Source organism: Pogona vitticeps, chromosome 3 (genome assembly GCF_051106095.1).
Source record: "Pogona vitticeps strain Pit_001003342236 chromosome 3, PviZW2.1, whole genome shotgun sequence".
Lineage (NCBI taxonomy): Eukaryota > Metazoa > Chordata > Lepidosauria > Squamata > Agamidae > Pogona > Pogona vitticeps.
Window position 1 is genome coordinate 67278510 of NC_135785.1, and position 72089 is coordinate 67350598.

At 39.7% G+C, this 72089-nt stretch overlaps 1 protein-coding gene across 2 annotated transcripts; it reads right to left on the reverse strand.

The window, feature by feature from the left end:
- Positions 1 to 449: 449 nt before the first annotated feature.
- On the reverse strand, positions 450 to 53063 carry CACUL1 (CDK2 associated cullin domain 1). Of its 2 annotated transcripts, XM_072995477.2 has the most exons (9): positions 52526 to 53063; positions 49638 to 49764; positions 44596 to 44698; positions 37126 to 37221; positions 23512 to 23614; positions 15283 to 15372; positions 10640 to 10778; positions 5487 to 5530; positions 450 to 4280 (listed from the first exon to the last, which is right to left on the reverse strand). In XM_072995477.2, exons 1-9 carry the CDS (start codon positions 52920 to 52922, stop codon positions 4240 to 4242), a joined length of 1140 nt encoding a protein of 379 aa, XP_072851578.1. In that variant the 5' UTR covers positions 52923 to 53063; the 3' UTR covers positions 450 to 4239. The 2 variants fall into 2 exon arrangements, with proteins under 2 accessions (XP_072851578.1, XP_072851581.1); XM_072995480.2 differs by lacking the exon at positions 10640 to 10778 and having other exon boundaries at positions 3247 to 4280.
- Between the last annotated feature and the right edge of the window lie 19026 nt (positions 53064 to 72089).

Sequence of the window (72089 nt, forward strand, 5' to 3'; positions counted from 1 at the left end):
ATCCCAGTGTGGAAAATATGGATTGGAAGATGGATGTATGTCAAAGCACACTTCTTATTTTATCTTCAAATGTTAGCAAGATAGGTTGTTAAGTAACAGAAGTGATGCTGAGACTTTACTCATACATGGGGGATGAAATGCTGAGAGCCAGAACTAGTTAGTTCTCCAACATGCATCGTATACGGTGTGTGCTCATTTCTAAGAGGGAAACATGTTTAAGATTGCAGACTCAGGATATTCCACTCACCCCCTTTCTGGATGGTTTACTACTAAAGCATCCTCTAAAAATATAGGCATCCCTTTCTTTAGAATCTATTCAAGTAAATGCAGGCCAACCAGCACTGCAAACTGACCAGATGCCAATATCATTACCACAATGATATCTCAGCAGTTTAATCTAATGTGTTCAGTAGATGCAAGTTAAACATGACAAATTTAGAAGCAAGATATTTGTCAAAAAATACTTTTAATAGAGCAAGTCTCCCAGGAAACAAATTTGATACATAAGATGACATCCAACGCATAAAACTTCAGTTTAGGTCTCATGTGGGGAAAAAACCCATACACACAGGTGGCAAGTTATCTGGTTCACAGAAGCACCAGGACCATGCTGTTTGATAAGTCATGGCTTTAAAGACCTAATACACTAATTCACCAACTTTTGAAGGAAAACATTTACAAAATAACCATTGTCTCTTAGATTTTGCTGTTGTTTCATGCTCAGCTCACAAAGATAAAACCCTTTGAAGATGGGAAAACAAATGATTTCAGCATCCGTTGCCAAAACATACAGAAATCTCCATACTAATTTACAACATGATACAGTATTTTTATTTATTTCTTTATTTACAAAAAGTTCTCAGGCTTCATATTCAGGCCAGATGCTACATATGGCTCAAACATGTTTAAAACCTGTGCAGAACATTGACCACATAAAAGGAATGCTTTGTCTTAAAACCTCTGAGGAGGACAAATTTCAAAGGTTGTGTTGTATGGCTCAATATTCAATGACACAAATAAAACTGTACCTTGAAACAGACTGTGCCATAGCTCATACTATTTTTCACCATTTGCTCTGGGTTGAAGATGGTAGGAGCTGTAGCCCCAAAACATCTAGAGTGCCACACAATCTCTGGCAAGTGCATAATAAAATGTGCACATAAAAACATCAAAAGGTTACTTTATTTTAAATTTCCATTCTATCCATTTAGTTTCACTCTGACACCTATGTCAATAATTTATTAAATTGGAATCTGGTTCTATAGCAGTGTAACCAGAAGTCAGCCCAAACAGAAAGGCTTCCCAAGGACAGCCAGGCTGATGCTATAACCAAGGACTCAAAGGAGTAGGTTCAATGGCACAGTCACCAAGAACACTTCTCTATGCTCCTGTTGCCTTTTCATACTTTATGGATGATCTCAAGATGGCGCAAGATGGTAGGTCAATGGTGGTCTCACTGAATAGATAATTCTTGTACTACCCAGATGCAGTAAAGGTAAAGGTTCTCCTCAACATTTAGTCCAGTTGTGTCTGACTCTAAGGCTCGGTGCTCATCCCCATCTCCAAGCCGTAGAGCCTATCTAGACTTCAGATTTCTTTGCCTTTGGTCTTTCTAAATCAAACTGTGTCAAAAAGCACTGGGATCTGTGTCACTGGTCATCAGCAGCCTGTTATTTTGCAGTCACCTAGATAAGTTTCAGATTGCAATTGCGATCGCAAAAAGATCGTCATAAAGCAGATCCGTCATAATGCGGGGCAATCGTTAAGCGAGGCACCACTTAACCATTGTCTCTTAGATTTTGCTGTTGTTTCATGCTCAGCTCACAAAGATAAAACCCTTTGAAGATTAAAACAGGGGAGAGGATCTAGCTTTTTAGCCATCTAAAAGGATGACTAACAGCACACTTGCAAGTTGTCTAGACAGCGCTTGGCTTTCATTAACCTGAGATACAACAGCAACAAGTTTCCTTTTCTTTGTGATGCCCAAGTGCCTTATTGCCCACTGGCATGGTGGTTCATGTGCATGACTCTAGCTTTCATCTACTTTTCAAATGGCAAGCATCTCCCATTTTTGTCCCCCCTAATAAAATTGTAACTTCTGAACTTCTGTTATTCTGTCACATTTATACTACAGTAACTTCCACAGTGCTGGAAGTCATCCCCCCATCACCAGCACCATCAAGAGGACAACTTCTTGTTATCAACAGATCATTCCAGGAGTGCACATCTTGCTTTAAAACCCAACAGTGCTTCTGGGAGACATCTAGGGGCATGACTGTACTATAAAACAAGGCTCTCGTATCCTTGGGGCTTTGTTTTTAACATGAAATGTGCCTCTTTTTCCATTGTAGCTAAACTACTGCCGGCAATTCTGATGGCAAGGGCATGATGGGGCCACAAAATCTGGTGCGGAGGCACTTAAGGCCCATGTGCTACACACTTCAGCCATAATTCTTTGCATCTCAGAAACTCACCAAACAACATTTTAATATTGTACAGATGTTGTAGAATCTGTGCCCCAAAGTGGGACAATCAAATTACCTTTTCAATTGAGAGAGACTGGCATATCATTCTTTACATTCCTTAATACAGAGGCGGGTTTGGACGCCCAATTTCCAGGCCCAGTGAAAGGGTGGCAATGGCTGGAAATGGCAATTAAAGAACAACAAAAACTCCACAGGTGTTCAGATGGGCACTTCTGTTTCTTTTCTTCTTCTTCTGTTGTTGTTATTGCATTTTTTGGGGGTGAGGATCTTGGGATACTCCCCAAAGTCCCAAACTGTACACTGCAGTAAGACTTTGGGAGATAAAAAAGGGTTTTTTGGGGAATGGGTGGGGAATGAGGGCATGGGGTAGCTTGGAGAGCCACCAAAATGCTCAGAGGGACACCTCTTCATGGGCTCACCCTGGTCTTCTCTGGGACACTAAGATCTTAGGACAGCTGCACACAAATTGGCTCAGTAGCAAACTAACTTGCTTTTTATTGGAGTCTGCCCTTTTCACACAGAAACACATTTTGTTTCCAGAAAACCAGCAGAGGCTCCTTTAAGTATCTCTTATGTGTTGTATTTTTTCAGAGAACATGAGATGGGCTGAGGAGACAGCCTATGACTCAAGAGCAAAAAGAGAAGGATTTTCCTTATGAGGTACATATTGCTGCAGATAAATTCATACCCATATGCATAGACAACTGCAGATTATTCAGAACCCATGCTCACACTTTAACAAAGAAAGAAGGAGCCAAGATTCCCCAAAATACTTTTATGTGTGACTCAAACAGGGAATTCCCTTCATTTCCTGCAAAGTGGTAAAAAGCAACAAAGAAGTAAGATTGACTTCAAGCACCTGGCTGCCTCAACATAAGCTACAAGTGCAAGGAAAGTTTCAGTCACACACTTGTACCTGCAATAGCCAAAAGCAAGGTATTCAATCAGCCGCTTCATTAAAAACCTAACAGATACCTCCTGTACTGCTACAGAACAGCACAGTAGACAACCTGGCCCAGAATCTTTTTCTCCCACTGTCGTATACTAACATCTCAAATCTGAATAGAAATTCCATACAGTATTAGAACATCATTATATTTAATTCTCTGCAATAATTACTGAAGCCAACAACATACAATGAACATTTGAATTTGAGTTATTATTTGTCACATGGAAGAGGATGCAAGGAGATTACAGCTTTGTCTAACCTGTCTACACAGTTTTGCAACCTGTAAAAAAGACAGGGTTGAATCAGTGAAACTACTTTTATATATGGAACATAAAAGGGCCAGTTGCATGAAACGGAGAATGAGAAGCAAATGTTTTGTAGAAATAAATACTGTCAACGGTCAATAATTGCTGAGCAAATCTTCTGGAAAATTCCAAATGGGCACAGGCTTTTAATCCAACGATGTCCACACATTAAAAAAAAAGTGCAAAAAATTATTTCGGAGGAAGTGCTTTTTTGGCTACAAAGTTTTAGTAAAGCAATGATTTAAAAAACAAAACAAAACAGGTATATTCCTCACAGGGTTGCCAAAGAACCTTCTAAGATTGGCAACATCATTCCAAATTAGCTCCACAATAGCAGCAAACAGGCATTTTATTACATGGCAAGAACTAAGTCCAAACTCCTTCTCATCTAAGAACCTGAGTAATCGGTAGGGCCCAACTCAGCCTCAGGATAGCCTCCTCTCCAATCAGGTTACAGCATCCATTCCTATGGGAATATAATATACTTCTAGTACAGTCACTATCTGCATCCTCTTGAGCTTGCACATGTCGCTGAACCATCTGGAAAGGTTCAAAAGAAAATTATTAGAAATAATATGTTTCTTGGGGTGATGCCACCCTGATTACTCTCATGACAGTTACACACACACTGGTAACATCTCGCATAGATTAGTGCAATGGGCTCTATGTGGGGCTGCCTTTGAAGACAGTCCAGTGACTGCAACTGGTCCAGAATCGAGCTGCGCGGCTGGTGAGTGGTGGGGCCGCTAGGGAACATATCAAGCCGATTCTGTTTAAATTACATTGGCTACCAGTCGCTGCCCGGGCCCAATTCAAAGTGCTTGTTTTGACATATAAAGCCCTAAATGGCTTGGGCCCTGGATACCTGAAGGACTGCCTCCTTCCATATGAGCCTACCCAGCAGTTAAGATCTAGCCAGGGGGCCCTTTTGAAAGAACCATCCCTCATGGAGGTAAGATTACAACTGCATCATAAATATCCTATTAAAGTCATGCTGCAAAATATACCACCACAGATTCACAGGACAGAAACACTGAAGATGGCCCACTACTTCTGTATGATGTAGAATCCAGTTATTCTGTACAATGGATCTGCAAGGTAATTTGACCAGTTGGGTATATCTAGCCCTGCAAGTTATCACACTATCTATTCACTGGTAAACTAAAGTTGAAACTTGACCTCTGGCAAAACAAATCATTGCAGCCAACTCATGTTTTGTTGGGCTGGGTAGATTATTCACTAAGTTGGTTACTTGGCTGTGGAACCAATCGTTGGGAGAAAAACCAGCCTGTAAAGCATTAGATAAGGTGCACAGAGCACCCCAGAAAGAAGGAATGTTAAATCATTTCTTAGTACTTTGCACCTAGAAAACCTTGGAAAGGGTTGCTGTAAGTTTGAAGTAACTTAAAAGCTTGTCATTATTATTATAATTGATCAAGTTCAGAGTTCCTCTGATAATGTCTTGGTTGTGCCTGCAAAACCTATGAAAGGAAGATATACCCACAACCAGCATACTGTAGACTCCATTTGATAGTCATATCAAGAAACTAATGTTAGAGAAATATTTTTTTGTTTGTTTTCTTTCGGGTTCTGTTTTAAGTCCAGCCCCCTCTTGTACCTGTTCTGTAACCAAGCTCCAAGTTGCTAATAGCTACTCTTAAAAGGTCAGAAAAAATTGTATGTCTTATTTTGTGAAATAAAATGCCACTGTTAACATAATATGCCCTGACAGCTGAAGTTACTTACTGTAAGTTAATTCTTCACCAGGTCTTTTACGTGACTGATCACCTCTGGAAGGTGTGAGAAGGAAAGAAAAATTACAGCAAGTTAGCATAAAGCCTGAGACCATGCTAAACTTCAAAAGTAATATGCCTGAGAATTTGTAAACAATAAAATCCATATATGACACTGAGAGTAAAAAAAATTCAAGTGATCCAAAGAAATGTATCAGAAATCAGTATAACATGCAAGACAAAACTTATAACTAATATTGAGGTTCAATTCTTGCATTACCTGGGTAGCTAAATGCTAGTTCTGTATGATCAGATTTTACTCCAAGCAAGTCGTGTTTATTGTGAGAAATCATGTGGATTGGACAAAATGATGTGGCTATGTGTCATGCCACCCCATCTCTGATATAACTGGCATGGGAAGCAGTGTCAGCATTCATGCCTCTAACATGGTGTCCTCACGTCAAATTGAACGCATGCAGTATGCAAGGTGACTGCATACAGCAGTAGGAATTTCATTCATAACATAAACATGGTACCTACAACCTCCTCCTTGCAGCATCAAGTTACAACTTCAGCGATGGGGTTTGCATAATCTACCATGACTCATTGTGATTAACCTAATAAGGTCTCAGAGTGTATCTCAGTTGTGCGGTTAGGTTCATGACCAGGTTTATTACTCAACACCATGTCAGTCACATACTGCAAACCTCATTTCAATACAAACTGGAGCCTGGCCAATACATTTTGCATTTTCTGCTTTAGAAGATTCTAATACCAGCCTTGTCACTGGCCACAGTGGGAACTTTTCTCTGTACAATGAGTTCTGAGGCGGTATTAATCTAGCATGAAGAAACACAAAGAGCTAAATCATCTCCATTTTGGTTGCAGCCTGTGTGGCTGAAGGGAGTAAGAGAGTAGTACCAGCCAGGAATAAGAAAGAAATCAGGTCTCGACTGTGTTGGTTAAGTGAGCCATGTCAGATAACTATGTACTGCCTAGTAGCCAATTAACTTCAGTTGCCTTTTTTCTAGGAGAGGGACATGCAGGATCATGCATATGCTGGAACCTTCTGGGAAACAGCTTATTTTTTAAAAGTATTTTCTCTCTTTAATTGGCTATTTTTAAAAAGTATTTTCTCTCTTTAACTGGCTTTTCCTAACTCTTTCAATAAAAAACCTTCCCCAGATTTAGCATGGTGCTGGGAGAATGTTGTCCTGAATCCACTCTTGACTTTTTGGCTAGCTATGTAATTAACTGATTGCAAGGCTGCGGTTTGCTCAGAAGTAAGAAAGTCTCTGGACCTGCTATCCCAGGCAAGGTGTAGCAACTATGAGGAGGCTTGGCCTTCCAGAGCTTATCAGGAATTTAGCCTGGCATCTGAGGGGCTGGAAACTAGTCAAGGTTTCTTCTACATCTATCGTATCTAAATTTTTGCCCTCCTGTCATTGCTGCTCCAGGTGCTAGTAAATCTGATAGTATGGTAAAAGTACTCAGTTCTATTTTGTCTATAAAGGTTTTAATTTAATGTGTTTTAAAATCACACTCATAAACTACTTAAATGTTACCAAGGAAAATGTTGATAGTGCATCTAGAGATAACATAGAAGAATTAATATACTTGGAATAAAATTATGTATCCTAGTCTGAACTATTTATTGTTCACAATCTTTAGCACTGCAGATATTTTAACGTTCTTAAATGTTGCCACTGATCTCCACTCCAAAGCTTAATTTCTCAAGGATCACTACTGGAAAACAATTTAGAATTCTAAATTAAGGAGAATATACCTTGATTAATGTATAGTTTCTGAATGAAAATCAAAATATTTTTTAAAAAGAAATGCTTAATACATTAGAAGAAATAGGGAAGGAATTTGTAATAACGGCAGATTTCAACAAGGTAATGGACAAAAAGAAAGACAAATCAAATCCTAGTAAAAAGAAGAAAAATAATCTTACGGCTTTGAATAAAATGATAAGGTGAACAGATTTGAAAGATGTCTGGAGAGAGCTGAAAGAAGATGTAAAGAAGTTAACTTTATTCTTCGGTTCATAGAAGTTGCTCTAGGATTGGTTATATATTTCTATCAAAATTTAACTTCAAAAGTGATTACTACTGATGTAGTTATTGTAAAAGTAAATGATCGTGTTTTATTGAATATGAATATTAAAATTGTGTGATTATAGAGATGCTAAAAGATGGAGAATTAATTCATGTATTTTTCAGTAAAAATATAACAGATAAAAATAGAAAAAGTAATTATAGAAATATGGGAAATTAATGATAGGGAAGGCTGCAACGAGAGTATTATTTAGGATACAATTAAAGTTATGATGAGAGTAATTTGTGTTAGCGAATTATATCATCTAAAAAGACAAACTGAAATACGTAAAGGTTAGAGATTAAAAATCTTTGTAGAAATACAAGCAAAAAAGGAAGATCTGGAGACTACTACAACAAAAAATGCAGTGAAATTTAATATATTTGAAAATATAGTTTTTAAAATGCAGTAATAAAAAGTCAAGAATGTTGGCTAGAGCTACTCAGTCTAAAAAGACTAAGAGCCTAATTAAAGTAGTTAAAATGAAAAAGGGATAAAGTGTAATCTGATTATGGAAAAATCTGAAAGATTTTGGAATTATTTTCAGAAATTATATACCGGGGAAGCTTTCTTTGGGGATTGTCCAACCTGTCAGAGAAGAAGCGACAGAGGTAATTATTAATAAATTCGAAGTATTTATTTATTTATTTATTTAATTTATACCCCGCCTATCTGGTCGGTGAGAAAAACTCCAAGAATAAATGGGTAGGGACTGGAGTATTATAAAACTGCTAGAAAAATGCTGGCACCTAAATTAAAGTCCTTTTAAATAAAATAATGGAAGGGGGAAGAATCCTATTATTTTGGAAACATTAATTAATTACATTAACTCAAAATGAAATAAAGATCCAACTGAACATGGAGCTTATAAAATTATCTCTTTAATAAACCAAGATGTTATTTACAGCAATATAACCATAGAGAATGAATATGTTTACTGTTAAATATACTAAAGAAAACCAATGCAGCTTTATAATAGGAAGAAAATGCCAGATTTGGCCATGAGTATTTTCTTTCTGTGTGTTTTATGTCACCATTGTTTCTTTTTCCTGTAGGTAAGGGGTTGAATTGCTTTAAATAGATTTATTTAAATTGTTGTTATAATTTCATTTTATTTTTATGTGTAAACTACCCAGAGTAGTGGTTCACTAAATCATATCTCTATCTTATTAATTTAATATTGTTAAGCTTGGAATCACAGGAGGTATGTGAGAACCCTGGGAATACTTTTATACAATATAGTAAGAGCATTGGACAAAAAAATGAAGATTCTTTTTTAAAATATACTGTTAATTTGGAATAAGTATAGAAAAACATTTATTCTATTAATTTCTCCATTATACCCAGTGGTAGAACTGGGAAAATGTCCATGAAAAATGAAACACAATATGGAGAATCCATCAAAAAAGAAACAAGCTATTATGATAAAAGATTTTTTGGACAGGATTGGGGAATAAAGTACAACAAAAAAAATGGAGAAAGTATTAGGACTGGAAAGAATATCTTCATTTAATCTTGTTCAATTACAGCAGGGGACTAAAGTTTGTGCAATAGGAAATGGCAAATGTAAGAATCTTATGAGATTTGAAGAATCTGTATAAGAGAAATACAAGGTAGATGAAAATAAGACAGGATAGTAAGTAGAATTTACTAGATAATAATAGAAGACAGGAGGGCCTGGTGTGCTCTGGTCCATGGAGTCACGAAGAATCGGACATGACTAAATGACTAAACAACAACAAATAGAAGCAGAGAATGATTTTTAAAAAACATGGGAACACAAGGCGGCAGGTGAAAACTACCAAGGTGTGGGATAATATATAGGATAAAAGAATATTAAAGTTTATGTGTATAAGGATAAAGAAAACTTTTATGAACTAGTTTACAGATGGTATTTAACTCCAGTGAAATTAAATCAAGTAGATACTAATAATAACTCTAAGTTGTGTTGGAGAGGACATCAGAAAGAATGCACTTTTCATTTGTGGCGGGAATGTGAGAATACACTGAAACGTTGGCAGTTGGTTTTCAAGGAAATAAATGTAATAACTAAATTAAATGTAGAGGTTATGTCCCAAAATAGGTCTTTTATCAACATTTGACAAGTTCCTATGGAGTTGGACAATGAGAGAATTAATTTCAAATTTATATATTAATGGTAGCGAGGTGGCGAGAGACTGTACACAACTAGGCGGGAATAATGAAAAAATAGAGAAAATTTAATAACACTGAAGTTCTTCTTCTTTAGAAAGAAATAATGCAAAGGGGAAGAAGAATGAAGAAGTGAAGAAACTATTTACAGATGGAAGAAAGAGAATTCTGAGGTAAGCAAAGCTTTGGTGTTCTCTCAAGGACCTGTTTGGACAGTGGATGAAAGAGAAGCGAGGGAGGACTGTTAGGATGTGTCTGGTTACGTGCAGTAGCATGGGAGAACGTTTCTCCTGAAGCTCTGGAAGATTCCAAGGCTGGGTCCTACACAGGCATAAAACCCAGACCACAATGAAGAATTATAATTCCTACCAGTTCCCATAATGCAACATTTAAAATCAATTATCTCTACAAAAATGGTACAATTTCTCTCCTTGTATTGTCAATCAAAGAAACTGTTAGTCATACTGTATTTGGATCATAGAAGAAAATCTGTAGCCAAGTTTCTTTAATTATATAAAGAGAGAATACTATGAGATCTTGGAGATTAGCTAGTTTATAGCAGAGTGTCATGATGCTAAATGCCCTGGTCTGAACAACTGCATAGCAGACCTCAGAGAATGTCATAAACCAGAGAGGTCTCTCAACATAACTCTAAGGACTAAAATAAATCTGTAAGGGAGAAGGCAACATTGTAGAAAAGCCTTATTTGTAACTGCTTGTTCAGAGCCAGCATAGCCTCTTCATATTTCCAAAGGGCACTTAAAGAATTGAAAGCCATTACCTGCAGAATGCTGTTTAGTAAAAAAAAATGGCTATTAATCCAATTCCCTAATGCCTTCAAAAACTGACCTGCTACGTTGAAATGTGCCGTAAAGTATGGTTTCAAATTTTAAAATAATAAGATTATTACAGTACCTGGAAAAACCTTCCTGAATAAGCTCTTGTTGAAGTTTCTGGTCTTGAGCAGCATACTCCTCAAGTTCAGACTCCACAGCAGGAGGGAGAATGTTTGGAATAAATTTTGAAAATAAAGCTGGTGCCATCTGAACCCATTCTGTATGGAAATAGAAAGCAACAGCCAATTTATGTCAAGGGACGTGGTGGCGCTGCGGGCTAAACCGCAGAAGCCTGTGCTGCAGGGTCAGAAGACCAAGCAGTCGTAAGATTGAATCCACGCGACGGAGTGAGCATCCGTCACTTGTCCCAGCTCCCGCCAACCTAGCGGCTCGAAAGCATGCAAATGCAAGTAGATCAATAGGGACCACCTCGGTGGGAAGGTAACAGCGTTCCTTGTCTAAGTCGCACTGGCCATGTGACCATGGAAGATTGTCTTCGGACAAACGCTGGCTCTATGGCTTGGAAACGGGGATGAGCACCGCCCCCTAGAGTCGAACACGACTGGACAAAAATTGTCAAGGGGAACCTTTACCTTTATGGCAGCAGGGTGGCACCCTGGTGGTGCATGTGTTTCTAGTTTGGATAACAAAATTAGCTACAAATGCATTCTATGTGCCACACCACTTAATTCTTGCCTGTAAAATTATCCAAGGCTTCCTAAAAGTTCAGCATCTTGCTAAAATATATAGTATGATTGGATTTGAGTATACGATATATCTGCTAGAAGATTTTGTTTTGAAGCCATGTACTATACTTGCAGTTGTTCAAAAGAAGGCCTTTACACCAGGGAAGGAGAACACATATTTGTCCCAAAACTCTCTCCAATTATAATTAGCACCACCAATGATAAAGGTACAGAAGTAGTTTGATAACATATGGACTGGTGCAAGTTCCCCATCCCTTCCATATACTGTGGTCCACAGACAGAGTCAAGACATGTGTCAACATTTGAAATTTAGAATGTATAATTACTTAAAAACTGATTAAAGAGAGTGCAGAAATGTTGCACTGAAAGTGAAACTACTTTTTAAAAAATGGCAGTCTGGAACAACAGTTTACATTAGTAGTTTCAAAACAATTAACTGTTTTCCAGTTAATTCTAAGAACAAGGTCAATTATATGATAATATTGCTTTGAAGAATTTCATTTAAGTTTGGCAGTTTAGCATGGAAGTGAATTGAAGTAAACTTTTATAATGATGCAATGAGTAGCTGAATGATTTTTTAGCTTTCAGTGAAACTGTTTATTATAAATTGGCAGTTGTGACTCTTAATAACACATTTGGTGATTGTAATATTTTCTGTTCACAACCATCTAATGTCCTGACCCCCTATTAATATTATGTCCTACTCATTTAGGGGCTTAGAATCACAGAATTCTAGAGCTTGCAAAATTGATAACTATAACAAAATTGTTATCAATTAAATGACAATTTGCCAGATTTCAAGTTAGAAATTCACCTACAGTCAAAACTGTGGGTACAATAAAATGTTGCATTCAAAAAAAAATTCCTGGAATTCTGGGGTTATAGAAAGTGCATACCCTGCAGATAAGGTTTATTTATAGTTAGGAGAAAATGAAAACAACATGGTTATAAACAGGGGGAGATGGAACATGGGCAATGAAGTAATTCATCACATCATAACAAATCTATGACACTTTGGTCACCAGATATCAAAGAACAATTATTTAGCAGCAGAAGAGCAGATATAGTTCCCAGATACTGACAATAACAATCAATATGGGACTTCCTCCATAGACTTTAATTGGTTTGGTGGGGTGAGCATTTTTCTGTGCATGCTAAAATTATGTTTAAAGGCTAAGTAGTGCATTTTAGTTTACATTTTTTCACTTTTAAGAATTTTGATATTTTAAGATATATATTCTGTCTTGTTTTTCAATGTGCCTTTTAAGGCTATTAAGCAATTTTATTTTAGGAATTCAAATACGACTGAAGTTCTTGTCTGTAACCTTAATAGGAAAAAGCTTATAATGTAAACATTTTTCTGAGTATTCTCGAAGGCTTTCACGGCCGGGATCTGATGGTTGTTCTGGGTTTTTCAGGCTCTTTGGCTGTGTTCTGAAGGTTGTTCTTCCTGGCGTTTCGCCAGTCTCTGTGGCTGGCATCTTCAGAGGACTGGAGTAGGAACAGGGCATGGACAGAGTTCCTATTCCAGTCCTCTGAAGATGCCGGCCACAGAGACTGGCAAAACGTCAGGAAGAACAACCTTCAGAACACGGTCAAAGAGCCCAAAAACCCACAACAACCATATTTTTCTGACTTAAGTATTTGCTTACAACCAAAACTCGGTTTTCATATTTTTTAAGTATTTTTGCCTACAGTTTTCCTCATGGCTGTAAGAATGTCCTTCATTTTGACTTGTTGCTGTCTGAACTATTTTTTGCATATGGAACACAGAAGCAATGTAGATAAGTAAAGCTTATAGAATTAGAGATGCTGATGTTATCTGGAGTTATATTTATACTTTGATACCCAGATGAATGTTGATATGATTGTCCAAGATTATTTGGTTTGATTCTGGAGTTAACCCTTCATTGGGATAAATGCCAGCTGTGATGAACACAGGCTTCCATTTCCCCCCCCAAGAGGTCTATAAGGACTCTCTGCGGTGGGGGTTTCCAATATCAGTTATCTGATCTGACACATGAATAAGGCAGAGGTCGGACCAAGAAACAAACTTTATTGCTACATTTTATGCATCACTTTGAATCCTAGAACTGAGTACCGTATTTCCCAAAAATAAGACAAGGTCTTATATTAATTTTTGATCCAAAAATGCATTAGGGCTTACTTTCAGGGGATGTTTTATTTTACAGTCATGTCATCTTCTGGTTGCTCTACAATGCTGCACAATGATGGAGGGCTGGGTTTCACTTAACTGGGGCTTATTTGGGGGGTAGCACTTATATTACGAGCATTCTGAAAAATCATACTAGGGCTTATTTTCAGGTTAGGTTCATTTTCAGGAAAACAGGGTATTATAAAGCAAGACGTGCTGCTGCTTCATTCTCTGCAGAAGAAACACAACAGTGGACAACTTATGATCTCCCAAAGGTTGCTTGATTGCCATTCCCACTGATCCCAGGCAACCTACCCAATGGTAAAAAAGGATGTCTTTGTATGCATGACTGAATTTGCTTTATTAACGTTGTGTTAGACAACTTGCTCATTTTATCTCTAGCTACTAACGAATCAACACTTTCTCAGAGCTGTAATAATATTCTATTAAGATGATGACTGTGAGAAGTCTAAATAACACTACAGATCTGTGCATAACATTGATGTGTTATTAAAAACAATCCCTCTGAACAAACAATTCAAAGAGTCTTAAATTTTAATAAAACATGACAATATCCACTTGCAGAAATTAATGAAGAGGAAGAATTGGATTTAGTGACAAATCCTTTACAACAAAGAGCAGCAACCTGATCCACTCCAAATGTTTTGGATTATACTCCAATACGCTGCCATGAGCACAGATAACAGCTAATGATTAAAGGAGTTCTAGACCAAAACATCTGGAAGGAGCCAGGTTTCCTCTCCTGCTGTACAATACAAATGACCAAAGCTACATTCAATAGGATAAGTTATATGTAACATGTTTTTTCTTATGTCTATTTCATAAAGAGAGTGAGCTGACAAACTTCAAGAGGAGTATGGGAATATTTGTTTAATTTGCTCATTTGTTAATACTTTCAATTAGAGCAAGATAGGAGTACAGTGGTGCCTTGCTTAACAATTACCTCATTAAACGCCGAATCCGCTTGACGATTAGGTTTTTGCGATCACTTTTGTGATCGCAAAACGATGTTCTAATGGGGAAAACCGCTTTACGATGATCGGTTCGCTGCTTCAGGAACCAATTTTTCGCTTTACAATGATCAAAACAGCTGATTGTCAGGTTTCCAAAATGGCCGCCCACTGTGCAAAATGGCTTCCCGCTGTTTTTAGGATGGATTTTTCGCTATACAGGGAGCAGAAAATGGCTGCCCTATGGAGGATCTTCGCTGGATGAGCAGGTATTTCGCCCATTGGAACGCACTGAACGGTTTTCAATGCATTTCAAAGGGCTTTTTTATTTCGCTTGACGATGATTTTGCTCTACAGCGATTTCACTGGAACAGATTAACGTCGTCAAGCGAGGCACCACTGTATATGAAAGAAACAGGCAGATTTCAGAGGGATTTTTAAGGAGGAACTGGACAGCAGCTGCACTGATTAGGCACAATATGTAAGAAAGGATAAATCATACCCTTTTCATACAAGTCAGCTTCCTAGCATCAGGGGAAATGAACTAGACTGCATGATTCAGTTTCATATTGGAGTTCCTCATATACTACTGATGCACATTTTTTGTGATTAAGGAGACAGAACTGCTGCTCCATTCCAACTTTCAAAACTTAGTGAAGAACATGGCTAGGATTTGGTGCACTGGTAATTGAGCTTGCAACTGGTATTTGACATCCTCAACAACTTGATAAATTAATTGCTACACACAGATGTCAAGAAGACCATAGACCATAAGGCACTCAGTCACTGAGTAAGGCACTGGTGAAATTCTGGCACTGAAGTGTCAGGTATGTAAAACTATTTGATACCACAATATAAACTACAGATTATTCAAAAAAGAATAATTTACCTGGCCTAAGCATATACAATCCTTTGACAATGTTTGACATTGTGGAAGGGTTTATCCAAAAAGGCGTAGACTGGGCTTCGAGAAGTAAAGCTGAAATGGGAAGAGAAAAGCACATTTAAAATTAATGTTAAGTACTGATTTAACAAATAGCACTTTGTTATGCAGATCAAAACAAACAAACGTTTGTTGTTTTGGTCTACCAAATGCATCTACTCGAAACAATCCAGAATGAATGGATTTCAAAGACTTGTAAAACTTTATGAATTATTTCTTCAAATACTAGTCTTTCTGTATACTTGTACTGTATTTTGAAGATATTTTTATCATAAACATGCTATTTTGCACATCAATGCTGCTCCCCATTCAAAAGGGCAGGTCAAAGCCATAAACTGTGATCTGGATATAACTGCTGTGCATCACAACATCAGCGCTCTTCTTCAAATTCATAAATACTAATAATAATCCCATAGTATGAGACATTTACTTTATAATTAGGTATGCAATTTTTTTTACAGAGAATGAAATGCATAGGAACACATGGCACTATATTTTTTACACTATGGCCAAATTCCTACCACTTACATAAGTTAGTGTAAATTCAATATTTTAAACTGCAGCAGCAAATTACCATTAGTTAAGGAGTTGATGAATGTATTAATTATCATGCACCAAGTCACATGACTAGCAGGTCTCCACCATCTCCTGATATCTCTTTCAACTGATGGTAGACAAGCAGTGCCCTTCCAGTTGTTGATGGACTGCAATTCCCATCAACCCTGGCTGCTAATGTACGGCTAATGAAATGGCAGGTGGGATTTGCAATCCAACAAGACATGAAAGACTACAAGTTGGTGACCGCTGCTATCACTGAAAATGCTGGGGAGTTAACCAGGAGTATTCTGCACAGTCTGTGATCTACTACTCATCTATGCTGACCTGCCCTCTTTTCCACATGAATGAAACTACAAATTCTGATTTTTATCAAGTATCATGCACAAATAACAAATCTCCCTTGTTATGACTAGGATATAGGTTTAATGAACCTGAGTGTAAGCATTAGAACAGACCCTAAAGGTGACTCAGGTTTGCAAGTTCCTAGAAATGTTACAAAGTGGGCCAACAATAGTGCTCAAAATCATCAATGATAATGTTTCATTTACACAATGATACACTAAGTCATCAATAGCAATTATGGATAACTTATGCCAGTGAACAGCAAAGATGGGGGGGGAAGCTCTCCTCAACCCTGAACAAGCATAAAATAGTGGAACTGGGAGAAGGGCCAATGTATTCTTTTGCTTCTGAGTTTGAACAGAAACCTGAATAGTTACTTTCTATGAGTTTATTTGCTGAAAAGCAGACAAATCACTAAGATTACCTGCGGTTTCAGAGGAAGAAATTGATATTCTTCAACCTCTGAAATAGCAGGTTGTTATATTACAAATCACTGATATTTGAGTTTTTATATATATGATTTTCCATGTTTTCTGTTTACTCACATTACAGATGTCAGAACACATTTATGCCATTTCCACATGTAAAAAAGGTGCCACCTATACAGTGTAAATTCTGTATCACTGCCCCTTTTCTCAGCACACTAGATACCACATCTCCGCTCGTTTAATACAGTTAAGTAAATTTGCATGTAATAAATATTCCCTTAGATATTCAATGCTTTCTCAGTGGCAGCCAGGGTCAAGTTAAAATGGTTATACGTATGTTGCAACTTCCCCTACTCTATATGAGTACTTAATATGAAGTAACTAAGGACAGGACTTCCATTTATAAATTGGGGGGGGGGGGAACACCATGAAAAGAGCTTACTTTCATTTTGGAGTTTTTTCTTGGATTTCTGAAAAGGAGCCTCTTAAACATGGACGCCTCTTTTAAGCAAAAGGGAGCATGAACATTTCGTGCTTTACTTTTTCATTAAACCTTTCTTTCACCCAATTTGTTTGGAAAGTTTGCCTTGCCTTGCCATGGCTCCTGTATGCCACCTTGCAGTGCCAGCCCTGCTCTTTCCCCTCTGTCTCCTGGCCTTAGCTCTGTACACTTCCTTCTCTTTACCTGGCTGCCAACACCATCTACCTTCTGGCCCTGCCAGCTCTGCTCCTTTTCCTTTTGCCTCTCTACCACCATGTGCCTCCTTGCTCTGCTAGCCCCACTGTTTCCTTTCCTTCTTTCACCTTGCTGAAAAAACAACATCACCTGAAAGAGGGAACCCTTTCTTGGTTTTTTCTTTAAGAATGGTGCACAAAAAATACCCTGAAAGGAAAAGTGGCATTCCCCCAAAGAGTCAGAATCAGAGCAGAAACTAAAGTTTCCACCATGCACATCCCTAGATAATATAAGCATCTACTCTTCTTTCTATTTTCCATCTTATAAAAAGTACTCAAACTCTTCCCTAACTACCAGTACCACTTACAACAATAGTTTGCTGGAGCAGTCACTTGTCAAGATGAGGAAAATTAAAGGCACTTGATTTCATCGGAAAAGAGCTGCGTGGGTTGGTACAATAGGAAGGCTTCATCACTGTACTGAAACTGTTAGGAGTTATGTATTTATTTTATTTAACTTGTATGCCACCCACACTACCCAAAGGTCTTTGGGCAATGAATGCTATGTTCATAGGGCTCATGAAGCTGTTGTTACTTCTGCCCTCTTATACACTTAACAGCCTGCAGCCGCTGTTGTCTACTGCTGCTTTAGTACTTCTTTCTTAAAAGACACAATAAAATCAGCACTCTTACGAGACAGCAATTCTGTTTTGTAGTTAAGGCAACTGGAAACACGGCAAAGCCTTTCATTTCCTTTCCTTTTTTTTATCTTGCAGGTGTATTTAAAATACTCATAGTCTTTCTGAATGGGATGTAAAATGAAATTTCACATTTGGGTCTTCTGAAGAAACATTCTGGTGCATGAGGAAGAACAATGTGTTTAAAATTTGAAACAAAAGCTCTCTCTTCTGAATCTGGATCCACACTAAGCATTTTATTCCAACAGCTATTTAATTTTTTTACACAGATATTAAAAATCAATACTGAGAAACTGTTATTGGCATACTCTGTTTGTACCATATCTACTGCTAGTAAGCTATCACGCTGAACATTCAAACTTTAAAAAAAGAGACTGAAATTCAGAAAGTATCCCCATTTTCCCAAAATATTTCTGCAATATACATAACCTCTCAAGCAGAACAGTTACATGGTCTTACTAAGATAAAACAGCATGTAATGCTGACATCTAAATAACCTTTCCAAAATAGAGAACTATATGAACTATAGGCCACTTGCTAGTAATTTACCATAGAAAAATGTTGTTTCCAACAACTTTTCCAAAGAAGGAATAGATTTACTTTGTCATCTTAAGCGTACTCTGCTGAAGATATTAACAATGGTATGAAAATACTGGTTTCTTCAATAGCTGCTGCCATCACACAGGACACAGCTGGAAGCTTGCGGTGGCGAATCCTAAAGTGTTAATTAGGACTGAAAATATTTTAAGCCTTTTAAAAACAAAATATTGGGATAAGAAACTTGTGTTAATCAAGGCGGCTCACAGGAAACACTTTAGGCGTTTTTAAAATGCCTCCATCAAGAAATTAAATAGAGTAGTTGAGGTTCATTTCAGTCTCACGCTGCAGTTGGTTAGGTTTCTTCACTTTCTGTAGTATCCTGTTTTTAGCTTTTAAAGGTATTTTTAAAAATAGATTAAAGACACAACTGAATAAAAATAAGTTTGTTTTTTTTTACCATATAGCAGCATAGAAGAAAAAAACCTGCAAACATCTCTCACTGGAACACAATATATATATAAATAGGAATTTTGCTGGATCAGAATTAGCATTTTTGCCTAGTTTTCAACAGTAGAAGGGTTTTCTTTTCCTTTTGTTTTTTGGCAGTGAGATGCTGACAAAAGGCAGATTATAACGGCACTAGTCTTAATACTGTTGATTAGCTGCCAAGATGCAAGGCAAGAATGCAGCTCCATTTAGGTTCTGAGTTCTTGGCATATCTACCCTCCATGTATTTGACTAATCTCAGTTAAAACTACAAGCTGTAGCACTGTACCTTACGACAGCAATTAAGTTAATTACAACCTGTGTGAATCTACTGACAATCAATTTAATTGGGTTACAAAAAAATTTTGTAACATGAAAAACAACAAGTGATTTCTTACCCATTTTATGGAGGCCATGAACACATTTATAAACTCCTATTATGCCACCTTTCTAAACCGAAAGTTACCCAGTGGTTAAGCCTTTCTTTGTAGGGAAGGTGTCCAATTCTTTGATCATCCCAGAAAGCTCCTTGTAATTTCTGAAATGACTTTCTGGTGGTGCCATTTAAAGTTTACATTTACGCTGAATAGCAACATATAAAATTACCCCTCAATTTTAAGCATCACTCACCAGCATCACCATCGAAGTGAAACATGTGTATTGCCAGTACATTATCTCAGAAATGTTGAGTGAGAGCCACTAAAAGCATAAAGTGAATGAAAAAGATATGCTTTTGACATAAATGTCCATTACAAGTGCGAACATTATGAACCCCTACTGCTAAAAAGCACCAGACAGCAAAGATGTGAAGCACTGCCCAAATCCTAAACACAAAAGAATTAATTCAGTTGCAAAACTGAATTTTATGAAACTTGCAATCTTTTTGATTTGCTAGGAAAACCAAATTTAGTCAAGATGTCAAGAGCACATGAATCATTTATACTACTTTTAAAAAATTAACAGTAGAGAAGTGATTTTGATATAAATATTGCTGACTGGATTTTACATCTAAGTCAAGGATGAGCTGATATTATAACCAAAACATGGTTGTCTTAGTAGAAACCAAGTGTTGGTTTCAGAAAAAGCAGGTAGGACAACCCTCATGAACACACAGGGATAATCAGATTTAAAGCTTCTATTCAAAGAAGCTGCATTATAGTGCAGAATTTCACTGGCAAAAAGAGAGGGAGGGAGAGATTGATTGAGTGAGTGATTGAGTGATTGAGTGAGAGAGAGAGAGATCATTGGTCTGTCTAGCTCAATAGCAACATTGGCAGCCCCTTTAGGGCTGGAATCTTCAGGCAGGAATCTTCCCTGGCCTTCCAGGAATCTTCCCTGACCTTCTGCCTCCAATTTTGTGTTTTATAACTGGGCTTTGCCCCCACCCCCAGGCTGCCCAAATGCACACTGCTCACATGTAGAGAATTTGCCCATCAGGTGAAGTCTTTACCCTACCTGCTTCCCTATATACCATCACACTACATAGGGAAACATCCCAATGTTGAGATCTCCCATTTGTACTTTTTAAGAGATACCTAAAGTATCTAAAGAGGACTTAAAGAACCTCATAACAAGGGTGAAAGAGGAGGGTGCAAAAAACGGTCTGAAATTCAACATCAAATAAACTAAGATCATGGCCACTGGTCCCATCACCTCCTGGCAAATAGAAGGGGAAGATATGGAGGCAGTGACAATTTTACTTTCTTGGGCTCCATGATCACTGCAGATGGTGACAGCAGCCCCGAAATTAAAAGACGCCTGCTTCTTGGGAGGAAAGCTATGACAAACCTAGACTGCATCTTAAAAAGCAGAGATATCACCTTTCCAACAAAAGTCTGAATAGTCAAAGCTATGGTTTTTCCTGTAGTGATGTATGGAAGTGAGAGCTGGACCATAAAGAAAGCACACCGCTGAAGAATTGATGCCTTTGAATTGTGGTGCTGGAGGAGGCTCTTGAGAGTCCCCTGGACTGCAAGGAGAACAAACCTATCAATTCGAAAGGAAATCACACCTGAGTGCGCACTGGAAGGACAGATCCTGAAGCTGAGGCTCCAATACTTTGGCCATCTCATGAGAAGAGAAGACTCCTTGGAAAAATACCTTGATGTTGGGACAGTGTGAAGGGAAGAGGAGAAGGGGACGACATAGGATGAGATGGTTGGACAGTGTCATCAAAGCAATCAACATGAATTTGACACAACTCTGGGAGGCAGTGGAAGATAGGAGGGCCTGGTGTGCTCTGGTCCATGGGGTCACAAAGAGTTGGACACAACTAAACAACAACAAAAGTTGTACCAGAACCTTCTATATGGAATTCAGATTGTTTAAGATGTAAACAGGCCACTGGCTCACTGAACTTTAAAGGGTAAAGGTAAAGGTAAAGGTTCCCCTTGACAATTTTTGTCCAGTCGTGTTCGACTCTAGGGGGTGGTGCTCATCCCCGTTTCCAAGCCATAGAGCCAGCATTTTGTCCGAAGACAATCTTCCGTGGTCACATGGCCAGTGCGACTTAGACACGGAACGCTGTTACCTTCCCATCGAGGTGGTCCCTATTAATCCACTCGCATTTGCATGCTTTCGAACCGCTAGGTTGGCGGGAGCTGGGACAAGCGACGGGCGCTCACTCCGTCGCGTGGATTCGATCTTATGACTGCTTGGTCTTCTGACTCTGCAGCACAGGCTTCTGCAGTTTAGCCCACAACGCCACCATGTCCCTTATCGAACTTTAAAGGGAGACTAGACATATTCATGGAAGACAAATTTATAAATAAATTATACTCCTTAAGATTTTATGGGACTTTTAGTGTCTGCGAAGCAACCAACATGAATTTGACACAACTGCGGGAGGCAGTGGAAGATAGGAGGGCCTAGCGTGCTCTGGTCCATGGGGTCACAAAGAGTCGGACACGACTAAATGACTAAACAACGACGATGCCAAATAAATGTCTAGATCAATAGGAGGAAGCCACTGTGAGAAACAAGTTGCTGGACTAGACAAATTTCCACCCCACAATCTTTTCTAACCGCAGTGATTAGCTCTGGGATGTTTTCTGTGCTATCAGTCATACAGCTAGAAAATGCATCTTCATAAAGAGAGATCACTGTGATATCCAGTGATACTATTTTAAGGAAATGTTTGAAAGTTCGAATATCAACTGTGTAGTCTAATGATAAAGCAAATTATCTGAACAGACGCTAGAGTCAACATAGAAGCATTTTCACTTTCTTATTATGGGAGTTCCCATGCAGAGGTAGTTAGACTTTTGTTCTTGGCAACATTGGTATCTGAAGACTACGGCTGGCATTTAAAGCAGAAGCTAAAGACATAGCAAAAGATGGAATGTTATATTAAAAACAAACTGTGAACTCAGTGATGTAAGGTAGTCATACCCAAGCGCAAAATTTTACTGGCAAAAAATTATAATTCATAATTTATGTTCCTTAACAGATTACTGCATTTAATAAAACAAACACTCAATTACACTGGATTTTCCCCAGCAGTCTAATAATAACTGGCAAACAACTCAGGGCTTTTAAATCTATGTTCCTGGAGAGGTCTGATCTGGCTATAGTGATCCATGCCTTACATCCCAACTGGTTTGCTATAATGTGCTCCAAATGGGGCTGCCTATTGAAAGAGATCAGAAACTTCAGCAGATCCAGGACACACACAGCAACCAGATTGCAAACTGGGGCTGGTCACAGGGATCACATAACCCCAATGTTACAGCACTTTCACTGGTTGCCAATCTGTTTCCAGGCACAATTCAAGGTGCTGATTCTAACCTATAAAGTCTTAAATGACTTGGGTCGAAATTATCTCAAGGACTGTGTCTCCCTTTATGAGCGTGCCCAGGTGCTAAGATCATTAGGAGCAGCCTATCTCTTGGTTTCACCTCCTTCATAGGCACTTTGGTGTGGACGTAGGAGAGGTTCCTCTCTGTTGCTGCCCCCCGGACTTTGAAACGCCTTCCCACAGGAGGCCAGCCTGGCCCCATCTTTGCTGTCCTTCTACAAGCAGGCAAACCTTTCTCTTCAGACAAGCTTTCCCTTAATTGACTGGCTGCCTGAATGGGGTTTTTAAATGGATGGTTTTGCCTTACTGCTTTGAATATGTTTTTAGTGTTACTTCTGTGTACCATCTTTTAGTGTGGTGTTTGCTTGCTTATATTTAGTATTTGTACACAATGTTTTTAGCTTTAAATGCTGTTTTTTAATGATCTAAGGTGTCTTGGGACCTTTTTAATGAGAAAGCCGGGGTAAAAAATATTTTAAATAAATAAATAAATCCTACTTTGAATTAAGCATTGTTGAAGTGCCATTTGACCACAGTATGCCTCTCTATCGTTTCCATTTTCCTATTAATATCAACAACCTGAACTTAAGCAACATAAAAGGATCCAACTGTCCTTCTGTTTGGGAAAAAGTAAGCCCAAAACTTTACTTACGCATCAGGCTGTAAATGTGCTTTTCTGCAACATGTTCCGTAAACAGTTTTATAAGGTCATTTCTTAAGTCTCGGTTAAGTTTGGTTTCTATGTAAAACTTATTCTGAAAAAGAAGAGAACACATTAAGTGTTTGCAAATTACAGCGACACAAGAACAACCTTGTGAAATTCTCAGATAATTGTTCACCACTCCTTCCCACTATCAGAACACAACCTTAATTGGCAATCTCAAAAAGATTCTAAGTCGCGTCGAACTGGGGTCCTGTGCCTTAATCAAAGCAAGGGAAGGTCAATGTTATTGAGCATTTTGCACTGCTGCAAACCCTGGAGTTCACCCATGCCTGAGCAATGACACTAACCTCAGAATGTTGAGAGAATGATGGTCAGCTTCACCATCAGCTTCCTTCTATCAGGAAGTATCAGCCTTTATGCCTCTTTTTCTTACTTTTAGGAAACAGCACCATTGTTTCCTTACTCACAGTCACCTCTTCAAATGGTCTTCTTACTCTCGTTATCAAACAAAAACATTCAAGTATAAGGTCACTGAAGACACAGGAATATAGGCATTACTGAATTGCAAGTCAGCTAGCTAGTTGCCCTCTGGCTGCCAACTAGAAAACTGGTTTCTAACAAGACCATAAGCCAGTGATGGCGAACCTTTTTGAGCCCGAGTGCCCAAACTGAAAACAAAAACAAAAACCAACCCAGCGGGCGGTGACTGACAGCAGAAGCGGAAGTGGCTGCAGCGGAAGCATAAGTGGCAGCGTAAGCAGAAATCCCAGGCACGGAGGTGCCTTCAGACCCCATTCTGGATCCGCCTCCAGTCGTGCCCAATACCACCACACTACCTACAGCTCGGCTGGCCCACCACTACCAGCTGCTCTGGATCCTGGCCTGCCGCCTATCAGGGTGCTAGAACTGTGGCTGCACCTGCCTCCTCAGGTCTGGCTGCCAGGGGTAGCAACCCAACAACTTATGGCTTGCATGCCCACAGAGAGGGCTGTGTGTGCCAGTTGTGGCATGCATACCATAGGTTTGCCATCGCTGCCATAAGCCAACCTTGTATTTAACAACCCACCTGACCACCTCAGGTGGCAAGGAAATTCCACAGAGGCAAGTGATCGAGACAGCAGAGAAGAGATGCATTGCTCCGTCCTTCTCTACCAGCCTGCTAGATCTACATGCTGGTCACTGGGAAAGGAAAGCCCTTTGCTTTACAGCCAGCACAGAAATACAGAATGCTTACCTCCTACCAGACTAACAACCAGTAGCATTTACAAAGCTGCCTTAAGCTGCACTTGTGATCATTGCTCATCCTGACCAATAGATGGTATGCTTTCCTAATGAAGAAGTCTTACCATCAAACGCACAAATATTTAGAACGACATTGACAGTCACTTGGCAAAGAAATTACAGAACAACGTGTTGTAAAGAATGACATGCTACATGATGGAGGGGTGCCAAAGCCACACTTATTTCAATGACACTGAAGGAATAGAATATCAGAATAAGAATCAATTTAGTATACTGGGCAGAGTGATGGAATAGGACCCAGGAAACCTGGGTTCAAATTCCTGCATGGGCATGGAAACCCACTACGAGGAGGCAATAGAAAAACCACTCCTTAAATATCTCACATATCTTGAAATTCCTGTTAGGGTCACTATTAGTTGAACGCAATAAAACGTCAAAAACAAGCATGCATTAGAACTGTGAGTTTGACTGAGAGGGGGAAAAAAGAACTAACATCTAAATCAGTGGTTCTTAACCTTTTTGAAAGAAACACCCCCTTGAGCCATTGAAGAAGTTATCATCGCCCCCCACGGTGATGATATCTTATTTGTTTGTTTGTTTGTTTGTTTGTTTGTTTGTTTGTTTATTTATTTATTTATTTACAGACACTTAAATCCAATGATCTCTGAAAACAAAATTCAATTCCAAGAAAATGAAATGCTCCCAAAAAGTAACATTTAATTATTTAGTTGTAAGCGAATTTTAAGACGCAAAAAGAAATATAAAAAGGGCATAAAAACAAACCGCAATGCAGGAACTAAAAATTTCAAGACAAAAACTCTGAAACTAAATTAAGATTGGAGGAAAATATATATTCATGCACACTGTAAAAAGGCTGCAGCCATCTTCACAGGTTTAGCTTGCTCCAACGCCCCCCTACTGCCCCCCTTCTGCTCCAGCGCCCCCACACCGCCCCTTTTCGTTCTACTGCCCCCCTGAAAAATGAAATCGCCCCCTGGGGGGCATTATCGCCCACGTTAAGAACCACTGATCTAAATGAACCTGCACAATGACATACACATCTCTCATTCCATGCTGGAATCTAATGCTCATTTGTTGATCCCAAATACACACATACCTCTTCAAACCATTCTTTAAAAGTGACATGAATAACATGAAAAAGCCATGGATAACATGAATTTAGAGCCAAAACTTGCAAAGTGGCTCCCAGAAACAAAAATGATTACCACATATTCTAGAACATATTAGAAACAAATAGTTTCTTTGAGAATTTTTATTTTGGAACAAGGCATCAATAATCAAAACTTACAATAGAGGAAAAATGACTGGATTATTTCTTTATGCATATCAGAGTATTGCAGTTTAAAGTTATGGGTGTAAGAGAAATAACTGGATCCAAATAATTTTAAAAGTATGTCAGTCATTATCTTTACAACTTTTCAAATGCTGCTACACCACATAATGTGATTGCTACACCACTGTCCCGGATGCAAGCCATATGTACATGATACTTATGTGTAAAGCATCCCCCACATTGAAACAGGAGTGGTGCCATATTTTGGCCTCTCCCAGTCTTCCTTCCTTCAACCTCTATGCCATAAACATAGTTTAAAGGAACTACAGTGTGCAAGCACCTGCTTACCTGTGTGATCATCACAACCACCACCCTCATAGCCTCCATGCCTTGATCTCTTGGGAGCCCCTAGAATTAAACAATTGCTTGCAAATTTAGATTCTGTTGCAAACTATACTCAACATGAGCAAGCAGAGGAAGGAGCTGTAACCACAGAATGCCCCCACATGCTTCGGCACAAGAATACTATATACATAAGCAAACCGTAAACGGTTTGCGACCACGATACCTGGCAGAACACCTTCTTCTGATTAGATCTGCCTGTCCTGTACAATCCTCTCAGGGTGGGCAGTTGACAATTTTGACCCCGAGAAAGGCCCAGAAAATGACGATTAGAAATCGGGTCTTCTCAGCGATTGCTCCTCAACTCCAGAATTAGACTCTCACCCTAAATTCACTTGGCCCCTTCAGTGAGAACTCAATACTAAAAACATGGTTGTTCGAACAGGCCTTCCCAGACTTTAGAACAGCTTAATACAGCGGTGCTTTTTAACAATTACACCTTCAGCCCCTCCGTCATGCCTTTTTATTACTTTAATTATTTCTCTTGTCATTGTTGTCGTATTTTTGTTTTTAAGTTGACATTAGATTAATCTTTTGTACTGTTGTTTAGAATGTTGTGGAATTTGTAAATCACCCAGTGACCTTAATAGCCAGATGGGTGGTATAAAAATCAAATAAATGGAATAAAATAAATAAATAAGCAGGGCTACAGCCATGCATTTATTAGTGCTGTATGACAAGTTAAAATAAAATATGGGATATACATTAAAATGCTATTAAGGAGGATACCAGACCACCATTCTTCTATAGAATTCTTCAATACAGAAAATGCTTGAAAGAGGAAGAGAATAAAACATGAAAGGCTTCTCACAAAAATGTGTATTTACAGTATTTTCAGGGCCATGGATAACATGATCTAAGCCTCTGTGGCACAATAACAGAAAATAAAAAATATGGTATGAAGGCATGAGAATCTCTTCAAATAATAAAACAATAATATAGCATAAGATTCAAAGTTGGCCTAATCTTATCTGTGACTTGACTCCTCCATTCTGTATTAATCTGAACTCTCTTAATAGCTAGACCCAGGTGGGATGAAGTCAAAACACTCAAATAGCAAAGGTTAAAAGTACACAGCAAAACCATAGTTTTGAGATAGTGTATATAGAGTTGTTTTTAAACAGCCCTTTATTTTGGTCTATCGAACACAGCTTGAAGAAAACTCAACTACTGCATTATGTGTTCTAGCAACAATATCCAGAATTCCCACCTCTGTATTAAGGCATGGTGGCTAGGACACCAGGCAGGGGCCACGATACTATTGAGCACCACTGAAGTCTTTACTAAGAGAATACCATTTGGTTTTTTGGACTCCAACTCCCAGAATTTTCCAGGAATTCCCCAGGCAGAATTTCAGGTATTCCAGTATACAGACGCATACCTACAAATACCTACATTTCACTCATTTGAAAAAGGCTATTGGGGGCCTGTGTTTCTTGTTGTGAATGTACAACTAGCTCTTCCTGGGAGGCCCACGTCTTTGTGGGAGGTGCAATTCTCTGGGAGATGCCCTTTATAGACCCCAATGGACAGCAAGACCACACCTCCCATAAAGACCTAGGCCTCTCAAGAAGCATGGGCAGTTGTTCCTTTTTTAATGTCAACAACAAGAAGTAGGTCAAAGACAGGCTAGAAGATGGGTCCAATTCCAGGTGAGTGAAAAGCATTGCACAAGCAGTCCAATTCAAAAGGATTCCAGCCAATTCTAATCGTGCATAACTGCCAAATTTCCCATATCAGCTTTGCAGTATTTCGCTGTAACAATGAAACAGACGCCATCAGATTACTACCAGTCCCTCTTGTCAAACATACTAATGCACCTAAGGTAAATATGGGATTTTCCAAGGCAATCTCTATCTGTTGCACCAAAACAATCAAGAGTCTTATAGCAGCTTAAAGACTAACAAGTTTTATTTGGCATAAGCTTTCATGGACCACAGCCCAATATATGGCATGATTAAGTATAGTTTCAGATTTAGAGAAAATTCTTATGAGATGGGACAAATATTAAAACAATTTGCACTTCAATGGTCCATGCGAGTTATCTGTTTCTATTCATCAATGCAAGTTCATCAAGGCAAGTTCTTAAAGAAATGGGAGTGCCTGACCACTTTATCTGTCTCCTGAGAAACCTATATGTGGGACAGGAAGCAACAGTTAGAACTGGTCATGGAAGAACTGAGTGGTTCAAAATTGGGAAAGGAGTACGGCAAGGCTGTATATTGTCCCCCAGCTTATTTAACTTATATGCAGAATACATCATGCGGAAGGCTGGACTGGAAGAAACCCAAGCCGGAATTAAGATTGCCGGAAGAAATATCAACAACCTCCGATATGCAGATGATACCACTCTGATGGCAGAAAGTGAGGAGGAATTAAAGAACCTTGTAATGAGAGTGAAAGAGGAGAGTGCAAAAAACGGTCTGAAACTCAACATCAAAAAAACTAAGATCATGGCCACTGGTCCCATCACCTCCTGGGAAATAGAAGGGGAAGATATGGAGGCAGTGTCAAATTTTATCTTCCTGGGCTCCATGATCACTGCAGATGGAGACAGCAGCCCTGAAATTAAAAGGCGCCTTCTTCTTGGGAGGAAAGCGATGACAAATCTGGACAGCATCTTGAAAAGCAGAGACATCACCTTGCCAACAAAAGTCCGAATAGTCAAAGCTATGGTTTTTCCTGTCGTGATGTATGGAAGTGAGAGCTGGACCATAAAGAAAGCAGACCGCCGAAGAATTGATGCCTTTGAATTGTGGTGCTGGAGGAGGCTCTTGAGAATCCCCTGGACTGCAAGGAGAACAAACCTATATATTCTAAAGGAAATCAACCCTGAGTGCTCACTGGAAGGACAGATCCTGAAGCTGAGGCTCCAGTACTTTGGCCATCTAATGAGAAGAAAAGACTCCCTGGAAAAGACCCTGATGTTGGGAAAGTGTGATGGCAAGAGGAGAAGGGGACGACCGAGGATGAGATGGCTGGACAGTGTCTGTGAAGCAACCAACATGAACCTGACACAACTCCGGGAGGCAGTAGAAGACAGGAGGGCCTGGCGTGCTCTGGTCCATGGGGTCACGAAGAGTCGGACATGACTAAACGACTAAACACAAACACATTCATCAATGGCACACAGTTATCAGATGTACTCCGCACCTGATGCTTGACACAAGACACATGAGCAAGGCAGAATATACCTACAAATATGAAACACTAACAATTAATTCACAACAAAAATAATGTAGAAACACAACAAATAATGTTTCAAACTAATAGAGAATACTTCAACACAGCAGCTCTATATAAACGAGTGCCCAGATTATTTTTTAGACTACTCAGTAGCAGTGACCAACGTGACACAAAACCCCTCAAGAGCTTGATTGCTACACAGCTCCAGCCTCTCTTCAGAAGATCACAAGGCACTTTTTATCACCTTCAAACTAGCTGCCACCACTTCATGCCACTCGGGAAACTAGTTGTTGACAGCTGGGTCCTTGTCCCTTTCTAAGAGGTGCAAAGAATCACTGAATATAAACTGGATTCAACAGCAGAGACCTTGGAAGTCTGATGTAATCAATTTCTGTTATGTGTTATAGATAAAACAGATCATATAAGAGCCAATCTGTCAGAGCTGGACTGAGATGATAGATCCTAAAGATAAATAATGCTCAGACAAAAGAAATGGCAACTCTTGCTATCTCTAAGAAGACTGTGATCTATTTTGGAAAACAAACAAACACACTAAGATCCTAATCTTGAAGTCAAAAGAGGTTAATAACAAGCATTCAACCTTTTTCCCCCTGAGGAAAGTATTGAATCTCCTGAACTCACAAAATCAGTGTTGGCGAAAACAAACTGTTCAGAGGCATCCCAGTTTCGGGCCTGTCCAGGAACAGAACACAACCTTAGTCAACTAGGTGGATGGCATATGCTATAGAACAAATAGGGCAGTGGTTCTTAACCTTTGTTACCTTTTGAACTGCAACTCCCAGAAACCCCAGTCAGCACAGCTGGTGGTGAATGCTTCTGGGAGTTGCAGTCCAAAACTTCTGAGTAACCCAACGTTAAGAACCAGTGCAATAGGGTGAGTGCAGCTCTTTCAGTTCTTTTAAATTTCTCAGTGAATTTCAGTGCCACCACGTGTAGTTAATCGCAATGAGGCATCTGAATGGTTTTTGTTTGGGAAGCACAGTACTGCCTTTATGAATTTTCTCTTACAGTGAAATCAGCATTAGAAGTTTTACTCTTTCACCTGTCTTAAGGATCAGTTATTTTATTTGATATTATATTGTATTTTTGCATTTGCAATTTACCATCTTGAGTATAAAGGTAGCTTATAAATATATCACTAATATATAGAAATACTTTATTTGCACAGTCAGAAGTCTCCAAGACTTAACATCTACAATTATTGGCCTTTTGATACTATTTTATATGCTGTGTTTATTTTTTTTATTGCTTTATTGTATAAGTTTACAGCATTGTATATTTTTGTCATTACAATTGTAAGCTGCCCTCAATGCAATACAAATATTTGGAATTATAAAGCTATATTGTTGCTGCTATGTGTCATTAAGTTGCCTCTGACCCTATAAATGAGCGATCTCTAAAATGTCCTGTCCTCAACTGCCCTGCTCAGCTCTTGTAAACTGAAGCCTGTGGTTTCCTTTAGGGAGCCATTCCATCAAGTTTTTGGTCTTCCTCTTCTTCTGATGCCTTCTACCATTCCAGGTATTATTGTCTTTTCCAGAGAATCCTGCCTTCTCATGATGTTCTCAAAGTAGGACAGCCTCAGCTTCAACACTTTTGCCTCCAAAGGCAGATTAATCCAGGGACTGCTAGAACAGGATACATGGAAGAAATGTATCTGGTGAAGAAATTTCTTCACCAGAAAAACTTGGATATTTTACAATCAGTATAACATGAAAGAACTTTGTGTCCTGTTTAGATTTTGAAATGTTGTTTTAGAAACTGACTACAATAACATTCATCTCTTAATGTTCACATTACATCCTACAAAACACTGTAAGAGCACTCTAGGGCGATTTCTGATGCTTTTAAGCCCTGGCCGCTACCACCCACTGTTTGAATCAACAACCTTCAGAAACAGTAATGAGTAGGCATGAAAGACAAGACAGTTTACTTGGGCAGCATACCTATCCAGCAGGCAACAAAAATAAGATAAAACTATCTAATCAGTGGGTGATATAAAGACAGTTGGAATGCTTCCTACTGGTCTTATTGCATCTCTCTTTGCTTCATCATAACTGATTATCCAGCCTGGTGATTGGAAATGAGTTATCAATGATTTTTTTGCAATGGTTCCATTTTTAAGAGAGGTATAGAAGTGGATGGTAGCCTCTTAGTCTGAGAGATCTGGAGGAAACCGATTTATTCGTATTGCCTTTGTCACAATTATGTGCACAGATCTGTCACAGTTGCTGGAAAGGAAAGGTTAGAAGATGTCAAAATCAAAACGAGACACTTCAAAAGCAGAATCTGAACTTCTACTGCTATGCTTCTTTAGTCACTGGAGAAGATGTCATAACTCCTTATCCCCTATCATAGTCTCCAGATGGTAGCTGGGTACCGCAGTCACTCCATAAGTCTTTGTTACTATACAATTGCTCAGCAATGTAAAAAAACTCAAAAGATGTTATATGCCATTAAATCAGTTCTGTTGCATGGCGACTATGAGTTAATGGCCTCCAAAATGCCCTCTCATTAATATTTCTATTTTAATCTTGCAAACTAACAGCATCTCACGTTAGGTTGTTCTCTCTTCCTACTACCCCTCCTTCCTTCTAGCAATATTGTATTTTCCAGTAAGATCTGCTCAGGTCTTGCAAACTAACACCTGTGGCTTACTTTATTGAGTCAATCCATCTCATGTTAGCTCTTCCTCTCTTCCAACTGCCCCCACCCCTTTCCCCAGCAATACTGTCTTTCACAGTTAAGTACTACGTTCTCATTATACAGTATGTTCAAGGTAGGATAACCTCAGTTTACCCATTTTGCTGTAGTGAGATTTCAGGTTTGACTCGATTGAGCATATACCTCTCCTCCAAAACCAATTTCAAATAAACTGATTTTTATCCCTCTCTTTCTTCACTGCCTTTCTTTCACACAGTATGGATGATTTTGACCTTGGTTTCCAGTGACAATCTTTGCTGTCAAACTACCCCTCTTTTTTTAACTTCAGAAGGCAAAGGTACATCTTTTGGAAAACATGCAACATCCTGAATGCTGATGACCCCAACATTAGCAATCCAGATGGCCTACATGTACCCTCTTGTACTCACTACAATTCACAAAGAGATATCAAACTATCTCCTTTTTTCAGCAGAACCAATTCTTATCCAAACGCAAAGCAATTGTCAGGGCTATTTTTCAACAAGTTATTTAGGTATGTATTGCTTGGAAAATGTGGACAACCATCAAGTGCTGTGATGAATCTCTGCTTGGGGGGAGGGCAATTGACAGGGTCTTATACATGCAGATCATGAGTGAACTGGCTGTAGAACTGATTGCAGATGTGTATGGAGAGAGGTGGTTCTGACTTCAGATTTCAGAGCTGGATCGAGATGGAGGCTTTTCCTCTTTGTCCTCATCTGCATCAAGAAACTTCGTTTCCTTTGCTAAAATGTGGTACCAACTAAACTTAATCTTTGCTGATGCTCTTTTATTTTGAATCTGGATGCTGCCAACATTTCTAACACAAAGTGAAGATTCATAAATTCTGGTATTATGGAGGAGGCTGTCAGAATAACTGACAATATTTGTTGTTCCATTCATCCTGATGAACAAATACAAAATGATGGGGGTTGCTGAACTTGATTTAGTATGAAGTATTTCATTTTTATTTTATTTTTAAATCCAAAAGACACAGACAATCAGATGCCTTAATGTAAGCCATTTTACTTCACTCCCCAAATTTTATATAAACCCCCAATAAACAACATTTTGCAAAGAAAAACCCACACAGCACACCCATGAGTGCAATTGGAAATTAGGTACTTAGTAACAAGTTTCCATACCTTTCCTTTCACCTTCTGTCAAAATCTGGATGTGTTATGCTGCACTCTTGCACATAAAAGAATATTGGCCTTGAAGGAACATGGCTAAGACTTCTTTTTCAATATAGGCACAAACAAAAGAAAAATAAAAAATAAAGAAGACAAAAACATTGTGAGACCTTAACTGTTATATTTTAATATGAGCTTTCACTGACAACTCCAGTTCCTCAGACATAAGAGGGGGGGGGCTTTCTCAATACAGATGGCTGTGAGTGCTGTGCACCACAGTTGCATGGGACAGAAGCACTCCAAATCCCTTAGGAACTTACATGAATTCTAGCCATATAGATATCAACTTGAGTGCAAACAGTTAATCTGAAAGAAACATTTCTTCCAGGCATTCTGACTACATTATGCCTTCAAGCAATAAATATTTAGAGCACTTGTTGAAAAACAGCCCTGCCAATTGCTTTGTTTGTGTGAGAAAGGGTCAACAGATGAAAAAAAGACTCAGCTTCTGGGATTTTCCCATGCTTGGTGTCTCTTTGTGAATGGTAGTGAGCACAAGAGGGTATCCTGTAGACCACTTTGACTGCTGCCATTGGTGTTGTCAACAGTCAGGCTGCCCTTTGCTATGTAAAGTTTGGCATCTTTTTTCCTGCTGGAAACATGAGCACCGAACCATTTCCTGGCATTTTAAATTCAGGTCAGAGAAGCACAATATCCCACATTCATAAACTGGAGGTGTCTTGAAGAGCTTTCAAGATTTCCAAATTGAAAGCACAGTAGAAGTGACATAGGTACTGTGTCAGAGAAGAAACACTGACTCTCATCATTTTCCATGACAATGCAGAGTCACAGAAGAAACAGTGCACCTGTAAAGAATTTATTTACAGCACATTTTTCAGCCAATTGTTTAAGAATCATAGAACAAAATGAAAGGTCTGAACTCACTGAGCTTCTATGAAGCCACATGATAGTATCATTCATTAAATGCTCGGGTTAACAGCTACTCACCCATATATCTACAGCTCTGTTCTGGTTTTCTTTAGCTATTGCTGGCATACTAGGTTGGGTCAGAAATTCACCTTCTGCTGATGGAAGGGCTCTGCTCACAGAATGTTCCTGCACAGAAAATTCCCTTCCCTGTTCAACAGGGTCTACTAATCCTCTGTGTCACATTTTCAGAGGGCTAGAAGGCCCCCCATAAGGAGCAAGCAAGAGCTCTTCTAACAATCCAGTCACACATGTCTAAATCTGTAACCAACCCAATAATCTTTCATTTTAAACAAACACACGCCCATGGCAAACATCAAGCAGTAAACAGCAATCTAACTCTGATAAAAATTGAAAACAGCATACTTTTCAGTAGGACAAACATTCAAAATGCAGGTTTCAGATACAGATGCATCTAATTGAACATTTTCTCACATTTCTTTTTTGAAAATAGAGAATGCATGTTTTTAATACCATTTTCCTAAATGGGATCTGATATATAACAGAACATTGTACAGTACGTGAATGAACCTGTTGCACTGTAGATAAACATGAGTTCTCACAATATGATAACTCAAAACAGATACAACTGAAACTGTTAACAGAGCATATAGATTCTACACTGGTTTTCATAATAGAGACAGAACTAGATATTACCTATCGGCACAGATAAAAACAATAAAAGATAGGAGGGTATGATTTTTAAAGCAGAGAAAATATTACAATACAACAAAATTTGAGAAACTACTCCCACTCCTCACCTTGTGGCCTTTAGTTGCAATTTAAAGCTAACGCAGATGGGGAAGGAATGGAGAAAGGGAAATCCAGCACCCATTATTATTTCATGGAGTGTTAAAAAAAATTGCACAGAAAAATTTCACCAGAGAAAAGAAGCATTCTAGTCAGTCTACTCTAGTCCAGCCTTCTTCCTAATATACCATTTTCCATGGGGAGATATGTGTGTGGGGGGGTATTTGTGCACAAAAAGCATTCAATCATAGCAGCTTCTTCCTGGAGTTTGAAGTAGTGCAACGCAGAGACATGTTTACTGTTTTAGTGTGAACTAGGTTTGCACTGACAGGTTTCTCTCAGACATCTGATGCTTACTTAATTAGGTGAAACATAGTGGAGACAGATGTTGCATTTACCGGAATACACAGATGTGCAAAGTTTTGAACCATAATCACTCTAATGCTATGTACAAATAAAATTAAAATGCTAAACTCAATGTGATAATTGCATGTTTCTACATTACTACATAACAAAATTTCTTTTTAACAAAGACACCATCATCCTCTCCTTTCCTAAACCAAAAGCCAGCTTCTGATTTTCAGATTTTATCAGATCATATATAATCAACAGAAGCAGCATTCTGACATTTAGCATACATGACAGTGATTAATGGTCCACAATCCGGCCACTGCCTTTCAATTCACCAACTCTTTCCCTTCCCAAATCCTCAAAAGAGTAACCTTGTTATACCCACATGGCTAAGAAAACCCAGGCTAAGTGATAACCAGACAGATCCCTCAGGATGTAACAACAATTCCATAAGCAGATCTGACTTAGCAGAGATGGAGGAGCAAAACAGTCAGAAGAAACCTGAGAACATGAGGTAAAGGTAAAAGGTAAATGTTCCCCTTGACAATTTTTGTCCAGTCGTGTTCGACTCTAGGGGGCAGTGCTCATCCCTGTATCCAAGCCATAGAGCCAGCGTTTTGTCCGAAGACAATCTTCCGTGGTCACATGGCCAGTGCGACTTAGACACAGAACGCTGTTACCTTCCCACCGAGGTGGTCCCTATTTATCTACTTGCATTTGCATGCTTTCGAACCGCTAGGCTGGCGGGAGCTGGGACAAGCGACGGGCGCTCACTCCGTCACATGGATTCGATCTTACAACTGCTGGTCTTCTGACCCTGCAGCACAGGCTTCTGCGGTTTAGCCCACAGCGCCACCACGTCCCTTGAGCACATGAGGAGGACAGGCCAAAGGAAGACAGAAAGTTGATCTGACTGTTGCCTGTATCAGACATCAGTCTACTAGCCCTATATTGTCCAGATAGACTGGCAGGAGCTTTCTAGTGTCCTAGGTAGGATTCTTTCTCAGGCCCACCTGGAGATCCCTTGTATTCTCTGGTAGTCTCTCATCCAAGTACTAGGCCTTGGCTTCCAAAATCAGACAAGATTGGTTGAGAGCAGGTTATGTTGTGAAATATTACAAAAAAATCTGGAAGCTGATTGTTACCACAATCGTAAGAGCAATATCTACTGGCAAGGCATTCAGGAGAGAGGCTAGCAGGCCTATTTTTCAAAGGAAACAGCTAGTGGAAGATTATGACTTTGAATCTGTCAAATTAAATCCTACATCTATTAAAAACAGAATATGTAAGAGTCCAACTGCTGGTCACTGTTACACACTGTTGAATATAGGAAAGAGTGACTGTCCTAGTCTTGTTGACTTTGATTGGCAACAATTCTACAGAGTATCAGTCAAAGTTCTTTCCCAGCCCTACCTGGAGAAGCCAGTGGTTGAAAGTGGGGGCTTCTACATGCAAAATATGTGCTCTACCACTAAGTTTTAGCCCATCCACATTGCTTCTATCTGTTTCACTCTTCCAGAGAACACTAATGCAAAAATTATTCTAAACACTTACCATATAAATGAAAAGAGGCACAATGCTCTGTAACGCTCCCATATACTGTCCAAGTGCGATGTTAAACATTTCAATGTAGAGATCTGGTGGGCTGGCCTATAAGAGAGAGAAAATATCTGCTTTACTAAAACAACTTTTATTTTAGAGTAACAAGGTCAGTCTGGTAAATAGCTTAAGTCTAAAAATGTGAAAGTGCAAGAGAATTAGAGTATACATCAGTCACTAATACTTGTAATTACCTCTCTCAGAAAAATCCCAGCATGCCTGCAGCAAACACTAATTCACTAACATTACAGGAAAATGCTGGACTACCACTATATCTATTAGCATCTAATATAAGAAGTAAACTAATGAATTTAAAATAATTATCTGAGTGTGGATCCTTATCTAACCAAAACAAAACCATCAGCAGTCCAGAGGGAAATTCTAGGAAATGGGAGTGGGCGAGCAGTAAACACAATTGAGTGGACAGTGACCTTTCAAGGGGAACAGAACACCAAGTGTCTGTTAGGGGAAGGGGATGGATGCTCACATCCTGAAAGGATATGGGTGCTGGAACCTTGAACAAGGACCCTGCAACAGTTGTGGTATTCAAGCATTTGGCATTTTAACCCAGGATTTGCAGTCTTTTGGGCCACGTGCAACATGTGCTCAGCCTTACCAATACTCTTTCATCACATAGAGGAACTGGAGAGACTTCTCTCTGTCTCCTCAATCAATTTAGAAAGAGTGATCCATTTGAGGATCTCTATAGGAATTTGACCCAACTCCAGGAGGCAATGGAAGAGAGGAGCGCCTGGCATGCTCTGGTCCATGGGGTCACGATGTCAGACATGACTAAACAACTAAACAACAACAACAACAACAACAACAACAACAACAACAGGAATAAAGAACAGATGGCACTCCTTTCACTCCCTCCTCAGATTCAAATACATGTCATTCTTTCCTATATGAGGATGTCATACAAAGGTATTAGTGGGACAGATGAAACTGGCAGAAAAAATACACCATTTGTCCCTCCATTTCTCATTCAATGTACCGAATGCAGATCAAAATCCTCCAGTAATAATGTAATGCTATGTGTCTATTCAAGAGTTAACTTGAGTTCAACGGCTCTCATTCCCAAGTACACTGTTGCAGTCTCAATCTCAGCCTGGTAAATGCAAAAAACTTGGGTATGAAAAAATCATTACTGGGCAGGGTGAGATGACAAGCACTACTAGGAAGGGAAAAACTAGTGCTGCAACCTCACACCACAATGTGTTTATATGAGCATTATGTGAACAAGACCTGAGAATATATATCAAGAGTTGCAGACCAGCAGTGGGGTTCAGTGCTGAGCCACTGAAATTTAGTTTCAATCTGGTTAGTTGTCAAATGAAATATTGAAATATTTCTGGGTGTTAATAAAGGTTCAGTTCAGGAATAATCAAAATGAGACTGATTATCTGCCTTAAGCCTGCATGCTCCCTATTCACCCTCCCAAAGCCAGTGTGCAAGGGGGATAGATTCTTCTTCTTTGCTTGTGATAGAAGCAAGCCAATTGTGTATCCAGACTGGAAAGATCAGCTGACAGGGTGTCACTGATGCCCAGAGATGCCTGGAGGTGCTCACAGTCCTCGCAGTCTTTGGGGAGGCTTCTTCCAGGTTCCCCCAAAAGGAAACTTTTGGGGTATGTTTTTTTTTCTTAAAACCCAGGTTTCCATTATGTCCAAACCAGGAAATGGCAATCTAGAGACTCCCAACAAACTACAGCCTCTTTTCATTTACATCTAGCCACATGTATCTGTTCTTGTTTGGACTCCAAAACCCATAATTTTCTATTCTGTGAGGATCACATTCCACATCTCTGTTCTAGCTGTTATCAAGCTGCCTGTAACGCTGAGCAATGTTCTAATGCTACAAAGGAAAGCCCACCCCTAGCCTCCAACTTTCTCATTTCAAGCATGACCCAAGCCAGAGCTTAGTCACCTATAATTGTATGGCCAGGTAGCTCTGAACCAGTGGAAAAGACTAGAGCTGGTTCCCAGCACTGGTGCAAAGTTTTCTATTGCGTCCTCGTCCAAGTGCTGGAAACTTGTTTCTGCAACGTGAAAAATGTATAACTGTGCATACAGAGAAATCATAAGCAAATTCATCAGCAGTTCTTCAATCAGGCTGCTGGACAAAGAAAGGAAAATTAAGGGAAATAACAGAGGAACATGTGCTGAAAGAAAGAATGATTCACTAGTAAATGATATAAAAATGAAATGGAAAGATTTCAGGACCTGCATGAAAGAAGATGCAAGAATTCCCAGACTTTAAATCTGCATTGAACTACATACACAGGAACTGTCAATTGACCTTAACCTAACAGTTTCTATAAACTTTTAATTTGGTATTCTTTAAGAATTGTTATCTCCTCTTTGGCTCCACATTTGGACCAAGCAAGTTATGGGGAAGGATTCTGCACAACATAAAAGCATGCCCTGTCATCCTCAGCTGGCTAGAGGCTTGGTTTGGTTCTACGTCTGCTGGGTATAGAGCAACTAACTGCAGAGAGACAGCTGCTCAAAATGGTAGTGAAATGTGAAAATGCGTCAGATTATTATTCCTGCATCGGCTATCCATTCTAAGGTCAGAAGGCCTCAGCCAGAACTAAGGCAAGCCTATGCTCTTCTTCCTTCTTCAGACCAGCCCAGAGGGCAGAGAAAGAAAAAAAGAGGTACACCAGCTTGTCTTTGCACTGGCTAGGCCTTTTGTACTTCCTAAGTCCTGCTGACAGTGAAAAGAAGCTGGCGTTGTTTCCACTTTCCCCTCAACAATTCAGGGCAAAGACAAGAAGGTGACGGTATCCACACTTGCACCCAGTAAATACAGAGCCAAAACAAATCTGCAGAAGTCTGAGACTTGGGATTCTGCGCAGACATCACCTCCACATACATAGAGAGACGTTTCATGGCTGGGAGCTGGGCTCAAACGCACCAAACGTTAGCTGAGTAGTCATTGTTGCAGTCAAGATTGAGCTCTGAACTTATATACATGTTTTGATTCTATTTCTGCCCAGTTGGCTCTATTAGCAGGACCAAGTGGGGGGAAAATGTATTCAATCATGCTGCTGGGATGTGACTACAGAGCCAGGGGTTGGGAGTCTGATTCCCCACTGTGCCTCCTTGACAGAGGCTTGACTTGATGATCCATAGGGTCCTTTCCAGCTCTGCAGTTCTTTTACTACTGCTGCTATTGCTACTGCTACTAAACATGTGTGAAAAATGCAAATGCACTTTTAGGAGAAAGAGGATGGTAGGAAGAACCCTCCCACCCTTGTGTCATCCCCTCTTTCCTGGAAAAGGGAAACAGCGACCAACACCCATCCTCCAGAACCAGGTGGTGGGGAAAAGGCCAGGAGAGGAGTAACTGACAGAGGCCCGGTTTTGGAAGAAAACGGGAAGGGGGGAGAAGAGAGAAGAAGGGGCGAAGGGCGGAGAGGGAGCAATATATAAAGAACAAAACAAAGGGAACTGGAGGAGGTAGGATGGATGAATAATAAGAAATTGCTTTATTTCAATTTTCTGTAGCAACTAAATTAGTCCCTATATGCCAAAGTGGCAGCACAAGAATAAAAAATAGCCAGTACATAAAAGATTAAAGATAGTCTTGCATGACTACAAATTACTGTATAACACATGAGTGAAATGTTGGGTAACTGTGGCATTTAAATAGGAGGAGGAAATCAATAAATATTTTAGATATTGAATCCACTGAACAGAAAATCAATTATCCATATTGGAAACAGGGAATCCTAAGTAGATTCCCCAAATCCACTAAGGTGGACCCTACAGTGTAATAACTAACACATAGTAAGTGGCTGTTTATGCAACATCCAGCCATGGAAGCACTTTTAAGTATGTGCACTGGGTTCTTTATTTCTTGTATGTGCTGTGTATTGCAGACAGTACAAGAAACCTCTGCAGTACCAACCCATACTGCAAATTCTCTTAGTATCCATGCAACACAGCATTCTCAGAGGATTTTTCCCCTCTACATCCTAGCTCAGCTGAATATAGACACCCAACAGAATTCATACCTAGACAAATATCTAGCAGTTAATACTAGTTAGAAAATGTAAGCACCAACCTTTCATGCAAGCAATGGAAAGATGAAGGAAAAGGGGGAAACTATGAAAGAAATGTTGAATATGGGACTATATCTCAAAATATGTAACCAGCAATCCTCAGGTTCTTGTTTTTAAAGAGCAACCTGTCCTCTTTCAGTCTGCAGTTTAGATGGCTTGACTTTTAGAAAACATACACTCTTCCAATGAAAGCATTCTGCTGCCACCTACAGTACACCTTAAAATGAAGGAAAAGGGATTTATCTCTACAAAATAATAGAGAACATAGCCTGCTGTTCAGACCCTTCTGTGGGGCTAAGTTCAACTGCTACTCAAGATAGTTTTGAATTCACAAGGAAAAACAAATTATTACTTTGTTGCCATATTCATAGCAATTAGGTGTTAGACGTAACATTTTCATCACAAAAGTGACTGACATATGTACAGGATTAATTTTATGTAAACTAACATTATTTGAATCACGATTTAAATCAGTAATTAATCAGTAAGATACAATTTAAATCATAGTTTCCCACATAAAGCTTAATTCCAGCTGGCTATTATAACCATAATATTTACAAGCCAGATGAAGATTTCATTTTTAGAATAAGAAATTTTCAGGCTAGTTTTAATGTTATGAGAAAATTAAAGACTGTTATTTACCATTTGAAATTGATAGTTAGGAAATCACTATATGGTGAAATCTCCAGTTTAATATATTCATTCATATTTGGAAAACTGCTCTGCTTTACTTTATTGGAAGAAGAAAATAATAATTAACAATAACAAAAACTATTAAAATTGTCTTATTTAACTAAAAAAAAGATTACACTGTATATGCATGTTTGTATTTGCTTAAACATCCAGGTTTCTTAACTAACATGGTTAGTATTCCTTCATCTTCCTGAAACTCAGCACTTAAGAGGTAACAGGCTGATTCTGTGTACGCAAATTTGGAGATAAACAATATGATTCAGGTCTCTTTCTCAACTCTATGTCTGTTTCAAAATATTTTTTGCTGTTAAGAAGAGACATGTTGTCATCTTGATTAGGGGTCTCCAAACTACAGCCTGCGGGTCACATCCGGCCCATTCCCTTCAGCCCGTTTGGGGTGTGTGTGCGTGCACGTTCCTTCAGCCCTCAAAAATGTTGAAAATACACAATGGGGCCCTCATGCTCAAAAGTTTAGAGACTGCTGATCTAGACAGAAAAATTATCCAACATAGTTGTACAGAAATCTCTGGAAGACTATGTCATTGGAGTCCTAATGATTCAATTAATGGAATTCATTTACAAAATTGAATTAATGGAATTCAGTTACAATTTTCTTTTACCATGGTATATCCACCACGGTTCTATGCATTCTAAAGACTAAACATTTTTACTGATGCATTAGGCTTTGAAACCAAGCTGCCAAAAAGGTTTATGTTAACCATTTAGGCAAGCTGGAGAGAAAATGGGTGGCAACAGAGTGGTAACTTGTTATGCCAGTCAGAAGTCTCCCGCAAGGGTCCAACTAGTTTGTTAACTAAGCCGAAGCTGTCAGCTACTAAATTTTTGGATATGTTGGATTAGGCTGATTCCCAGTGGTAAAGCTGAGGTAAGCCCATATAAATAAGTATGTGGTGACCACAGTCATTCAGGTGTAAGGTTAAAAGAAAGGGGAAATTATTCTCTGAAGCACCCACCTTCAAACCATGTACACAATTCACAATTGTGAATTTAGATCAGAATCTAAATTTAAAAATATATTTTTAAAAATCACTGATTTTTATCCACTTTGTCAGAGGCAGTCAACAAAACAAAATGATAATCCAATAGATATAAGAAAGGCATGTTAAAAGTGTTCATAATGAAAAAGGTTCCACTAACCCAACCTGGGACTAAGGAGATCTCAATAGGCATGGAATTGACCATCCTGCATACCGCCACTGCTTGGCATTTTCCTGAAGCCCAGACATCTTGGGAACTAGCTGAATGAACAAAATACATTTAATGGTTGTTGCAGGTCTTTCAGGCTGTTTGGCCATGTTCTTGAGTTTTTTCTTCCTAATGTTTTGCCAATATCTGTGGCCGTCATCTTCAGAGGACAGGAGAGACTGGCGAAACGTTAGAAAGAAAAACCTCAAGAACATGGCCAAACAGCCTGGAAAATGTACAACAACCATTGGATCCTGGCTTTGAAACCCTTTGAGAATACAAAATACATCTAACTTTAAACAAATACTGTAAATGTCTTTGAAAAACCCTGCAACACTGTAGTGGCCCAGGAACAACAATTACAAAAAGAGAGAGAGAGAGAGAGAGAATAGGATGACCAAATGAGTAATCATACTTTTGATGGATCTCACTTCCATAAGATCCATCAAAGATGAAAGTCAAAGGGAAAGTTAGACCTAGTTTAGGAAAAGAAGAACACACTATCTTATCAGAAGAGAATGAAATGAGGACGGGAATGGTATATTGAAGAACTATACAAACATGCTCCACCCTGTAAAAGAGGAGGTACCAAAGATTCCAGTAAATATTGGACCCTCAGGCTAAATTCCAATGCAATCTAACTGATGTTCAACATTTTACAACAAAGACTTTTCCAATATATGGAATGAGGAACACCAAATGTTCAAGAAAAGGAAAAGACTTTAGAGAGGTCATAAATATATGTCAGCTACTGCAGTATACAAAAAAAATTCAGAAGACAATCTGTCAGATCATGAAGTCTGATGCCTGAAGAGCTTCCTATGAGTCCTACAGAGCTTTACAGACCTCTAGGAAAAAAATCAGAATCCTGTTGGTCACATTTGGCATTTATCCCAGAAAGGGTGAATGCCAGTAAGAACCAGATAATAATTTCCAATCATACCAAAATTCAGTTGGGTATCAAGGTACTTTTTAATTGCTGCAATAATTCCAGGCAACATCAGCTTCCCTATTTCTGCTTATGTTCCTAAACCCATTAGGAAAGAATAAAAATTAGGCAGGAATTTGCCTCATAGAATCGCTCGGAAACTTCTTTTTGATGCTACCTACTAGCATCCTACTAGCCAAACTAATTTTAATTTAAATATAACTCAGTATGGGATAGCTATTTCAAGAGAAATCATACATCAGTAACTATCTTGTTTGGAGTTTTTCCTTTACTTTCCCATTTTTTACAGGCATATACAGATTTTCTAAGATTTCCACCATGGAAATACATGGCCTAAATAAACAATGAAAGCGATTTTTCATGGAACGGAACAATTTCAGAACTAGTTCTCTACACCTCCTCAGACTTAACTGACTTCTACTTAGGCACCAGTTTATCATAATTAGCGATGGCTGGCATGCTATTCCCAGTAAAATGCCAAAAACAAAATTGTGCAACTTCTTACCTGCAGCTCCTTTGAGACTCTCTCTAAGTGGTTAGTTATCTTTTTTATTAGGTCACTATACATCTGTTCCGAATGCTGCTGGCACACACATTTATACACACAACTGCAGAAATAAATACAGGAACAGTGATGAATTGACAACAGTTTGCAGCAATGGGAGAGGGGAAACAAGAAATATTAAACCAGTAGGAATTCAGCTTTAAAAATAAATTAAACTTCACCCATAACATCCTGCCATCCAACAGGTTTTGTGACAGCAGGGCAGCATTACCCACAGAGAATTCTACAGGCATAGAATTCGATCTGTGCAGCTGATGCTGCCTCAAATATTATAAGTGTAGCAATTATAGCTTGCTTGTGCCAAATTGTTAAGAAGTGCAGATAACCTATTTCATCAGATAACAACAGTCCTTATTAACATAGGCCAATTTATAACGTAATTTGCACTGAAACCACAGTGTCATTCAATTATGCAACTCTTCCTCTTTTAATGACAATGTAAAGGAGATTTACATTTCTAAACTCATGCCAAAATCCATAGATATTCATGTTCATGATCTACTTCTCCAGGTATTTTTTTTTCAGGCACTGAAGTTAAATTTCCATATAAAGCAGTCTCTTATAACTCTTTTCTTACTATTAACAAACTGATATTTGGTCCCAGTAAAATTAACAAGACAATCTATTCACTATTAATTTTAATAGGACTTGAGGAAGGCTAACAGAGCCTAAATCCTGTCCTATTTGTTTTATATAACAGCTAAAGTAAAACTAAGCTTGGTCAGCTTTCCCAAGAAACTGAAAACAAAGTACACTACTATAGAGATACATTTCCAGATATGTACTCTCTAAGCATCAGTTGGTGATTCCCCCCCCCCGCCTTCATATTAGAATAGATCAGCGATAGCAAACCTATGGCATGCATGCGACAGCTGGCACGCATAGCCCTTTCTGCAGGCACACGAGCCATATGTCACCGGATCACTACTCCCCCCAACCGGCACAGCCAAACTTGAGAAGGTGGTTGCAGCCACTTTGGTAGGCAGATCCGGAACAGCTGGTGCCGGCGGCGGATCTGGAGTGGGGTCTCGGGGGACCTCCGTGCCCAGGATTCCCCCTTCCACTGCCACTTCTGGTTCTGCCTCCACCACTTCTGGTTCCACTGCCATGGCACGCCACCCACTGGTTGTTTCGCCCACCCCCCAAGTTTGGGCACGCGAGCCCAAAAAGGATTGCCGCCACTGGAATAGATGCTTGCAGGCCATAGGCACCTCCTCAACATTTCTTCCCAAGCCCCTATTGCTGATGCCTCTGCTGCTGATGCCACAATCCATTCCATTGCCAGCCCTACGATTCTGCTGGAAAACACAGCAGAAAACGGGTGCACCATATTTCATGGAGGAATCTCTGATTTTTGGTAGTTGTAGAAACAGCAGCAAGGGGCTCTGAAGAAAGGACAGCAAATCAGGACTCTGTCACGAACAATTATTTCTATTAACATATGTGTAGTTACTGTTCAGTATTAACTGATCAAACTGCAAACCCAATAGGTACAAGTGCCATTTAAAATGATCCCTATCTTAAACTGATAAGCTCTACATAGCATATCAATTTAATCACTATGAAAACCTAAGCCTGTAACCCCTGTGTTAAGTATAAGACACACACATATCCAATCATGACATCTAAAGTGTTCATTACTTAACATTTCAACACTTCAGAACTTTGAGAACCTCCTAAAAATAAAACATAACTGAATTATAACACATGCAAGGCTTTTGGCTCAACAAACAATAATGGCAAAAGGAAATGAAGCTTACCTTGACCTCCTACTACTATGCACACAATATGTTTTATAAAAGGCCTCCTTTTGAACTCTCTGATATTAAGACAGAAATACAGTTGAAACCCTTTTTCTCTTTTCTTCCAGTTCTGTTTGACCCATCTGCATAGCATTACCTTTACTAAGGACTCCAACGTATCATGAGCAAAGCCAATCTTACACAACATAAGTCCAAACATGGCTAAGATCCATTGCAAGCCATGGAAAGGGGGATTGTCAACTTACTCAGTAATGCCACACTTTATTTATTTTTACCTCCCCCCGCCCCTGGTTTGTGTCCTACCAAAGAGGGAAAGGGCACACTATCAATCTCCCTCTCCTAAAATGTTCAGTGCAACAGAGGAAGCAGAAGCAGAGATGTCACATTCCTGGAATTATATGATACATGCTTCACAATGCCAGATGTCAACAGTGAGCTGTCATTCTCTACTAGGATATGTGGAGAATACAGCGTATGCATGTGGAAATCAGACAAGTGCCAATGTAACAGTGGACAGAATGATGACATCGGACACAAGAGAATGAAGCTCAAACTGGGATGATGTAAATAGGCTAAATCAAAACAAAATAATCTTTCAGGCTCATTTGCTCCAGAGAGTTACTGCAAGGATCAAAAAGGTAAGCAGTATAGAACTCTATGTGTCACAACTGTCTTGAGGTATGTGACTTGCTAACTACAGCAGACCTCATTCAAACTTAATGAGGATAAAAGAGGAAACCAATAAACGGAAGTTGTAAACTTGGTGTTATTCTTTTGGCATTACAGCTTCTGTTTATGGAGGCCTACAGCATAACAATGCTTTATTGTGATTCTCAGCCATCTTGTTGAAGGTTTCAAGGAGGAAAAACTGAGGATATATAGTTAATACTACACAGACTGTTCACACTAGAGCAAGATTTACTATTAGTGAAAACGTTGATGGGACTAGCTAGTCCAGATACAGTGATGCCTCGCATTACGACATTAATTTGTTCCAGCGAAATTGCTGTAGAACGAAAAGTCGTAAAGCGAAAATAAAAAAGCCACTGAAACGCATTAAAACCTGGTTAATGCGTTCCAATCGGCTAAGAACTCACCATCCAGCAAAGATCCTCCATAGGGGCAGCCATTTTCGGGTGCTTGTGCAGCGAAAAATGGCTCCTAAACACAGCGGGGAGCCATTTTGAGCACCCCGTGGCCATTTAAAAAACCCGATGATCAGCTGTTTTGATCATTGGGAAGCAAACATTGGTTCCCGAAACAGGGAACCAAACATCACACAGCGAAATTCCCCCATTCAAAACGTCGTTTTGCGATTGCTTTTGCAATCACAAAAACCTCATTGTAATGCAGATTCGTCGTTAAACGGAGCACCCATCTTGCGAGGCACCACTCTATATTTTTTTTTTGCCACGTCAACACAGTAAACAGTGACTTGCCACCACTGTCTTTACTCCATGGCACAAGATACTCTGCAAGTAAGAGTATTCTTGTAAGGCTGGGTCAGCTCTCAACTATTCATTAGCAACTATGGACAACTGATCGAAAGATTTATACCCAACCTTTCTCCTGAAGAAGAATTAGGCAAGTCTTGTTAATGAACAGAGCCCACACTAATTAATTATGCTTGTCTTGTCACTAACAGCAGAGTCGGTGATCATGTTTATGAGCATACAAGGGGCATGCTTTCGTGACATATGGCAACTATGAATCTTAATCAGTTAACTACTTCCTTTTAATGAAACAAGTAATCCAGACATTCTGAAGGCAGATCTTCACAAGAGGTTGCTCCTTTAGTTTGAAAACTCCTCATCAGATATGTGCTGATATGAATGGTTGCTAGCTCCAAACACAAAATCTTCATGCCTTACTGAAATGGGTTCCTAATATTTTCAAAGCTACCAGTCCAGACACAACGCTCTGGCCATAGCAAGGTGGAGGCAGCAGCATATCCTACATGGGATTCAATAGAAGTGATAATATTTTGTGTGCCCCTTGGAGTCTGACAATGAGGACACATTATGTCAATACCATACCAGCTGCTTAGGGTTAGCAGTGCATTTGTAGGTACAGTTCAAAGGGCTGCTTTTGATCTTTCAAGACCTAGGAATTCTGGGCTAGATTGTCTGAAGGACCACCCACATCTATATAAATCCAGCTGAGTTTTGAGTCAGGCATGAGAAGTCCTGTTTGCTGGCGCACCTTTAAGACTGAAGAAACCTGTTCAGTGATGATCTGCAATGTGCAGAATTCCAGTTAGAACTGTCAGTCTTGGATCTAAAAGATAAATTCATTTCAATCAGCTTTTAACTCATGCAGTTTTACTGCACATACTACTTTTTTCTCACTGTGGCTTGTGATAATAATTTTCTGCAGGAACTGTTTTCTCATATGTATTATATTTATAAGGATTTTTAACGAATTTTTGAATTCTGAACTTTTCCTGATGAATTTAATGCAATACTATTGAATCTTATGTTTTGCACCCGCTCTATGCTGTTTTGAGAGGACTTAGCCCTGAAAGATAACCTATAATAATGTAAAAGAAGCCATTTTGTCTGTTTTATTGTAAATTTTACTTCTTGTTAGACATACTGGGACCTGCTGAAGGGTTGCATACAAATCCCTAGATAAATTAAGAAAACTTTCTAAAATATTTTCTTTTGCTGGTAAAGCCCCAGGATTTCCTTCAACTGTGCAGAATGAAGATATGAAAAGATAATTTTCTGAAAACATTGTTCAGAATTCATACCTACATTCTCCCAACAAGAGAAAAGACAAGTTAATTGAAACTAGTTGGTTTTCTTTCCTGCAAATCAAGATAATACAATTCACAGCTTATATGTGGCCTTTGGAGATATCCAGCTGCCCTCACACTCACCTCAGCGCTATTCCACTTTATCAGCATTTCTACTTCCATACCATCCACAACAATGCCAAATGGGGCTGCTGGGAGGGAAGATGGTCAAACCCTTTTCCAAAATTCAGAAGAAGCTAGAATATGTAAAGGGAAGAGGATTTAGCTCCTGCCTTCCCAGCACCTTGTTCATATATTTATTATATATCCATATTTTCCACCTTTCAATCTTAAGTGTTTGAAATACTTAATTACTGAAGTAATGACAGAATAATTATTTCTATGTAAGAAGACAATATTAGTTCATGGAAATAACGACCAGCAGCACCTAGGGATATATGACAATTTAAAGATTATCTTACCTGTATATTTGTTCATAGGAGATGGGGATGTAGTCACCAGGACTCTGCGTTAAAAGCTGATCTATGGCACTATCCAACTTTGGCCAATAAGTGCTCTTATAGTCTTCTATCGTTATAACATTCATTACTAGAAGGAAAAAAGGCATTATCTTACTGAACTTAGCATCCAATTAAGATAGGATAATTTTAAAAATGGCACCAGCATGATGAGCAATACATGAAACATTTCTTATAATATAAATCAACTGCTGTGAAACACTTCAAAGGAAAGTACTGCCAAACTGTTTCCTAATTCAAGAAGAGAATTTATGTTATCTGCTTTAGAGTGAAGCTCTATATGCATTTGTTATGTGCCATCACGTCAATTAAACGTATAGCAAATCTAGTAGGGTTTCCAAGTCATATGAGATATTCAAGGAAATGTTTTACTAATATTATCCCCTGCGAGTTTCCATGGCCAAGTGGGGATTTGATCTAAGTCTCCTAAGTTTTTACTTCACCACTCTATCCACTACACCGACTATCTATATGCACTCACATGGGAGTAAATCTCATTGAGTATAGTTGGACCTTTTTTAGAACAGACTTGCACTGGCCTGCATTATGTTCTATAATAAGCTAATTTGAAACCCTGTGGATTTACAAACAATAAGCATCTACCACAGGAGTGTTTACATTTCATAATAAGCCATAGTTTGTCTTAAATACAGTTTGTTGCATGAGCCAAAAATTGTACAAAACAAACTGTGTTTCCCCCTGCCCCATTTCTGATGTATTTCTCTCCTACCCCTTTTGTCAACTCTTGTTTCAGAACTGGCAGTTAGCGAAATCAGTGAGGAACAAGCCATTATAGTTATTGGTTTGGACACTACATACCATTTCAATAAGTTAGATTTTGACAGCAGAACAGAACCTGTTGCCAGAAACAAATTTATGCCACAACAATGTAAGGTAAAGGTAAAGGTTCCCCTTGACAATTTTTGTCCAGTCGTGTCCGACTCTAGGGGGCGGTGCTCATCCCCGTTTCCAAGACATAGAGCCAGCGATTTGTCCGAAGACAATCTTCCATGGTCACATGGCCAGTGCGACTTAGATATGGAATGCTGTTACCTTCCCACCAAGGTAGTCCCTATTTATCTACTTGCATTTGCATGCTTTCGAACCGCTAGGTTGGTGGGAGCTGGGACGGGCACTCACTCCGTCGCATGGATTCGATCTTACGACTGCTGGTCTTCTGACCCTGCAGCACAGGCTTCTGCGGTTTAGCCCGCAGCGCCACCATAATGTAGCTGCCAACAAATCACGCATGGCTTGTGACATATATATTTAATCAACATTAAATGACTTATTTATATAGCATTTTTCCTAAATGTGCAAAGTGCTTCAAACATATTATTTCAAAATAATCCTACCAACAGTCTTGTACAATGAATCATAGAATCGGATGTAGAATAACTGTGTTGGAAGGAGCCTATAATGCTGTCCTTATAGAGAAGTTTGCATTTCTAGCATACCCCAGAAGCCAATTTAAAACTATCAAGCATCCTCTTCTCTTGCTTTGACAATAAATACATTCCTAGATCACTAGCTTGCCTGTCACATAGGCATGACACACAGGCTCACCATGTCTATTTCCATGCAATACCGTACTTCCCTTTTCTCACTTAAGTTTTATTCTCCTCCCTACTGAGAATGGGGCAGAAAGGTAGAAAGGAAACATTTCCATTCAGAGGATGCACTTTACATTTCAAAAGGCCATTAAGGAACCACACTTGTATTCAGATAAAAAGAGGAAAGCAGGATGGTTAGGGGAACAATATATGCTGATCTAAGTGCAAAACCAGCAAAAAGTGCCATTTGGGGAACTGTACACATATTTCACCAGGTTAAAACATCCAAAACATATAATTTCTCAAGGTATACTGTATAGTTTTGCAGCAAATGCTGAAGATAAGGAGCCATTTGCAAAATAAACCTGAATGTAAAGTTCAAGACTAAAGTAGCAACATCACCACCCACATCCCTTGACCCATCTGTAACTGGAGATGACAAGTGAATCCACCACAACAGCTCTCCTAAGAACATAAGAGCCCTGGTGGGTCACAGGTAAGGTCAACCTCGCCTAGAATTTTGTTCCCTCCCCAGCCAAGCAGGTACTTTTGGGAAGCCCACAAGCAAGATACAGGTGCAACAGCAACCATCCACTCATGCATCACCAGCTCTTAAACAGAGGAATAATGCACCTGGTGCTGGAAAAATATACAGTGGTGCCTCGCTAGACATTGGCTTCTTGCGATCGCTATAGCAATTCGCAAAAGTGATTCCTATGGGGGAATTTCGCTGGACAATGTTTGGTCCCTGCTTCGCAAACTGATTTTTGCTAGACGACGATTTTGAGCTCCCTCCGTGCTCGCAAACAGGTGTTTTCAGGACCTAAGCTTCACAAGACAGTGATTTAAACAGCTGATCGGCGGTTCGCAAAGCAGCTTTCCTATGGCCGATCTTCGCTAGACGACGATTCTTCCCCATTGGGACGCATTAAACAGGTTTCAATGCATTCCAATGGGGAAATGCTTTTCTCTAGACAATGATTTCGCTAAACAGCTATTTCAGTGGAACGGATGGTCTAGCGAGGCACCACTGTATATAAAGTGGAAACTGGGCAGCCAAGCTGTCAGTCACCACTAAACCTTGCATCACTCAACAGGGATATAAGAACAGGGGCTGCTAAACGATTGCGAGCAACTAGGAAGGGGAAGATAGGAGAGAGCAGTTCAACTCACAACTCAGCCTCCACTGTTTGATGATGGAGGGGCGCAAATCTCTCCAGCTCCTATGCCGATTTCTAAGGAGGGACAAGAAGGGGGGGGGAGAGACGTCTTACTCACAGAACTTGGAGGCCGAGGGGTTGAGGTTGAGGTTGATGCTGGCGGCCGAAGCAGCGACCCCTCCTTTGCCCGGCGCGGCTTCGCACTCCTTCCCTTGCCCCGCGTTGGCGGCCTCGGACATCATAGGGATCTCCAGCTCCTCCTGGGCCGGCAGCGAGCCCCTGTGGCCGCCTGCGGGCCGGAGCTCCCCGGGGCAAGGAGAGGGAGGCTGCGGCGGCGGGGGCGGCTGGCCATAACTCCCTCCCGCCCCCGCTCCCCCGCCGCCCGCCACTTCCCAGTTGTTGTGGTTCTGGTCGTCCATCAAGGCCTCGTAGCTGCTGCTGCTGCTGCTGCTACTGATGCTGCCGCCGCCGCCGCCGCCGCCGCCCCCCTCCTCCTCCATGCTCTCCTCCTCCATCCCGACCGGCCTGGAGGGGCCCGCTCTGCCCGGGCAAAGGAGGAGGGGGCGGGCAGGCGGGCCGGGAGCGGAAGGAAGGTCACAATCGGTCCCTTCCCATCACAATAGCGCCAGGCGTCGCGTCGCCCGGTCGGCAGAGAACGAGGGAAGAAGTCCCGGAAGTCCCGGCTGAAGCCAAGCTGCCAGCCGTACAGCGAGCGCCCTTTCCCTCTTGTGGTTGCTTTACGGCATCAGGTGACCCGGCGCTCTTTTTTTTTTTCCCTTCTAGGACAGCTGGGAATTGTAGTTTCACGGCCTTTTTTTCTGCCTGGATAGAGCTACGGTCGCTGAGGCTCTAGGAGCGGAGGGTTGAAACTCTGCCCCCGGCGAGGGGTTTCTGTTGGCGGGGGGGGGGGGTCCCAGGAGAGGCGGAAAGTTGCTTTTGGAGACGGCAGTTCCCCAGTATTGCCTCTCCGGCGTGGTTCCCCGATGCTTAAAGTGAAATTTGGGGTCCGGTGGTTTCTCCGCCCCCTCTGATAACTTTTGAGATTGTGGATAAATCGGGCGCGCATGGCGGTGTTGCAGGCGGACAGCTCCCACCCGGATCCTCGTAAACCGCTTATTCCTCCCGAGGGATTCAGTTGTTCCCCTCTCTTAGGTCCTAGGAAAGGAGAAAGGAGCAAAGCCTGGATAAGGAGAAGGGGGGAACCTCCCACGTTTCCCATTGTAGTTCTGTACTCCTAAAGGGTTGCAAGCCCCAACCGTGAGCGTTTTATCGCAGATTGGGAAAAACATTCTGTACACAGTACTGGGTGGTAGCGTTCACCCTTATGTTAATGCATATTCATATTGCAGACTAATGTTGCTAAGAGGTGGAGTCAGGGAGAGTCAGAGTCAGGAGGGAGATGAGAGTGGAGAGAGTGTGGTATTTGGGAGATCTGAGGTGTGATTTGAGTGAAGAGCGGATAAATACTGTTATAACCAATAGAAGGTTGAGACTGATGATAAATAAACCTGTAGAGGTTGCCTATGATTCATTATTAAACATCTGTAATCAATAAACAAGTTTTATTTAAAAGACAGTGAAGTTTGGACCTGCATCTCCATCCTTCCATAAGTAATGTTGATTTAGTGATCAACTGGTGGCAGCAGGTAAAAAGGAGTATTGGTTTGCCTTCATGTGCTCTGTGTTTGGGGAGTCAGGCAGGGGCCACGAGGGGCGAACGTCACATGGGTTTATAGGCGAAAGCAGGTCGGATAGCTCAGTGAGTTAGGTGAGCCTGGGGTCAGGAGACTGATTCCCCACTGTGCCACCTGAGATAAGAGCCCGCTTGCGACGCCTTGGGCAAGCCCCCTGCACATTCACACCCCAAAGAAGGGAATGGTAAACCACTTCTGAGTACTCTTGGAAATCCTGGAAAACGTTGCTGTAAATTAGAACTGAGTTGATGGCACGTGATGATGATGATGATGTGGAATGCTGCCTTCTTTATTTTTATTCCACAGGTGGGAAAGGATTTAGCCCCCAAAGCAAGAGTCCTCCCTCAATCCTAATCCCTTATCCCCTTGGAAACTTTCTTAAAACAGACATTATTAAACTGTAACAGGGATGTGGTGGCACTGTGGGTTAAACCACAGAAGCCTCTTTGATGCAAGGTCAGAAGACCAGCAATAATTAAGATTGAATCCACGTGAGCTCCCGTCACTTGTCCCAGATCCTGCCAACCTAGCAGTTGGAAAGCATGCAAATGTGAGTAGATAAGTAGGTACCACCACAGTGGGAAGGTAATGGCATTTCAGGTCTAGTCACGCTGGCCACGGAAACTGTCTTCGGACAAACGCTGCCTCTATGGCTTGGAAAACAGGGATGAGCACCACCCCCTAGAGTCGGACACAACTGGACTAAATGTAAAGGGGAACCTTTCTTTACCTTTATTAAACTGTAACATGGGATGGGGAGGACGGGCAAAGTTGTACATCTAATCCCATACCAAACTGCACAGGGTCCCTGGTTGTAAGACTGACTATGCTTAGGATCAAGACTGGCCCAACTGTTAGGCAGATAGATGCATCCAACTTTGGCCAGTTGACTTTGGTTTTCATAAAAAGAGAGTGCAACCAGTTTAATGTCTTGTCATTATCACTGGCAGATGGAGAAAGAGGTGTTTGTGAGATTTTTCCATCTCATAAATCAAAATAAGGTGGCTCGGAGTATTATGCACTTGGAGGAGGGGATGTTATTACTTACTGTTCTGCCTCAGGCAGCAAAATATCTTGAGATAGCCCTGTCTAGAATTCTTTTTCACATCCTTCAGTTCAACATAGGAAGGTTGGAAACACAGCTGGCACATGCAGTGCCCTCTTCTTTGAGGATACTGAGGGGGAATGAAACTATGCTCTTTGATAGTGTTTATTGAGAGAACTGTGCAGCAACCTAGGATTTTTCCTCTGAAAAATAAAACAAGTGTCCTTAATATTTTTCCTATACATTCTACAGCAAAATCATTTTTTTTACAATTATCTCAACTGTTTCTCTGATTCCAAGTCTGATGTCATTCATTCTAGATTTAAAAACAAAACAGAAGAACATGTTTTTTTTTTACTTTGAGGCAAAATTACTAACCATTATAAGCAGTGCCTGTACTATCAACACTATTATTATTACAAATACATACTTTGAAAGAAAACTGAACGTGTGTTGGTAAGGCACCAGACGTTTCAATTTCTTTGGATTCTGTTTATCCTTGGGGGCCAGTCCTGTACCAATAGAGGAATGTCTTTTTACAGAGAGTCCTCTTTTTTGAAGGTGCATGTTATTTGAAATGCTGTCCAGTTCCTGTATCATTCAAAGATAAAAATCCATAGGAGGAAGATCGAGGACCTTTAAGCTCCCCATATAAAGTTACCACCTGGACAAACGACTCAACAGCTGCACCAGCCACCTAATCACTGTTCATAATTCTGTTTAAATTAGCAAAATGGTTTCTAATTTTGCATCTGTATATATAAATTAATAATCATGTGGCATCAAGTCAATTCTGTCTTCTGGTGATCCTTTTTAGGGTTTTTCAGGTAGAGAATACTTAGAAGTGGTTTACCATTCCCATCTTCTGGGGATGTGCAGCTTGCCCAAGCCGGAACAAGAAACACAGTGGGGAATTGAACTCCCAACCTCTGGCTGCACAGCCAGATCCCTAACCATAGAGTTTTCCAGGCAGCATATATAAATTAGCAAATCAAACTTTAAACAAATCAGTGTCTTCTTTTGTCCTTTTTTGTTTTGTTTGTTGATGTATAATGTATTGTTTAATGATGTGTAAGGGGGCACTCTATCTTAGATACATTTTATTTTAATTTTTCAAAAAATGTACTCCACATTTAAAGAGTCCTTCATGTACTGTATGTAGAATCCTTTGCCGTATTAATGGGTGGCCCATTTCGCCTGAGTTTTCTCAGTTAGCCTTCAGAGGGAATGATTAATAATATTTTATTTAGCTTTATTCTTGCTTTCTTCTGTAGACCAGGCTAAATATGTGGTAGCATATTTAATTTAAAAATGAGTAGATCTGCTAAATATTGATAAGGTGAGAGACACCTGGTCTCTAAGGCATATTTCTGTTCAAACTATTAATTTTTTTTGTTTGTTTGTTTGTTTTGGTCATTTCAAAGCAAAAGAGAAAATCACCTTGGCTGGAATTCATTTGTCAAGCTGTTGTACAAACATCTCCATCTAGTGGTATATGAAGTAATATTGCCTGCTATGAACTTCAAGTTTAAATAAAAATGTTAAACAGCCTTGGAGTTTTAAATCTCATCTTGACCTAGAAAAACCTTTTCCTACTGTAAAATTTCCCTTCCTCCCCCCCCCCCATCAGAGAAAGCAATTTCTCCTGATTTTGTAGAAGCCATGACAATGGTCCTCAGCTAGCCCACCATGCCTGCAGGCTCGTTTCATATCATATGTTCGTCATCATTATCTTAGAACTGCAGAGCTGGAAGGGACCCTATGGATCATTAAGTCCAGCCCCTGTCAAGGAGGTACAGTGGGAAATCGAACTCTAAACCTCTGGCTCCACAGCCAGATACTGTCTTAAACCACTGAACTATCCAGCATTTCTTGTTAGAACACAAGAGGACTTACTTAGTGGCTGCTTCACACCAGAAACACTCTTCCAAGACATGCTGGGCTGCCCCACTCCCTGCCATTCATCTGTCGGCAGGCAAAAATATATTTTTTATTTAGGGACGCCTTGCAGCACATATTGATTGATAAGGAAGGGCATTTCAATAAGCAGGTGTTATTCCATTTATTGGCCAAAGTCTTATTGCTGTAAATTATGCCACATAAGATTGGTAGCATCATCAGCCTTAGCACTTTTCTAAAAATGAAACATTTTTGATCCCACCCCATTAAAAATTCTGAGGTTCCCGTGAAATTTTTTTCCTTGTTGGGAAGCCATTGGGGACTGGAATTATGTTAAGTCAGAATTTATTTAATAGTGCTATAATACTTACATTTTGTATCTTTTAGCTGTATCTCTTTCTTAAATTGATGTTTTAAGCCCCCTTTATATCCTGAGAAAGATAGAACATAAATAAATAATTATGAAAAGCTGGTGCAGTCAAGTACACAAAGTTTCTATTAAAATTCTTTTCGTAGTCTTTTGGATCTGAATACAAAATTCCATTTACAGATCTTTGTGGTAAACTTCAACAGCATGATGCGCCTCAAATGAACTGGACTAAAAATCACATTATCCCCATCCAACCTGGCAGTTTAAGTCTGCTGACTGTAGATTGGGATCAGTTGTGTTCATGAAAATGATAGGCAACTTGTGATTGTTGCATATTTCTAGTATGGTATTTCCATGTTGTACTATTGGACCATTCTCCAGTTGCAAGCTGAGACAAAGGGGCACAAAAGTCTGAATTACTGTATTTTTCCGTGTATAAGACACCCTTTTCTAACCCAAAATTAAGAAATCTAAGTGGAGGGGAAAGCAGGGATCAAAGCCCTTTGATCCCTGCTTTCCCCTCTACTTATTTTTGTTCTCTCCTCAGCTTACTTCCATGTATAAGAAGACCCTCAATTTTTAGTTTAAAGATTTTAGACAAAAGTATAGTCTTATACACGGAAAAATATGGTGCCTTTGACTCATGTATAATCATATTTCTCATATTTCTATAATACTACTGATTTCTGTAGAGTGACACATAACTGCTCTTAAAAGCAGTGGCATCATATTCTGCTATCAAGTTTCATAGTTATGCGACTCCCGAGCTATGACTCCAGAAAAATTGTCGAAGATGTATACAGATGTATCAGATGTGTGTTGGAAATGTGAAGCACATGTGGGAAGCTATTATCATATGTGGTGGTCATGTAGAGTAGCGAAACAATATTGGAAAAGAGTACATGCTGCGTTGCAACAAATATTGCTCTGTAAGGTGCCATTAACCCCAGAACTGTTTTTATTGAGTATGATACCTGATAACATAGATAAGACAAAGGGGTATATAGTTATATACATATTCACTGCAGCCAGAATTCTATATGCCAAAAATTGGAAAAGTCCGACGGTACCGAAACAAGAGATCTTATAGAGAAAATACGGGAAACAGTGGAAATGCACATTTTATCAGAAGTGATGAAGGACTGTCCTTTACAAAAGGCAACTGAAAGATGGGACTTATTCTATAAATGAATTGAGTCAACAGACAGTGTATAAAGAGCATACATTGAAATGAGAACTTAAATTTGGAAGGCAGAAAATAGTAAAAAGAGCAATTTGGAATTTTGACATGGCAATATGTATAGAATGGATGTTAGTATGTCATTGTTTCTCCTCTTCCCCCTTAACCTCAATCCCCTTTTCCTTTTTGTCACCCTTTGTTAAAAATAAAATATAAAAAAAAGTTTCATAGGGATACATCTACAAAAGCATGCGTCAGTGTGACACATTAATTTTTCTGCCTCTCCTCCGGCTGTTATTAATGTCCTGCTATCCTGACCTGAACATGGAGGGGTGAGGATCAAATAAACCAAGGGTTCCTTTTATTGCCTTTGTTTAGCATTTGCTTCACAATATTGCTCTCTTGGTACACCAGATGATTTACTGGTTTTAACATCAGTGGAGTCCATTAGGATGAATATAAAACCTCTGGATCTTTAACTGAGAAGCCCTTTCTAACACAGTTTCTTATCACTACAAAACCCCAGATGTGAATCTGTGCATCGTTCTTGACAGCTGTCAAAGAGCATGTTATGCTACTCATCTGCAGGAAAAGCAATCATGCTATTATGCTGCCAAACTGACTGTCAGTTTCAGTGCTTCTCATTGTTACAGGTTCACAACAGGTTGGTACAAGAAACACATACACAACCCTCCTTCAATCCTTTTCAGGAAATTGTTTCATTAGTCTATCTCAGTAGCAATAGACTACTGAGGTTCTCAAAATAATGACATAAGCACACCAAAAGAAGACATTTGCAATAATGATACATTGTCTCCTTATGTGTTTTCTGGGTCTAGCACACAGAACCATATCCTGATATTTTTCTCTTTGGGTACTGGAAGGACTAGTAACTTTCTAAAAACTGGAAACTTATATCTACTTCGGGCTTTATTTAGAAAAATACCCCGTTTCCCCGAAAATAAGACCTAACCTGAAAATAAGCTCTAGTAGGTTTTTTCAGGATGCTCATAATATAAGCCCTACCCCCAAAATAAGCCCAAAATGAAACCCCGCCCTCCACCATTGTACAGCGAACAGAAGAAGATGGCATGACTGTATTTGAATACATGTAGATTGTTGTACATGAAAAAAAACATTCCCTGAAAATAAGCCCTAATGCATTTTGAAGCAAAAATTAATGTAACCCCCTGTCTGATGTTTGGGGATGCCCTGTCTGATCCTCTTGCTTGCTTGCTTACTCGCTCACTCAGAAGTAAGCCCACTGAATTCAACAGGATATACTTCTTCAATGCATGTGCTTCAGAGTGTGCAGCCTTAGATCATATATCGCAGGTCCCTATTTTCACATTTTTATTCTGCCTTTCCACCAAAGCTGCTCAAGACAGCTTAAAACAAAAAAATAAATAAAACTCAAACACACCAAGAAACAGTACCAGAACAAGATCAGAAGAGAAATAAGCAATGTTGAAAACCACTTAGAACATGTCCTAAGAAATTAAATCAGCTTTACCTGGCAATTAAAGGATAGATTCCAAGCAGATAATTTTGGAAATGCTATTTCAGAGATAGGGCACCATAATAGAAAAGGCATTTTGTTCCAAAACATCACTTTACCAGTGTTCAGAAGGTGAGGGCAATTGGAAATAGGCATCAGTTGGGAATTGGCATGCTTATGTGATAGAAACAGACCATTCTTTGTACTAATCATAGCCCAGAGATGTTCTGGTGATTCAGAAAGCTATCACCATTATTATTTTTCTTGTCGCAGTTCTTTCCAATCTTAGGTACCCAGATGTTCTTGGACTAAAACTCCCAGAAGCCTTCAGCACTAGCTGTGCTGGTCAGTATTTCTGGAAGTTGTAGTCCAGGAACATTTGGAGACCCAAGATTGGTAACCACTATGATGGATCCAACTCTAGAGTGTTGCTGCACCTGAACATCCTTTCTTTTGCCACAAGAGCATAATCATGTCAGTGTCTTCTAAGCTGAAACTTGACTGTACAGGGCTGCTCACCACTTTCAAAGGACTGTCCCACACACTATCCTGTTAGTGTAGGATAGCCTGAAATCATAAGTGACCAACCCTTCTCCTGTTCATAGAGTCTCCATGTGTATCAATTGAACTGGCAAGTAAGAGCGCTAAAATTTACAAAATATTTTACAAGAACTACTGTAAATTCCACTACTTGCAGTCTCTTTTGTTAAATGAACACAATCACTTCTGCTAAACAAGCATGATTGTCTTCTATCTGTGTGCCTGGAAAACCGCTCGGTATATATACCCAGCCTAGCTATTAGGTATGGGGGCTGCAGATGATGAGGACTGTAATCCAGGATAATCAGAGACCACTATGTTGAGGTCATCTGTCTTCAATCTTTTCTTTTTATATATATATAGTAGAATTTTAACGGCACATTTTTATATCTGTCTCTAACAGCTCGCTTTCATCCTGATGAAGCCAAAATATCACATCTAAATGCCAAGACTCTCAAGGTTGCATTATAACATTGTGGTTGCTTCATATCCAAAGAGGCTTAGAAAGGAGGAAAATATATGATCTCCTGTTCTGTGCTGACAGTAGCATACCTCTTATTCTGCCAACTGTATGGAGATCCTGAAAATATGATTTTGGTAGAAGCAAGGAGGGATGAAGATGAGAAGTCTAAGGCCTCAAGAAGCATGTAGAAAATGCAAGAGGATTATGAATTTGTTAAATGCAATGATTGACAAGGAAATTGTTCCTGAACACATAATACAATTGAAAGCCTGGCTGTAAAGCAATACGAGTGATCTTGATTTGAAGTTAAGAGGATTAAAAGAGTGTAAATAATTCAAGTCCCAAGGGCTGCATTTTGAGATTATTTTTCCTTACAATTTATACATGCATCCACTCGGGGGAGTACTTTCAATTTGATATTCCTTTTCATGTGTATTTCCACTCAGTGCTTCTTTTCCTGATCAAAATGTCAGCTTTCTATTCAGCAGAGTGAGTGAGATAAGAAAGAGACAGAAAAAAGAAATTTAACAAATACAAATTAGGGAGAGCAGCCCTGGGAGTGATGTTTCTGCTTCAGGAATTGCTATCAGCAAAAAATGTCTTCATGTGAGTCGTAAGAAAAGGAGAAAGAAAGCACAAAGGCACAGAGACCATTAAGCACCTGATTTGAAGGTACATAACTGATTCTAAATACGGTGATCATTTCCTTGCCATTTACTGGCAAGTAGAAATGGTCACCACAGATATGTGTAGCCTTGGGCAAGCTGCACAGTCCCAGGATGCCCCCAAAAGCTGGGGGCTGACAAATCATTTCTGAGTACTCTACACCTAGACAGCCCAAAAAGGGTTGTCATAAGTCAGAATTGACTTGATGGCACACAATTATTTTTGTTGTATTGCATATGTATATCAGTATATAGATACCTGTGTCTTATTTTAAAATTATCTCAATTTTTGCTCATTACTGTACAGATCATTCCACTCCTAGCTAGGAGCTCTTAACTAATTAATACTTTTTAGTAAATGCAAAGGGTCATGTGGCACCTTAAAGACCACATTTTTTGGTGTTTTTGTAAAATGCAGCCCACTTCATCAAATGAGGAATCATTTTGCTGCCCCTGAACACCTCGGCCAAATAACATTTTCCAGTCTTTAAAGTGCTACAGCACCTTTTGTTGCTTTTTCTGCAACAGGCTAGCTTGGTTAGGTCCTTTGAAATGCTTAAATACCAAATATATTTTAGTATAATAATACAATATTCTTTCTTTCTCTTTCTCTCTCCCATAATTCTCCCTGCTGTCCTCCCTCCCAGTGTGTGTGTGAGAGAGTATTAATGATACTGCTGCCATTACTAATTATAGATATGGAGTGTCACTGTGCCACACAATGTACCAAACAAAGAAGTCCAGCTCATAGCATATAATTCAATTTAAATGGGTTGCAAAACAGTGACAGAAAAGAATGATCAGGTATAATGTGGTTTACTGCCTTAAGAGCATGTGGAATCACCATAATTCAAACCAGCCATGCCTAATACCATGAAAAACAATTATGGTTGGCAATTTCAGGGCACCAGCATAGATGGCCAAAAGGATCAGGACCATGGACAGTTCTTGTCACCTGGAAAACATGCAGTCCCACTTGATAAGGACTAACATGCTGCCTTGCCGATCATTTCAGACTGAAAACAAGGTGATTTCTTTTGGACTGTTTTAAGATATAAGACTCATTAGGCATACCAGGGCATTGTAAATTAGAGAGTCAGTCAGTCAGTCAGTCAGATATAATTAGAAATATAAATAACAAACTCCCTTTTAAAAAATAGACTCTTCCTACGGGACTTTCTCCAGGGCTTCTATAGGACCCACACAACAATTACTGTTTTTCTCAAAGGTCTACACAGTTGCATCGCCATATGGAGGGCTTTGTACTAGAAATGCCATAATGCAAGGTGGGGAGGATCTGTTCTCCTGCAACATATATTGATTATAAGCAAGGTCTTATGTGTAGTTCTCCTTATGAATACTGAATCCTTTGGTTGCTTCAGGTTTGGTTTTGGCCCTTAGCCTTACTCTTCATTCACCACATTTCTTAAGTACGTTGTTGATTTTTTTTCCCACCATTTTATCACCAAAGCTGAGATCAACAGCTATAAAATCTACTAGCAATGACAATGTAATAATCTTTAAAGCTTTCTCACAGTTGAGCTGATGAAAAGGGAACAGAGAGTCTAACAACTCCCTGTAGGCACACTTTAAACACACAGACACACATGGAATTTCATAGCCACTTTCCTAAAAATACTTTTTAAAAAAATTACCCTAGATATGTTACAGCAGTGGGTTTATCCCTTGATATGTTGCAGAATGGATGGGGAGTGTCAGTGTTGATATATGATCCCCCAGGGGTCTCAGTTTGACCTTCTTCACTTCCATGACTATATCTCCTTCCCTGTGATACCATCATCGGGTGGTTTTCCAGCTTACTGTTGGGATTATATCCATTCTAAAAGGCCAAAAGGCATGTTTTAAGATAAAATACGCTGATACATGTGCCCCATTCTTTCCTGTGTCCATACGTGCCTGTGACCTTAGGAGGTTTCTCAACCCCAAATTGGAGTGTGAGGTGTTCTCCCTGTTCAAACCACAAGCCACAAGTTCATGTCAGTGTGGTATAGGACTCATGGTGAAAGTGCTAAAGGTGTGTGACAAGGCCACTTGTACAAGTCCTTTCTTGAGCTTTCTCACAACCAAACCTGACAGAAAACTACCTTTGCAACCACTTCTACTTGTTTCAGGAAAAAAAAATCAAAAGGCCACATGGTTCCAAAACAATACAAATGCAGGCTGTGCACCATGTTCTTGTCCGTAATTCCAAAATTATATACTTTTATTAAAGTCCCAAAATCTCATGGCCATTGCTGGGGCCATGTTAAACTTACAGTGGTGCCTCGCTTAATGACAATAATCCATTCCAGGAAAATCGCCGTTAAGCAAAAACATTGTAAAGTGAAAATAAAAACCCCATTGAAACTCATTGAAACCCATTCAATGTGTTCCAATGGAGTAAAAACTCACCGTCCAGTGAAGATCCTCCATACGGCGGCCATTTTCACTGCCTGTATAGCGAGCAATCCATCCCTAAACACAGCGGGAGCCATTATAATCACCCAGTGGCCATTTTGAAACTGCCGATCAGCTCTTCAAAAAACATCATTTTGCGAAGAATTGGTTCCCGAAGCAGGGAATCATCGCGAAGCGAAATTTCCCCATTCAGACCATTGTTTTGCGATTGCAATTGCAATCGCAAGAAGATCTCATTAAGCGGTTTTGTCGTAATGCGGGGCAATCATAAAGCGAGGCACCACTGTATTATACATTTCTACCCATGTGACTATAGACCCTTAAACATTAAAATAGCCCCACTGGGGAAAAACAAATCCCACACTATTGCTTCTGTTATAACACGAAAAGTGTCCAGAGTACTGCAAGAGAGATGGTGTAACCACAAAGCAGGACTGGGAAGCACTGTGCTATCAACATCACTTCTCAGGTGTCCATGATGCTACAGTGGACAAAGTCACAGACAAAAGTGGGTGGAGCTAAGGATGTGACTGTTACATCAATTAGATATATAATGAGGAACACTAGAGATTTGAATCTAGGTCTTCTCCTTCTCCAACTTGCATAAGATTCTTTATAGCTGAGAGGCAGAGCAGGATAGAACCAACAATTTCAGTAAGCCAGAACAAGCCCAGAGAGGGGCATGTCCTGACATGAATTTGGAAGCCAGACAGAGAAAACTAGAAGTCTGCATTAGGCCCATGGCCAAGAGGTCTCCACCACTGACATAATCAAACCGGGCAGACAAACAAGATTCAGGCCACTTTCAGGTGAGCAAAGTCCTGCCCCCTTTTCTCCCAGTTCATCCCTGTTTGTTACAGAGGAGCATGGTGCTTACTGGAATTCATAACCAACCCTCGCTTGATGAAAGCAATGTCCCAGAAAACTGCTTCCCTCTAAGAAAATCTCCCAATTCTTTAATAAATGGATAAAACCTAAGTCCTCCCAAGTGCTTCTCCTCTAGAGCGTTTTCCTTCTTATTCTAATTGATTGCATACTGAAAGCTTGTTACTTTCTGTGGAAATGACCAGTAGGAGACTGTCATAGCACCCCTTGAGATGAACCACACAAAATAAACCACCCTTTAGGAGGGGATTGAAACAAGTAGAAAAAAATTGATTTTTTTTTTACCCAAGTGTCCCAAGACAAACCTTCTGTCATCTGGATGGCAGGAAAAATATCAGTAACTCCAGTGGAAAAGCAGATATATTTTGTATAAAAAAATGCTTCACCTGGAAGATCCCCCACTGGTTGCAACTGTCTTCTTTTTACTGCCTGACGGTACATTTCATGGTGGACCTTTATCAGTTAGTTATGAAATATAGGTATGAGCCAGCAGCAGCTGGCTGGCAGAGTGGTCAGCCTCCTAGGACAGGAGAAATGCTCTCCCCATGACAAACACCTGGGCCCATGGAGAAGAGGAGGGTCCAGACACACCCCTCAGAGGGCGAAGGTGCTCTGGCCAGGCTAGAAGTAGGAGGGGAAGGTGAGAGCTCAGGGGAGGAAGAACACGCTGACACTTGGCAGGATGCCCTGGAATTCCTCATTGACAAGAAGGAAGCCTTGTTACCAGGAGAGGAGTGGGGAGGGAGCTGGGGGTCTTTGCTAACCTGGGAAGGCTGATAATGTGGCACCCAGACCCTGAGAGGGTGAGCCACAGGACTGGGAAGGAGAGAACGTGGCCTTGACTCCCGTCCTTCCCCACTGGCTTCCTCAAGCTGGCTCCCTGCACTGGAGGGAAGCCAGGAGGGGTCCTTTCCTGCCCTAATGGAGTAGTTTTCTTTATGTGGACATTTCTGCTTAGCTGACCAGGGAGTGAAGTAACTCCTGGCCAGCTAGGGGACTCCTCCATTGCCAGAACTAAGGCCAGAGTTTCAAGGAAGGAGCCCAGCCGACATTGGAACTGAGAGTCTGAAGGAGCCTGAGTCTGCAGAGACATTCATTTCTGTTTCTTCCCTCTGCAAGCCAGAGGGCGTATGGACTGGAGGTCTAGCCAACCTCCAGAGGGTGGCCCTGGACTAGATTCTGCTATTGCCCAGAAGGGCTTGGTGCTGCAAGGAACCCCAGCACCCCCACACCCTGCAGGGTCCAACTCTGCAAGAACTTGTGCTTATGCATCATCTTTCTACCTTTCTTTGTTCCCAATAAAGTCCTAATTCTACCACAACTTATTGCCTCATCATGGAGGGAATGGCGGGGGGCCTTTCACAGGAGGTTTCAATATACCTTAGTTCAATGAATATTTCAAACCCTGCTAAACGTTTCTGAGATTAGAGAATCCAGACACATGAGTTGATACCTTAGAAAGACGGGGGAAGGATCCTTCAGTTATGTCCCATTGTTTCCCATATCCCACCTTTATTCTACAGCACTAGGCCTTTATTTCACAAACATTTTCATCCTACATTGAAGTAGTTATATTATGCAGTTCGCATTGATGCCCCATCTGAATCAGTAGCTCTAAAACCCAGCCTGCTGTAAGTTTCTCATTTAGATTTCCACTCTGCTAGGCTAGCTATCTGCCTGTCAGAAGCTTGGCTCAGACACGCTCCTGCCTGTACAAAATGAGTTGGCTCTCTTTCCCTGCATAATGCAGAGCACCTGCGTTCTAGAGGAATAAACTGGAATCCATTTGTTTTCACTGAGGCTTACCTAGGTCTATATGTCATCTCAGCCCTAGCAACATGCATTCATAGAAACTTGGCAAATTCGGCATTTCTACTAAAGATGCTAATACAAAAATCCATTTTTAAAGTTGGGGCAAATGTATTAGGCAAATGTTCTTCACTAGATCAGAAACAACAGTCTTCTGGCACTTTGTAAGCTAATAAAAGTATTATGACATAAGTTTTGTAGACCCAGTCTTATTGGATGCATGGATTGTTGTTTATTAGCTACCTTTCCTCCAAAGAGCTCACTCATCATCATCATCACCATCCCCTCCAGGGGCACAGGTGTTGTTGAGGCAGAGGGTCTTGCATGCTTCAGTGAGATTGACAGCTATGTTGAAGGGTCTCTCAGGCCAGACAGGTCTCAGCTGAGAAGCCAGACCAACTATGTCCACCAACTATCAATTATGATGAGAGGAAATAAACAGAAATCCATACCAGATTGGTTGTTGCCCGGGTCAATATGGACCATGTCAGATGCTATAGCCCCTGGACATCTGGTGACAAATGAGTTACAGGGCTCAATAGATGCTGATGAGGAACCAGGACAGACTACTGCAAAGCTACTGGAACAATGTAAACACAAAACTTGGACTCTTGCTGAATATTGAGAAATTATGAAATGCTATTATGAGGGTACCTCAACAGCCCATGGTTTTCAAAAAAAAAAAAAAAGAATGATGAAAATTTGGAAAAGGAAACACCCAAAGAGTGACATAACTGAACACTGATTAATGGACCAGAGAAGGGTTATCATCTGGAGTAAAGTGTTTTCAGAACTCGAATTGCAAGAGCTAGAAAGGGTGGCAAAAGAAAAATCAACACAGAACAATGACCATAGTATGGAAGAGAAATGGAGGGTCGAGGTAGACGCAGTAGTAGTAGAAGAAAATGTATCAATAGAGGAACAACTTATGGAACAACCTAGAAACTGAGTTGACAGAACGGCAAATATCACTGAGGGAAAAATAGTAAATGATATTAACCAGACATGGAAAGAAAAAGGCTCCCCAATTTGCACCAGTTACAAAGTAAACCAGTAAAAGATCTACTGAGTGATGCAAATGTAGTTATCAGAACAATCCCAATGAACACGCTAAAGGAAACAAATCAGCTGATGTATAGCACAGCTACCATAATAACCATGGAACTTGGTTACAAGCTGCAAAAACGCCAGAACATTCCTGGCACTCCCAAATGGAAAATTCGACTGGAAACAAAAACAAATTACATGCAGACATTAGCAACTTAAAACACTTGAAAGATTCAAAACTTAAAAATGAAAAAGTAAAAGCCATACTATGTAAAATATATGACCTAGAAAATAAAACAATAGTTGAAACTATGAAAGAATTAAAACAGCGTGTAACAGCTACAGCAAAGAAAACTGAAAGATATATGGATGCTTGAAACAATATAGAGAAAACATGCACTTTTGAAATAAGCAGCTATTGTTCTATACATCACTAGGAGAAAATACAGAGCCAAAGAAATTAAGTCCACGTAAAGATCATGCTTTAAAATTTTGGAAAGAAATGTAACGAAGACTCCTCAATGATTAAAGACATTTGTAAAGAAACTCAAATAGAACAAATGGATGATATTATAATAACAACTGAAATGATTAAGAGGCAAATAAAGGCTGTGAAAAATTGGAGTGCACCTGGTCCAGATGAGCTGCATGGATTTTAATTAAAGCATTTAACAAGTCTCCATTGACGTATAGCAGTGCAATACTCCAAAATTCTACAACTGAAGATTGTATGACAAAGGCCACACATTTCTGATAATAAAAGATCATCAAAAAGACAATGAACCCAGTAATTATTGACCAATTACATGCCTTGCAACAATGTTCAAGCTCCTCACAGGAGTACTGACAAGATTAATATATAATTACCTAACTGAAAACTCCCTACAGTGGGGTCTTGACTTGAGAACTTAATCCGTATTGGAAGGCGGTTCTCAAGTCAAAAAGTCTGTAAGTCAAGTCTCCATTGACCTACAGTGCATTGAAAACCGATTAATCCCGTAACAGGCCGTTTTTGCTCCATTTTGTTTTTTTTTTCTGGTCTGTAAGTCAAATCTCAGGCTGCAAGTCAAACCTAAATTTTGCAGCCAGAGAAGTCTGTAACTCAAAAAGTCTGTAAGTCAAGCCGTCTGTAAGTCAAGGGTCCGCTGTATATCCAATTGAACAGAAAGGGATGAAAGATCAGCTGCTTATTGATAAAATGATCCTGAAGAATGCAAAAAGATGAAAAACAAGTCTTAACATGGCCTGGATAGACTATGAAAGTCATTTGACTCATTGCCATACCGCTGGATTAACACCTGCCTAAAAATGTTTGGGATTAGTAAAAATATTCAGAAGTTCCTCAAGAAAACATGGAAAAAATGAAAACTGTCTTAATGACCCAAAATCCCCAACTCTGGAGAATAGTGTTGATTGGCTGAAGGTGAAATTTGGCATTTGTAGTCATAATAATTGTTTAGGAACAACAAAGCACCCACCCACCCATCCACCCCCCCCAAAAAAAGATCTTCTAATTTAATTTGATTTATTTTCTTTAAAATGTATTTAAAGAAGCTAGGGTTGGCAACAAACTCCATAACAGAGCAAGCCTATTGCTGGATTTTATTTGTACATCAGTTATGAATGGGGGGTCCACCTTTGAAGAGGTGGACCCCCCCATTCATAACTGATGTACAAAATAAATGCTGAAGATTAAGAGCCAATTGGGAGGGGAAGAGCTGGATAACACTGTCTCCAAAGGTGATGCTGCTGAACACCATGTGAGCGTAGCTTGGACATCAAGTCTGACAAGCAAAGCAAGAAGGAGAAGTATTGGACCTTCATAGAGGGCTGTGGGGGGTAATGGGCATTGGCATGCTCTCGGTAGCTTCATTGGGGAGATATCAAGTTCTGAAATAGCACTAGAATTGACTTTTTATAAGCTGTTCTCAAAGTTGTAAGGACCTAGTTTATTTTATGGATAGGTAACCTGGTACCATCCACATGTTTCAGACTAGATCACCATCAATCCTGAACATCCCCCATATTCTTGAAACTGATGAGAGTTTTTATCCAAAACATCTGGAGAACACAATCAAGTGTCTTATGCCCAGGTTTTTTGTTGTCAAAACTTGTTGTGTGCTTTGTGTGTTTCAAGGAAAGGTCCTTACTACTGGAGGAGAGTTTGCTTCTACCCTGTTTTTGTGCTGAGTTTTTAAGGGGGAATGTTTTTAAAACAATAACAGGGAAAATGTGAATTTCATACATATTTTGTTATTTCAATATGAAAAAAATGTGGTGGTGATTTCCATCTTCATATAAACATACACTTGCCCCCTCCATGCTGAGAAAACAGTAATTGTTCAGGATCCTGAGAGACAGGAATGAAATTGACTAATCTAGTTTCATTTTCCAAGAGGAACGTAAATGACACATTACATTAAATTTGTCAAGCTGTGTGCAGTTTCATTTTCCTCTACAGCTCATTGCTGATCAAAGCTGTGAACTGAAATTTTTGAAAGAAGGAAAAGATTATTCTCAAAAATACGATATAATCGTGCTTAAAATGAGGCTGTACATTGTTCTTATGTTCTCAATTGTACTGTCCTTTGCATCACAGAATCTATATTACCCTAGCCTGATGGACTGGTTGGGAGAGACACCATTTTCATGCCAGACCAGCCATGAGTGAATGGGTCTTTCATGAGATACACAGTCTTGGGATTGGACCTGGAGAAAATTAACTCTGCACAATCAACTTGCAGTGTAGTTTCTTAAAAAGTCAGTCCAAATCTTGTTTCAATTTATCTCGTTATGCTCTTCATGATGTCATGCCAACCATAACGTCTGGCGGCATAACTTCTTTTTCAGACCCTATTTTCCAGCCACTATCATTGTGTCTTAACTTTGAACTTTAATTTTGTACTATTTTAGTTCGTGTTATCACTCTAAATTCAGTCTTGCCTTCTTCCATTATTTACAGCCATTTTAAATGCTCTCATTGGATCTTGTTTTTCTTTCCTTCTTTTTTAATGTTATAGCAACTTCCGCATATGTGACTACCCACAGTTTTTTCCTGGGAAAGCACAATCAGCAAAATCAACAATTTTGCTGGAGTTCAACAGAAACATTTTATGATCATGTAATTGTGAAAAGATATAATGTAACCTACATTAATCTATTTCTCTGTACAATAACCCTCACTATTCAAGATTAGAAGTGAAAAACATTAACCACAGAAATGCAAAAACTTCTGATAAATCCTAATTGACTCCTCAATCCTTTTTCTTTTTGTTGTTCTTGAACTGCTGGGCCTGCAAGCAGTTGTTGCTCCAGCAGCTATAACCAAACGTATTGGCTTAAATTCTGCTGCATAGCATAGTAATTCACACTAGGATAGGGCCACTGAATTGGTGGGGATGTGGTGAATCAGCTCCTCCATACATTCTAATGATTCAAATAGGCTTACTCTATTTGTCACTTACTTTACTGTAGCAAGTAGTTGGCTTTAGTAAGAACTGAATTATCTATGGCTGAAATCCTATTGCCTATCACAATAAATCTCATAGGTTTATCAGCCAGTGAATTCTTCTTTTCCTGCATTTCTTTTTCACGTTTCCTTTATCTTGAATGATCCGCAGCAACAATTTATTTTTGTATCTCATAACATGGTTGAAGTACTCTAGCTTGCTACATTTTATGTGTTTTATGTTATCTCAATTGTTATTCATTCACTATAGTATTTCATTACTGGCCATCCATTTGATCGAAGAAATTCTTAGCATTGTGCCAAAGATTCATATTTCTTTTCTACAGTAGTGCAACTGTAAAATGCACTGTAAAATGCACCATTTTTTGCTGCTTATGATATTCTTCATCTTAAGCCAGTTGCTTCAGGCCACGTCTATTATGAATTTTATTGCACTGCTTTGATACTACCACTCATTCAACCAAATTCCAAAATACTTCTATTTGTCCATCCTAAGCAGGTATATGATGAAGTGAGCAGTATTTGTTATACAGACAAAATGAAAATTCCAGTAACAAGTATCAAGGTTTGCCAGATTTCAGGGCACTTGCTGAAGCCTCCAGACGTTGTTTGGCTTCTCTGGGTCGCTAGATGAGGATACAAACCTCAGGATGAGCAAGGCTTAAGCAGGAAGAAATTTAGTTTTTGTGTGTGAGATGGC

Bases quoted from the DNA above. Each gene is read 5' to 3' on its own strand.
- CACUL1 (XM_072995477.2), bottom strand. From the start codon at position 52,922: ATGGAGGAGGAGAGCATGGAGGAGGAGGGGGGCGGCGGCGGCGGCGGC. The intron at 44,699-49,637 runs GTAAGATAATCT...TTATTTCTGCAG, and splicing joins TCCTATGAACAAATATACAG to TTGTGTGTATAAATGTGTGT. The intron at 23,615-37,125 runs GTAAGTGTTTAG...CTTCTTTTTCAG, and splicing joins TGCCTCTTTTCATTTATATG to AATAAGTTTTACATAGAAAC.